At 34.0% G+C, this 72,089-nt stretch overlaps 3 protein-coding genes across 3 annotated transcripts; 2 read left to right on the top strand and 1 right to left on the bottom strand.

Annotated features, from left to right (window-relative positions):
* Positions 1 to 20,844: 20,844 nt before the first annotated feature.
* Positions 20,845 to 22,483, top strand: LOC147076236 (uncharacterized). Its single transcript, XM_085941586.1, has 3 exons — positions 20,845 to 21,033; positions 21,718 to 21,849; positions 22,367 to 22,483. Exons 1-3 carry the CDS (start codon positions 20,896 to 20,898, stop codon positions 22,481 to 22,483), a joined length of 387 nt encoding a protein of 128 aa, XP_085797712.1. The 5' UTR covers positions 20,845 to 20,895.
* Positions 22,484 to 35,704: 13,221 nt separating this feature from the next.
* LOC147076235 (uncharacterized) lies at positions 35,705 to 36,812 on the bottom strand. The gene is made up of 2 exons (XM_085941216.1): positions 36,732 to 36,812; positions 35,705 to 36,071 (listed from the first exon to the last, which is right to left on the bottom strand). The coding sequence occupies exons 1-2, from the start codon at positions 36,804 to 36,806 to the stop codon at positions 35,724 to 35,726; spliced, it is 423 nt and encodes a 140-aa protein (XP_085797342.1). The 5' UTR covers positions 36,807 to 36,812; the 3' UTR covers positions 35,705 to 35,723.
* A 2,211-nt stretch (positions 36,813 to 39,023) lies between these two features.
* LOC147076234 (uncharacterized) lies at positions 39,024 to 44,828 on the top strand. Its single transcript, XM_085941585.1, has 4 exons — positions 39,024 to 39,170; positions 40,405 to 40,557; positions 42,336 to 42,504; positions 43,990 to 44,828. The coding sequence occupies exons 1-4, from the start codon at positions 39,024 to 39,026 to the stop codon at positions 44,553 to 44,555; spliced, it is 1,035 nt and encodes a 344-aa protein (XP_085797711.1). The 3' UTR covers positions 44,556 to 44,828.
* The last annotated feature ends 27,261 nt before the right edge of the window (positions 44,829 to 72,089 follow it).

Raw genomic sequence — 72,089 nt, 5'->3', positions numbered from 1 at the left:
GTCAGAAGTACGTGGACAATTGTAGGTAGTACGTTGGATGCGTCGGGTGAAGAGAAATTGCCAACTACTGCAATTGCACGTAATAAAAATAGTTTACCTCATAAAGATTTAAATATTAAACCTGATAAAAATGTTAATGATAAGAGTGCTTTAAATGCTAGTGATAAGTTTGAAATATTTAATAGTGATAAGTATAATATATTTGAAATTAATAGCGGGTCGAACGCCGCCGTGTTGAATGGTATGCCCTCTGCGGGAGTATACAGTGCATGGGGTAGGGGCGCGCCGAAATTGATCGGAGGTCACCTCCTCACACTGCCCTTCCGTATCTTCGGAATAGAAACAGACTATGAGGCTGTCATCGATACAGGTGCGACGCACTCCTTGGTGCGTAGTGACCTACTTCGCCCACCAATTGAGCCGTGCGGGAGGCCTCTGACTTTGACCACGGCCGGGGGTGGATCGCTGTGCACTGAAGGAGTCGTAAATGTGAAAGGTTTTCTTCGAGACACGCCGATAGAAATACCGGCTTATGTTTCGAAAGACCTTCATATAGACCTATTAATAGGTCTGGATTGGCTAGAAAAGCAAGAAGCAGTCGTCGATATGAAGCGTCGCTGTTTACATTACGGCGACGGCATAAGGCAGACATTGTACTGTAAAACAACGCGGGAACCACTGCCATGTGGTCCTGTAAAATTAGCAGAGCTTGCGCCCGGAATTCCAGAATCGGCACGGATCGCGTTGACTGAAGTCATGGAAGACTTTAGAGACCGTTTTGCTGAAACTGGACCTCCGTGCCGCACAACTGAGTTTCGCATCTTCTTGAATAAGGAGACTCCATTCCGTCTGGGCCCTTATCGCCAGTCGGAACAGAAACGAAGACAGATTCAGGAAGATGTCGAACAAATGATGGTCGATGGAATAATCGAGCCGAGTTCGAGTCCCTACTCCTCACCCATCGTTTTGGTGCCTAAGAAAGATGGGACCTCGAGGTTCTGCGTCGATTATCGAAAACTTAATACTTTGACAGTAGATGAAGCAACTACCTTACCTCTGATCTTGGAAACATTGAAAGATCTGGGAACGGCAAAAATCTTTAGTTCATTGGACCTTAAAAATGGATACTGGCAGGTGAAATTACACCCTAGCACTAAACCCTTAACTGCGTTTACGACTGCTGATGGTGGTTGTTACCAGTTTCGCGTGTTGCCGTTCGGTTTGAAGGGCGCGGTGGGGTCGTTTCAAAGACTCATGTCTCAAGAGGTTCTCATTGGACTCGTCAATAAGATTTGCCTCGTCTACCTCGATGATATTATCATTTATAGCGATACATGGGAAGAACACGCGCAGCACTTGCGAATCGTGTTTGAGAGGCTGCAGTATCATGAACTTCGCGTCGCGCCAAAAAAATGCCAGATAGGGAGACAAGAAGTAGACTATCTGGGACACCATATTACAGCCACGGGAAATGAACCGCAGACTCATCATCTAGCAGAAGTAGAAGCTGCGGCGGTGCCAAAGACTCGAAGGGAGGTGCGTGCCTTCCTCGGCCTTTGCAATTGGCTGAGGGAGTATGTAACTCGTTTCGCTGAGATGGCGGCGCCATTGACGAGATTACTCCGAACCACTGTACGATTTCAGTGGAACGATGAAGCTGAGGACGCCTTTCGTAAAATAAAGCGTGCCCTATCACAGCCTTTGAGATTAGCCCGACCCGACTTTACTAGATCCTTTTGCCTTCAAACGGATGCTAGCGGACATGGCATTGCGGCCGTTTTATTCCAGCCAAAGGAAGACGGTGGTCGTGATGTCGTTTCCTTTGCAAGCAAGCGCGTTAATGAGGTGGAAGCTCGTTATCATATTAATGAATTAGAAACGATGGCTGCCGTCTGGGGAATCACTAAGTACCGTGGTTACCTGGAGGACAGAAAGTTTAAATTAATAACTGACAACCAAGCCTTAACGTGGTTAAATACTGCGAAGAATCAGAAGGGGAAGTTGGCCAGATGGGCAATGCTGTTATCGGAGTTCGATTTCGAGACAGAACATTGCCCTGGAAAGGAGAATCATCTCGCTGATCATCTGTCAAGATTCCCCCAGAACCCTGCGGGTGCGACTTTAAGCCCAGAAGTAGAGTGTGCTCGTATGGCAGCTCCGACGAGACGACCGGAAGTAGCAGTACTGTTACTAGAGGCAGTAAACATTCGGGAAGAAATAATTACGAAGCAAAGGACGGATCCACAGTTTATTGAACTGATGGCGTCTCTCGATTCTCCCGCTCATGTGAGGAGGAGGCCTACTGGACTGACTGTACGTGACGGGATTTTAGTACACGTTGACAGCGAATTAAACCCTCGATTAGTAGTACCGGAAAATTTAAGAAAAATAGTAATAGAAATATATCACGATCAGTGTGGACATCCGGGTGCCACTGAAACTGACCGATCAATAAGAGAATGGTATTTTTGGAATAGGCGACGATGCGATGTCCAGAAATATGTGCGCGCCTGTAAGATCTGCGCGACGCGCAAGCGAGGAGCGTTGCAGCCTCCTGCCCCGCAGACCTCGCATATCGAGGCTGTGAGACCTTGGGAGATACTCACGCTAGATCTAATGGGTCCGTATCCCGTTACGAAGAAGCGTAACAAATACGTACTTGTCATGTCCGATATGTTCTCGCGATGGGTGGAAGCGTTTGCCATGCGTTCTGCAATGGTTACTGCGATTTTACCGCTTGTGGAAGAGCAGATACTCAAAAGGTACGGATACCCTCGAGCTATCCTTACAGATAACGGCACGCAATTCGATCATCCGAAATGGCTAGCAGCAATGGAGTCGTGGGGGATTAAACACTGGACGACGGGTATTTATCACCCTCGGGCAAATCCCACCGAACGCCGGAATCAGGAGATCAAGAAAGGACTCCGTGTTCGTCTGGAGAGCGATTCTCACGACGAATGGGACATACACTTGAACGACATTATGTACGACCTACGTTGCAGGAAGAACGCCGCGTCTGGCTTCTCTCCTGCTGAAGTATTGTGGGGATATCCTATTTGCCGACCGGGGCATTTTAATAATCCCCTACGGCCAGAGAGCGACGATCGAGTTAGGCTTGATCGCGACGAAATGAATATAGCGGTTTCGGCCCATCAGAAAGAGTATTTCCGAAAAATGGGTACCAACTCTGGCGTTGAGCCGCTGGCATATGAAGTGGGGTGTAAAGTTTATACTAAAGAACACCCGAAAAAGAGGCCCGGAGCCTGCGCCGGCCTCGACGCCCGGTGGTCAGGGCCTCATACCATAATCATGAAAGTGGGAAAGACCCAATATTTTGTTAATCGTCGCGGAAGACCTTATAAATTCCACGTCGATCAGATCAGACCTTACATTCCGTCAGCCCCGGCTGAAGCGAATGTAACTAGTGAAAGTGCGGACGACCCAGTGGAACCGCCTGCACCGCTTTCCGAAGCTACCAACGACAGAGACGAGGGAGTGCACGCCCTGTCAGAACGTCGTATGGATGCGCAGGAATGTGCGCGGGAAGAACTACTGGCGAGTTCAGGAACAGATTCCGAACTTAGCGATGGGGAAGCTGAAGTGGAAAGAATTGTTGACTCGACAATATCTAATGAAGAGAGGATCCTTGGCGAGAGGCTGGATGCGTTGGACGCAGTCTTACAAGACGCCCCCATCAAGATAGCGCCCCCCAAGAGAGAATTTAGGAGAGTGGGACGGTTGGGAGGGCGGCGCCCTGCGAGGACCAACTTCCCAACGCCCTGGAGCAAAGATCAAGGTACTACCTTTGGCGAGTGGCGGGATGCGTTGGACGCTGTCTTACGAGACGCCCCCATCCGGAATGCGCCCCCCAAACGTCAGTATCAGCGTATAGGCCGATCAGGTAAGCGTCGCTCAAAGCGATCGCTACCGCCATCGCCTGTAAGCTAAGTCTCTAACTAAACCGAGCTATAAGTCTTCGAGAGGAGCGATAAAGAAATAAGTCTATTATCGAAGCGAGCGATAAGACTTCGAGAGGAGCGATAAAGAAATAAGTCTCTGATCGAAGCGAAAGACAAGTCTTTTCTCGAAGCAAAAGAGAAATAAGTCTTCGGGGAGAGCGAAACGAAGAACGTGTTGCTAATTAAGGCGTGGGGAAGTCCGTGACTTTCACGCTAAGTCCTTATTAGTATTCGGAGCTGCGAAACAAACAAGTCTTCGAGAGGAGCGATAAAGAAATAAGTCTATTATCGAAGCAAACAACAAGTCTTTGAGAGGAGCGATAAAGAAATAAGTCTATTATCAAAGCAAACAACAAGTCTTCGAGAGGAGCGATAAAGAAATAAGTCTATTATCGAAGCAAACAACAAGTCTTCGAGAGGAGCGATAAAGAAATAAGTCTATTATCGGAGCAAACCACAAGTCTTCGAGAGGAGCGATAAAGAAATAAGTCTATTATCGGAGCAAACAACAAGTCTTCGAGAGGAGCGATAAAGAAATAAGTCTATTATCGAAGCAAACGAGTCTTTTCTCGAAGCGAGAAAGAAATAAGTCTTCGGGGAGAGCAAAACGAAGAAAGTGTTGCTAATTAGGGCATGGGGAAGTCCTTGACTTCCACGCTAAGCCCCTAATAGTATTCGGAGCTGCGAAATGAAGACGTGTTGCTAATCTAGGCGTGGGGAAGTTCGTAACTTTCACGCTAAGTCCTTATTAGTATTCGGAGCTGCGAAAAATAATTCTCTTGATTGGGATTGATTTCAAATTCTTGTAGAATGTAATATATAGCTAGGAGTATTGAGCGTTAGATTGAATAGGTTTAAATGACCCTATGTAATTTAATGTTAAAGGTATTGTCAGGGGAGTCTCCCTGGCATATCATGGTACTATGCCGTATTTTCTAGTAAGCGGGAACGTGATTCGCGACGGGAAGTCGAACTCTACTTCTGTCCATGGGTCGTAAAGGGAGCGTCTCCGTGAGTCCTCTTCCTTGCGGTTGTCCCTCGGCAGGAAAAGCAGTAGTCGTCCCATACAGCACTCACCGTCCTCAAAATAAAATTTTTAACTTCAGAATTATTGAATTATATAATTTTCTTTTATTAATTAGAATTTTAAGACCTGAATCTGGGCGAATATTAATTATAAAAAGTAAAAGAAAAACTTTGTGTGCATGCGCAGATTTTGTATATTTTATTTTGAATATGCTTTACTGTTGCTTTATCGCTTTGCATATTACTGAGTCCTGAGGTGTGGCAATGGTGAATTGAGACTAGACATATACAGTTATGTCTTTATTAAGGGTGGGCATTTGACACGAACAAAAACGCCGACCTTCAGTTAGTGTTTATGGCAGAGTATGGTTTAACGACATAACTATACAAATCTAGCCTTGTAGTCAATTCTACTTCTCAAATAGCCGTGCGACAACCTCACGACGAGGTACAAACAGAATATATAAGTCCCATGGTCCTAAACTATGGAAGAAGCAGAGAAGAAATGGTCGAAAAAGACCATGAACAGGTAACCAGTAGCGTAATCGTTTAGTATTAGGAAGTAAAATGTATGTTGTTAACCTTTTCTTTGTAAAATGTAATAAAATTTTACGTAAAAAAATTTCGCCTCGGAGAATCGAGACTGTTCAAGTGTAATTGGAACGCTGTGACCGCAGACCTCGAAATGACACGCCATGAAATTTCAAATCGATCTATTTCGGAAATAATTTCCGGGAAATCTCCATTAAACTTAGAAAATAAGTTATGGGAGAGATTGTTTACGTAAAATTAAGCAGGTACATGCTTCAATAACTTTTATAGCTATAATGGAAGTGTATGAAAATTGGAAAAGAAAATTGAATATTTATAAATTTATATACTGTATAATTGTAAATAAAGAATTTTAATACTAATTTTATCAATACAAGATAGGAGTTAACTACCGTTATAAAAATATTGTAAACGCGTATCTATATCTATAGACGCGTAATTATAATTATAGATTTTGTTAATGCTATAACTTGCTGACTATAATGAATATTGTAAAAGTAACAATTGGAAAAACTTGAGATTCTGGTATAGATGGGTTTCTACCCATAAACAATAATAAATCTTAATTGCCTCCTAAGTAATAAAAGAATCAAATACTGCGACTAAAAACACAAATTGGCGCGTGACCTTGAACCTTAACTGAATTCTGTTCGACTAGAATTTACGGCCCGGCTGTGTTGAGTTGCCGGATAAAAATAGATTCAAGGTTACGTTTAGATTACTATGGAAAAGCCACTATTAAGGACGAAATAAATTTGTAGTCGCTTGTAAATAACATCTTGTTAGGATTAAGCATTTATATATTTAAGTTGAAATGTTAAGTATAATATTATAGTATTTTCACGTAATAATGTTCGTCCGAAAGGTAAATATCGAATGAAACGTTTTCTGCGGCTCCAAATAGTTTTATTAAAACTTAGTAAAATTCTATTGGCCTAAAAAGGCCAAGAGTGGTGGAAAGGACTAGTACGTGGGTGTCAACCTTTCATTTTGACATTTTAAATTTAAAGACTGCCATTCCCTTATTTAGTACACGAGTACCTATTCTGATACCTCGTTGGAAAGCTAAAAACTTTCCCCTTCGTTTGAACACGAAAAATCATATAAAATCAACTATTTTGCTGACGTCACCGTAACTACGTATTTAAAGGACATGTTCTAGAGGGTGCTTAAAACACCCCTATTAAGTCTTAATTTTGCGGAAATAAAGTAGAGTAAATTTAACCCGATTTAATTAGAAGATATCTCTATTAGAAAGTTACCAGGAACGGGAGATATACGTAAATTTATCCCGTGAGAGAAAGATATACATCTGCTATCCCTTACGGACTGTTTCCTGTTAAACCTCCATCCCGAGGGTATAAAAGGTGACATCCTTTTTCCGTAAAATCATTAGTTTCTACACTTCTCACCAGCGATCTCCTACTAAGCAGCAGTCCTTCCGCGGATACGAGATACGGTTCTCAGTAACATTCGTGAAATTTACCTACAATAAGTCCCCATCGACGGGCAAAAAGTAACGCGAATATCTCGTATCTGCCGGTCGTGACGTGTGCCGCAAAACGTAGCGCGAATAACACGTATCTGTCGGTAGTGACGTCGACCGCTAAAACGTAGCTCGAATACCACGTATCTGTCGATAGTAACGCGCTCGCGGAGTAATTTCATTTTTCATTACTCATCATACGAGGTGACGTAATCGGGATAAATTACGTGATCGGATTTGTTTTATAAAAACAAATTAATAAACTCAGTTTGTAATAATAAATTTTACAAATCTTTTTTTCGGAATTATAAAATAAATTTTTGAAACTTTATTAAGTAAACATAATTATAAAATAAACTTTTGTAAACAAATTCATAAACATAAAAACAAATTTTAGTAAATAAATTTGTAAACATTAAGCAAACCTTCTGTAAACAAGTCTGTAATCACAAATAAATATTTGTAAATACACTGTGAATATAAATAAACTTTATAAACAACAATAAAATAATTCTATTCTTTTTTATAAACCTAATACTGTGTGACCAAAGAATAATTTATATTTTCTTTCTTATGGGAAAATATTTCTCGAATTAAAAATATCCAAAGAATATCTGCGTATACATTCTCTGAATTAGGTGTGACTTTTCGGGAATTTGTGAAAGATTTCACAGAGATCCTATAGTGAACAAATAAATAGTTTGCTGATACTTTAATGAGATTTAATTACGGGAACAATGACAGTTAACCTTATTGTGTGACCGTGAACTCTAGTACCTGAATAAATTCGGCACCACACCAGCTGAGAGTTTTATTCGGGAATTCAAAAGTTGTGATACTACAAAGGAGATCCACCTCTCCTAATTCATCACTAGTCTCCTCAGTGACGGCCCGGTAGCATTATTGAGCTAGCCGTGAGCCGGGTCATGTCACTGGCCTATATTGTTAGAGCAAAACCTGAATTCTTTTGCTTATAGACCACAATAAGTAAGCAACTTGAATCCTCATTTGCACCTCGTTTGCCTTCAGCTTCCTGCTATATGTATCATGTAGCTACTCGTACCTTTTGTGTAAATTGAAAAACTGTGAAATTTCAAACTGATAATTTACGTTTATAATAAAATGTACTTACTCAAATTTCCGTGAAGGGCATTCAAAATATTTTGGAAGTCAAAATTCGCAGATACAATTTTGCCGTGTAATGATTGAACATCATGTTTATCAAATAATCTTAACTGACGACCAAGGTTCTTGCCATAAACTGGGAGTTGCTCCGTGGATGCTACTCGGACTTGTAAGTTTTTGAAAATGTGACATTGGTCACACTGGTCCTTTTTAGGGACATAGTAACACAACACAATTTAAAATTTTCATTGATTATAAATAATAATTGATACTGCCTTTCTGTTTGAGCTTTATGTGTCTATATTATGGGTTCATACCATTCATTATATAGTTTAAATAAATGAGTAAAATCCACGTCGCCATCTAAGTAAAGTTTGCTTGATCGCTGTCGAACATAATCTGATTCGACCGGTTGGATGGACTTAACATGGTCGGAAAAACTGGTATTCATATCATCAGTTAATACAACATTGCAATTTTCGTGTCGACTTCGTTGATCAGATGTTAAAACGGCAGTTTCATTATCCACCTTGTCCAAAGCTGTGAATACGAATTGGTCACAAATAGAGAATGTAGCTAGAAACTTTTTTTGCAGACCTTAACCAGCTCCATGTTATTTTCATTTTGATATTTCGTCAGATGATATTTGATGGTAAAATTTCGCCACGACTGAGTTTCAGTAAAAACTCTGCGTTGCTTTTCATTTATCGCTAATTTAGCAACATATTACCACTTTTATTTCGATCACCCGAAACCTTAGCCATTATAATTGAGGTTTTTTTAAAAAAAAAAAGATTATATAGCATTATAAATCTCATAGTTTGTGATAACAGTACCTCTTGAGGTGATTTTTCACAAAACTAGCTCTATATTTTATAATATATCCAATTACTTTTACTGTTAATCTTTTCGAGAGAATGTAGTCTGTTTGTATCAGCAACGCTGGCACTAGTCTCATCATCATCACAAATAATGTCTAAAAGTTCCATTATCATATTTTAATCAGCACCTGAAGGCAGTGATGACTCTGTAAAAAGCAAAACAACTAAATAAACATGAATTTATAAAAGTTATCACGCGTATAATATTGCAACTAAAATTGTATGTCGCCGTATAATATGATAAGTACTACATACAATATATTTTACTAAAATAAGCACGACGTAAATTATTATAAGTGATAGATACAAGATTTTTTTTCAGTTTTTTCCGACGTAAAATATGGTAAATATTACATACAATAATAGTTACATGCAAAGAAACGACGTAGACAATGGTAAGTATAACTTACGATACTTTTTGTTGCCGTACGAGAAAGAAAAAGATTAACAATAATAACTTACCTTGAATCCTAAAGTCACAGTTTCCCTGGGTAGAATTTATTTCATCCATTGTTGTTTTACTATTATTAACCGTTTCTATAATATTATACGCTGTACTATTAATTGTCCCATCTGGCTTAATCACACATTTTTGTGCACGCATAGATTTTCTATCAATTTTTGTATTCTTGACACTAAAGTCCTGTAGGGGCGGATATATTGCGTAATATTTGTTGACATTGTCTAGATCTCTTCAGTATGGTATTTAATATTTACCAAACCATACAAAAATACAATATAACCGAAAGTTCACAGTGGTAGTGGTGTGTCACCTCCCGTCCGAAGTGAAGTATCGTAATTAGCAGTAACAATACACCCGCGCGGCAAGATCTCCGCGCGTTTCCCGCGTATAGTATTGCTAAATACGTTACCATACTACACGTCGGAAAAATTTCAAGAAATTTGAGATACAATAATATGCAATGCTTGAAAATCGCACTTATAATACGAATTTTGAAATTTTGTAAATGGCATCATATGTAATACATACTATGGATACGAAAAATGAAAAAAAGTGAAAAACGTCATTTTGTTAGTTACAATATTATACGTAGGAGGTGTCGAAATATTAGAAATAAATTGGGCACAGTTGCAGAGACTGCCTATCTTTAATGATCATCTTAGCTTTCCTAGTAACCCATTGGTATATCCTATATTATGAGGGTTTGCATGTGAGACCATAAAATTTATTTTTTAATGTCAATGGTATTGTCATGCAACATTTATCTGTATGTATTATAATGTATGGATGTGGATTTCGGTGTGTATACGTAAGTCATGAGTATTGGTTTTGTGTTTTTATTGTTTATAAGTACTAATGATCTATTATTGGGCTTTGACGATATATTATAATATGCTTATCAAGTGTATTGTTATTAATGAGACAGGGGTTTTCACTAATGAGGTTTTTTACTAACTTCAACGGTTCATAATTTGTTGTATTTTTTATTGCTGACCCTTGACTTGATAGGTAGGTAATGGAGTTTGTACCTCCTGTGTATTGTATTGATTTGTTATATAAGCTAGAGTCAAGGGTGTCAATTGTCAGTGTATGTTTGCCTTTGGTGAGTGTACATAGCACCTGAAGATGCCGAAAGGCGAAACCTGGGTCGCAAAAACACTCAAATACAATAGTACAAAACTTAAATCCATTAGAATTTAAATTCAAATTCTATCAAGTACCTTCGGTCGATAGTATAATATTAATAAAAATAAATAAGTTAATAACTTCAGTTGTAATGGCTATATCATGTTTCGCAGAGGATCATCCAATATGTTAAACCATTTTATAGATAGAACGTTTTAGAATCATTTATTTTTCTGAGCTCTTGCGAGTAGGTAGATCTAAATTTTTTATATTAATGGCTACTTAATATGAATTAACTACTTATCCTGACTAAGTTAATAATTAACTATTGTTATAAAAACAAAATATTTTTTAATACATAAAAACATATACAAGCTGACCTTTTGTTTTTAATTTCTGACTTAATCTCCTCACCTAATCCAGAAATATTCATTGTATTTTCCAAGTCATTATAAGCAGATTGCTTAGCTTGTTTATTTTTATATAAGTAGTGGAGATTTAAAATTCGAAAACCACTCACGGGTTAAATATTCCGAAACGAATTTATGGATAGTATCTTCGCTCCAACGAAACGTCATCTCTACGGAAACTAATGAACTTGACTAAAGATAACGTATTCAGACTCTTCTCGTGGTCTGTTTATTATTTAGTGAGAGGTGGTTGGGGTTGCTACTCGACCGAAAAATATAACAAAATGGATCGACTCGACTAAGTGATTCTATTATTCTTTCGATCATGTCTGGAATTCGAACCTGGGACCCACGACGTAATAGGCCAACACTTAAGCCGCGCGGCCATCGTTACTCAACTTAATTTGTCTGTTCGTACACGTTTAGTTACTAAATTACTCGCTACTCGACCAGTCCGAAACTGCCTTCAGCGAGTGGACAACCGCTGACCAAATGCCGTCCTACAGTGGCATGTACCCAAGGAGCAGAGCACTAAATGCCCACAGGGGCGTCGAATAACCCGCTGGATAGACGAACCCATGAAGTTCGTTAGATGCACGTGGCAGCAAAGAACTCGGGACCGAGAAGGGTGGACAGAGCTTCACTGGAAATGTTTGTGACGTATATTAGGTTTACGGTGGTATGAGTAACGAGGAGATAAGAGATCGAACCGATTCTGAAAAAGCGCCATTAGACCCGGCTCAGACACGCTGTGTTGCGGATACCAAGAGAGAACTTCAACCTGGCTTGCCTGTTCTTCAAGCTAAATGGATTCCGGCTCCGTGGAAGGCCGCTAAATACTACTTATCTAAAGAGTGTACAGGAAGACCTACGGGATGTCGGTTTAACTTGGAATGATGCAAGAAGACTCGCAAGTGACATGTATTTTTGAAGCGCAGTGTCGTGTCCAGCTAACATGGGCAATACAAAAAATATTATGATGATTATCATATTGGTGATTTTTGTTTTTGACGTTGGATAGCTTCCAGCTGCTGAGTGGGAAACAAGTCCGGCCCGTCGATCGTCAGTAGAAAAAAGATACTTCCTCCTTTTGAAGCCCGCTTATAATTCTATTGTTCTTGTCTTTTGAACTTTTAAACCTTATGGTGGAGTAGAGATCGCGAACCTTAGTGATTTTGCCTGGCACTTGGGAAGAATGGCGGCGGCTTCTGCATTAAATAAGGTAGGTGAAGGCGTTTTGGAATGGCTGGAGGCCACCCGAAGGCCTTCGTATTTGGTGTCATCAGGATTAATATTAGGTAGCCATATACATGACATAGGTACATTGATTGGGTTAAATTGATCACATACTTTTATTGTTATGCAGGTACCGTAAACTGGGGCTACTTCACTCCACTTTTCACCAATGTTTCCTATTTCATTGTATACAAATTAACTAAAGCTTTTTTAATGTTCCATTAATTTAATTCGATTAAAGCATCTACAAACTAATTATTGTTTTAAGACAGAAAAGATTTATTGACGACACACTTTATTTATATATTCAGGTAAAGTAGGTAGTGCCTTGGAGGGGGTCACTTTCCTCCAACGTACAAAATATGAATATAAATAATACTGGAGTAAAGTATTACTGATTTATATCAATAATTACACTTCTCAGATAATATTATATTTTACTGCCTGGTTTACTATGTTATAATATAAGCGTTATTAATCGAAGACCTTGCTCCTGGACTTTCCGTCTTCAATGGGGAGCCGGAATAAAGTTTTGTAGGCCTAAAAGTGCAGCTTGGCAACTTAATCAATTAACAGAATAGGAAAAACTTATGACGTATCATTTCGCTATGTGGATAAAAGAAAATTTTTGAATACTAATTATAATGCGTACCTACTAATACCTGGAGGATGACGAACTCGGGCGGTGTGAAGATTGAAGTCCTGGTATATTGGGGATGTGAGAGAGGCATCGAGGATGGTCACATAATATTATATTGATAACACAGATTTTTATTTCAAAGCTCCGCGCAGAGTGGATTTATTTACACTTAAACATGGACAAGCATTCGTCTTATTACATTGGTTTCATTAAAAGGGATCTTAGATTAGGCACGACACTGACGTTATTTTAGATGTTGACCTCACGGTAGATATTCACTGTTATTAAGGTAGGTTAACTATCGTCCGTTAGAAAATCAATATTTTATTAAGTAGGTACCTGTTAAAAACAATATTGTTATATTTATCGGATTGTAATATGTATATTAATTAATAAGTCATATTTGTACAAAAAATCTATCTATAAAATTATTAACTATCATGCCATGTTAAAAAGTAATGCCATATAATATTACAATAGGTATTAATAATATTTATTAGAAACAAGATACCAAGTTGAAAATTATTTTTCAAAAAAAAATTACAAAATACTCAATATAATTATACTTAAACTATGTACATAATCTGAGAATCCATTAAGTTAACTTTGAGTTGAGATTTTTGAATCTTGATCTTTGATCTTGTAAATATGTAATTATTGGTGTATTTTTTTCTAAACAGGAAGGTATACAGTTAAAGGTAAAGTCTTTTGAACTTATTTTAATTTTACAATTTATTATTACCTTCGCTCCTCCCAAGTACCCACATAATTGTAATTCCTAATTCTATTTAGCATCCAAACCGAATCTTACAACTTTTGGACATCCCTTTTAATCGCTTTTATATTACAATAATATTGTATTACTTAAGTAATAACGCTCTATCTGTTCATTTAATTACATTGAATCTAGTATTATTTGGTGCGGGGAACGTACATACGCCAAACCACATTTATGCGTTTTTAGGCGACCACCACCCGATCGGCATTTTTACTTTGTCCCGGCGATCACATATTGTGGCGGCCGTTTCTACTAATGCAGAACGAGACAAGCCGTACTCGGATTAGTACTACGTTTCTTAATGGTCGATTATTTAATACGATTATTACGTTATTAGCATGATATGTAAGTACACATAACATAGTGAAAAATAATGACTAAATAGTATTAAAAAGCATGGCTAACCATTTGAAACGAACATTTATCCTTAAAAAGGCTGAAAAATGCCTAATTACTTAAATATTGACAGTCTAAAGCATCGCATTGTACGATATTTTTAGGATAGCATAAAAAAGGTAAACTAAACAATGTCCTCAAAATTAAGAGGTTTTTACCAGAATGCGTCATTATTGATTTCAGTGATTTCAAGCCACCGTATTGTGTACTTCTACACTAGCAATAATTAAAAATAAAAAACTGTTTCCTTTAGTAATATATTGTATATATAAGCAATTACATTGGACAACCTTAAAAGGCTTTTCGCCAGAATGCGACATTTCAGGAATTTTCAGATTTAGATTGCTTACATGACAATCTCATAGATTAAATTGTAATTGCTTTTCACCAGAATAAGTAATTTTATACGATCTAAGTTTATCAGGTCGTGCACATGAGTATATGGATTAATCACAATATAATGGATTTTCATCAGAATGCGACATCTTGTGTCTTTTTAGGCTACTTGAATATATACAGGAGTAATCACACTGATCACATTATCTTGGCTTTTCACCAGAATGAGACATTTTGTGTATTTTTATGTTATTAGATCTTCTACTTGAGTAACTACATTGGTCACATTTAAATGGCTTTTCACCAGAATGAGTAATCTTGTGTTTTTTCATTCTACTAGATTCCATACACGAGTATTCACATTGGTCACAGTTAAATGGCTTTTCACCAGAATGTGCCATTTTGTGTATTTTCATATTACTAGATTGTATACAAGAGTAGTCACATTGGTCACATTTAAAAGGCTTTTCACCAGAATGAGTCATTTTGTGAAGTTTCATACTACCAGATGTTATACATGAGTAATAACACTGGTCACATTGAAATGGCCTTTCACCAGAATGAATCATCTTGTGTACTTTCGTGGCGCCAGATACTGTACACGAATAATTACACAGGTCACATTTAAATGGTTTTTCACCAGAATGTGTCATTTTGTGTATTTTCATCCTAATAAATTTTATACAAGAGTAATCACATTGGGCACATTTAAATGGTGATTTACCAGAATGAGTCATCTTGTGTACTTTCATGGTGCCAGATTCTATACAAGAATAATTACAGATGTCACATTTAAATGGTTTTTCACCAGAATGTGTCATGGCAGTGGTTCCAGGAATCACCTAAAAGAGCGTGGAGTATATTGCATTAACAAGCAGACAAACAACATAGGTATATCGGAGAATAATATTCAAAAAAAAAAAAAGTACACACCTTAAAGATATTAAATGTAGGCATTTTGACATACAGGGAGGATTGAATTTTGAGAAAGAAATGGTGTGTGGATAATTTATATCAGTTTGTTTATTTCAAGTAAATGTGGATGGATTCTGAATATATAATTTGAGACGATCGCTTATATTCCCAATACGACATATTATCTGCTTCAGATTTCTAAGTGTGTGTAAGACCTAAAGATAGCACTTCGACGGAATCTGGCTGCATGTATTCACTTGACTTATGGGTTCATAATAAAAAACCAGTCTCCCATTTATGTTTACAAATAATTCTAATCATTTTTAAACTTATACACTGAGGACCAACATATTTTTTAGCAGAAGACTAGTACCTCCTTGCTGAGTGCAAGTCACAATACCTATATTGTTATTTCATAGAATATAGTATAGATCAGTGGTTACCAAGTTTTAAGTTACTATGCTTCCCTTTAAAAAAAATAAAATCTCGATGCCTGTCCCCTCCTTTATTTCATTAAATAATACCCTGTGACACCAAATGACACCTGTATATACCATAGTCAACAGTGTAATTACCTACTAATATAAAAATTAAATTGTTTTTCATGCGACGAATGTGCTTGTTTATTAGCACAATCAATTACAATAGTAGTCAATTCAAATGTATCATTGTTCATTGACAAATGGATTCTATCATGGGCCCCACATCCTCAAGCGGGCCCTCAGGCTAGGATCTTTTAACCACATATTTAAAATATTTAATAATGTTGAAATAAAGCAGCGCCGCAGGCGACTTTTTTACTATTAATGAAATTATATGACAAGTGTATAAGTAAACTAACCAAAAACTCAATAAATAGAATTTTGTTTTGCTTCAATATATTTGGCGTAGAAATCATTTAAAAGCGGAGACATGGCGAACTTATTTTTTTTGTAATTTTGATTTCCAATGCTCCAATTTTTTATGAATGCCTTTACTCTGTCTTTTTAAATCAGTGAATGCATTAGTGGTCCTTGCTTAGATTTATTCACTCATTTTTTTTTAATTTCAACAAAATTATCGTTCCTAAACAAATTTTCCCTAAATTTCAACATTATGATTTCACCCCTAAATTTCATTTTTTTACGAGATAGCTAGCGCGCTTCACAATAGTATAGTAGTGAGGTATTATACAATTAGTCTCCATAGTATCAGACAGGTTTGCAAATAACCTTTTATAGGACTGTTTTTTGTGTTCGTTTTTAACCAGCGATCGTTTTATAAACAATTCATTTGCAAACTGCAAACCTGTGGCTGGCTACATTAATTTTGATAAACTTTTTGCGCCTCTCTTTGCAACACTCCGCGCCTTCCCTTGGAAATCGCTGATGTAGATAATTGATTTACTGTTGTGCATTCTAAATAAGAGCAGCCGGGTTGAGGATTCCTATGTTTGCTTTAGGGTTTTGTATCAGCAACCTACACTTTCTTAAAACCACTTTCCTGTAAATCAGTATACGACTTAGTAGTAGAGGGGTTGTGGGAATAACAATGAGTTGTGCATAGGGTTTTAAATAATGCATATTTGTTGAGGCACACCCTATTATCGGTTTTGGTATGATATTCCAAAAGAACGGTGTTCCTTAAATACAGGTTGTGCCGATGCCAAATTCATTCATCAAAATTCCATATAATGTACATGCGAAATTGAGAGGAAAGTGCAGAATTGTGCATGTAAAGTGAATACGTATGAATAATATGTACCTAGCCACACGGTGGTTACACTGTCAAGCACAACCAATAGAAATGAATTAAATTGACTTGTTTTTATTGAAAATTTTACTCAGACAATATTGCTTTCATACTTTAATAGGGAAAGATTTGTGATGAACAAAAGTTGGATGTAGGCACACATTCCTTTATCCGCACCGAAAATCACCATTTCACCTTGTCTACTGGACTATATGATATCATAGTTGTGGTGAGTTGTTTAAAATGTGTTATATATCCATTTTTAGTTATACGCATATACATTGAAGTCACCAATAAAATTTGTAAGTTGTTGTTAATAATATAATATAGGTACTATAACAGTCTTATGTGTGAATCGTTAGATATACAATACATTCCTGTTTGATAATAATAAATTAATAGTATCACTTACACCAAGACATTGACTTATTTTTGCATTCCTATTTAGAAACTGATCATTAGGAATCAAGTTGACGGAGGGAAGGTAACATAGGTTACGACTGCATCTTTGGAGCATCAGAGAAATAGGAAACTAATAAATTTGCACTCACATTGTGTCCAATAAGCTATGCAAGTACTAATAAAATGTTTTTTAATTATAACTGGGCGAATGTTTTTCGCCACATCTAATCGAATTCATTGCACTATTGCGCATCTTAGTTTTTCTGTGTTACCGTTATGATCGTATTTAAAATAAATAGGTTGTTATATACCTGATATCCTGGGATGCATTCGGAATAAGTGGGTTGAGGGTACTCATGATTGCTTTGCTCCACAACTTCTTGAACAATCTCATTTTTTAAATCAACCTGCTCGAAATCAGTCTCCAATTTCACAGTGGTAAGGTACTTTGGAGGGATCTAAAAAATTACATTGATTTTATAATTAAAAAAGGATATTAATATCTTCTTACGCCAATAATAAACTTTGTTCCTGTTTAGTGATATCGTTGGCGTCATTACAATATGTTGGTTGTCTAGAGCAGTGGTCGGCAAACCGCGACTCGCGAGCTACATGCTTGAGTGTGGCTCTGACATAAATGACTACGTACGGGCTAGAACAGTGAAAGATAGAATCGTCAAAATGTCTTCGAATATAGCCAACTAACCAGTCAAAGATTTTAAATTGATTTCAGCTTTATCATAGCAGTTGACGAGTCTTGTGACATAAATGATAGCACAGTTTTCACTTTTTGTATGATTTATTTCATCTACAGGTCATAAAATAGAACTTGTAGGATTATTGCCATTCAAACGTCAAACACTTGACCGACAAAAAATATACTTAGTCCCGTTGAACCTCGTATGACAATTAAATAATTAATTTTGATTCCGACCAGTGAGCTGATTTTTTTATTTATGTTCTACCCTTAAGCGTTTAAATAAGCATATTACGTGCACCGTTTTAATTTAATTTTCTCATAAACCATTTTTAAGTTAATCCTTTGTCTCTTTTGAGGAAATAGTGTCACCACAATGGTGCTATAGTCTAAATTTGCACGAAAGATCGACAACCATAACGTGAAATGCGGGTTCTTTGAGATTAAACAGGTACCTAACGCTAGTCTGCTATTTTTGTCATATTACGCATTTTTTCTATGCGGCTTTCTAGAGCAAGAAATGTTGTCGAAAATGCTTTTGGTGTAATGTCTAGTATTTTTAGGGTACTAAGAAAACCAATTCTTCTTGCTCCAGAACGTATTTTAAAATAATAATAGCTACATGTTCGTTACACAACTTCTTAATTTCAGAGAAATCTTCTGCTAATATGCATGCTCCTGAAAGTATATTAATTGATAATATCGAAACAGGTGAAATAGAAAATGGAAGTTGGTGAAATAGAAAATGGAAGTTGGCGAAATGAGGAATCAACACTTAACCTATTCCCTCTAGAACAGCAAGGGAGTAATAATTATTCCTTGGATGCAAAAGGTGTACGAGAAGATTTTAGGGAATATTTTGTCAGTTCACAAGGAGAGTTATCTTGGTAATATAAAATATTATAAAATACATTATTATTATAAATATAGTTTGTAGTAGTAAGCATATTATCATCCACATATCTCGTAAATATCTCTTATGAAAAGAAAACTATGCCCCGATGCGCGATTTCAAAGTGGAAACAAACCCTCTGACATAAACTACTCCGTATCAGTAGGTAACGCATGTTCAACTTTCTTAGAATACCGTGTACCTACCTGATTTACTGGTGTGCATTCCGAATAAGAGCGACCGGGTTCTGGAACCTCATGAATGCTTTGGCTTATTGTGTCTTCAACATACTCTTCTTTAAAACCAACTCCCTGAAAATGAATATAAGATTGTTTAGTGGCAGTAGTAAAAACAAATCGGTTATTTGATAAGGGTGCAACCTAATATCCATATTGGCGAATCTGGTAGGAGATTGTTATCAAGTGAGGGGTGGGTACGTCCATTGTAAATGCAATTCAGTATTGCCAGAACCATGGCAGTTAAAATCCATAGCAAACAAATAATTACGTATTGAGACTTTCAACGTTGGTCAAGCTGTTAGTTTTGTATTTATTAATAAAACATCGGCTTTCATTGATTCACGTTGCAGAATCCAAATAATAAAGTTTGTAAAATATCAATGAGATATACAACGGTTGGGCTTGAGCAGTTATACTATTTATACCGAGGCTCATTATGATCCTATTAGGATCAGACAAGGTCGAAAGAGCGAAATTAGAATTCAAAGATATTGTCTTTATTTGTATTACTGATTATTTATATATTCGAGTGTTGTCAGTTCATTCCATCTCTTACAGTTTTCACAGGATCAGTATTTCTGTCAGTATTTAAAATAAAAGTACCTACCTGATTCACTCGCTCTGAATAAGAACAACCCTGATGCTGATCTTCATAATTAAATGGGGATTTAATGTCTTCAATAGACTCAGTCTTGATGTCAAGTAGCTGAGTATCTCTTTTCAATGTTATTGATGTCGGGTCTGAAACAATATCCTGAAAAATAAAATATTAAGTACCTTTGTTATAAAATCAAGAATATTTTTAGGACGACTGACAATACGCGTGAAGCTCGACCACACACTCGAGGATATTAACAAGCATACTTATTGCAAACAATAGGTACTAATCTACGACAATATTTGAGTTGTCAATGTCGGTAATATTCATTAATTTGAAACAAAATACATCTTAAAACAAACAATACTACGACATACTATAACAATCCGTTATGAAAAACTAACCTCAAAAGTGCATCCGGCCTCGTCGGTGTCCTCTTGCTTTATGTAGGTAAGCAGCTGGCTGTTTGGATCATGATCCACAGGTACCTCAAACCATTGCTTCCCTTCTGCAACAGGTTCGGAGTCTTCTCGTTCGCGTTTAATATCCATTTTATGCATGCAATTGGTCATCAAGTTGACCGTGGCACAGACCGTAGTAGGCGAGACTTAGAAATGCCAGTTTGACACTCGTGCCAATAGACAATTATTGGCTAAACGATTTTGATCTCTTGGGTATAGACAAATCGTCTGCATTGCAACTGCCATAATAATCAAGACCGATATCACCAATGACTGTCGATTGTCGACCATACATCCAATGTTTCATATTTTTTAGATTTTATAATAGAATTGATAGGAAGCATAATAATTTATTATACCTATTTCGTTTAGTTTAAATTCGCCATATTAAAATAATACATTGTGGCAATACTATTCGGTATCTTTTATCTATGGCGGGAGCAATCATTGTCTACTATCACGACTGCCAGAATATATCGGTTTGTCAAGATTGCTTACAATGTGACTCCATAATCTTTGAGAACGACCGCTTTCAAATCGTAAAATGGACGTAAAATGCGAAGGAGGTGATTTCGAGCCTGATGCAAATGAGCAACGTCTGTTCGGCCTGTCCGTGCATGGAAAAAATCCAGAGTTAAATACTTACATCAAACACGATGATTATCCCCGCCACGCTGCCGAGGTTACCTAGTTTTTCAAAGGTTATTTATTACTTTCTCGGGATAAACATTCTCCAGAGAATCGACAAATAATGGTGCCAACGATATAATAAAGTATATTATGTCAGAACGAATCATGTACCTAGGTACCTAGTCATATCGGATGTCGAATTGGAAATATTTCAATAATCGTGGAAGAAAACTATTTAACACTTCCACCGATTAAAAAAAACTATGAATGAGTCGCCAGCGACATTTAAACCGATTGATTTAGATAAGGAAACCTGGTACGTTCATTTTGAATTACCATTAAGTTTAGTATTCTTATTTTATAACAATACAATATACCAATTGAATTTGTCGACATAATTGAGTACCGACCAGTTTCCTCCACTTAGAGGTGTCCTTATGGCGTTATCAGCATAATTATATTCACATAATTATTTTGTTTTATTTTAAATTAAACTGTAATACGTATGAATTGACATTGACAATTCAAACATTATTGCAGATTAGTATTGTTTGCAATATGCTTGTTACCTACCATTATATATTATTGAAGTTTGGCGTCAGATACCGACAGAAACCATGCCCACATTGCAGAGTGTAAGAGCCGAGAGCCCTCAAGTGTGTGGTCGAGCTTCACACGTATTGTCGATCTTCTTAAAAATATTCTAGATTTTATAACATAATGTTTTGTTTTTCAGAATATTGTTTCAGACCCGACAATAATAAAATTGAAGACAGACACTCAGCTAATTGACATCAAGACTGAGCTTATTGAAGACATTTATAAAGATCCGCAACCGGGTCGTTCTTATTTGGAACAAGTGAATCTGGTAAGTTCCTACTTTTATTTTAATTAATACTGATCGTGTGAAGGCGTGGAATTATTATAGTGACGGAATGAACTGTAAAACATTCGAATATTTTGATATTGTTAGCTGTCACCAGTAGGTACCATAGAAATAATAAAAGAATTTGCATTGGTACATACTTAATGATTTTTAGATTTTTCGTGTCTCTTCTGTAATTAAGATCTATACAATATCAACACCTATTTAGTACAGGTACTATTCGTAAATATAAATCCTCACAAGGTCAAATGAATATATTATGTAGAAAGATTCCGTAATATAGTTTTTTAAATCTTAATAATATATTTAAGTCCCATGCGAATTGACTTCGAATAAAAATACTAATCAACATAAGTACCCATTTTCCTTTAAATTTAATCCACCATGCTTTTCAAGATTCCTATGTGCATTATTAAGATGTTTGATTTTTTATATATTATTCTCTCATATAGCTAAGTCATTTGCTTACATGTTAATGCGATATTTCACCTTCTTTTAGTTGATTTCTGCAACCACTGCCGTGACCTATTCCGGAAGTCTCGGATTGACAGAGAGAGAAGTACAAGAGCCATACGATGAAATGCAGATTGACTATCACGACATTAAAAAGAATTGAGTGTATATGAAACGATTACTAATATAGTCAGTCGAACTGATAAACGTACTCATATACAATCTACCATCACAGATCCCAAATATTAGTAGCTGTTATAAAGTTGGAGAAAAAATTATTTAATAAGGAAAATTTTGTGTGCAGTTTTTGTTTTGATTTTTTTGCTTCGCTATCTCAATTGAAGCTTCACAAAACGTGTCATAAAAAATTAATAGCGGAAACCGTTAATTATGTGAGCATGCGATCCCAATTCAAGAATCAGAATAAATTGACTCAATCTGGTAAAAAAGCATTTAAATGTAATCAATGTGACTACCACAGCTTTCATTCTGGCAATTTTAAACTACACGAAATGAATCACTCTTGTGTAAGGCCATTTAAGTGCGACCAATGTGATTACTCATCTAAAACATCTGGGGAAATGAAAATACACAAAATGACTCATTCTGGTGAAAAGCCATTTAAATGTGATCATTGTGATTACTCTTGTATACAATCTGGCGCAATGAAAACACACAAAATGGCTCATTCTGGTGAAAAGCCATTTAAATGTGGCCAATGCAATTATTCTTGTATCACATCTGGTGTTTTGAAAATACACACAATGACTCATTCTGGTGAAAAACCATTTAAATGTGAACATTGCGAATACTCGTGTATTACATCTACAAGTATGAAAATACACAAAATGACTCATTCTGGTGAAAGGCCATTTAAATGTGACCAATGTAATTACTCTTGTATAACATCAAATAAGATGAAATTACACAAAATGACTCATTCTGCTGAAAAGCCATTAAAATGTAACCAATGTGAAAACTCTTGTATACAATCTGGTGATATGAAAATACACAAAATGACTCATTCCGGTGAAAAGCCATTTAAATGTGGCCAATGCAATTATTCTTGTATCACATTTCGTGTTTTGAAAATACACACAATGACTCATTCTGGTGAAAAACCATTTAAATGGGAACATTGCAAATACTCGTGTATTACATCTACAAGTATGAAAATACACAAAATGACTCATTCTGGTGAAAGGCCATTTAAATGTGACCAATGTAATTACTCTTGTATAACATCAAATAAGATGAAATTACACAAAATGACTCATTCTGGTGAAAAGCCATTAAAATGTAACCAATGTGAATACTCTTGTATACAATCTGGTGATATGAAAATACACAAAATGACTCATTCCGGTGAAAAGCCATTTAAATGTGACCAATGCAATTACTGTAGTAAAACGTCTAGTTCTATTAAAAAACACAAAATGACTCATTCTGGTGAAAAGCCATTTAAATGTGACCAATGTGATTTCTCGAGTATAACATCCAGCAACATGAAAACACACTAAATAACTCATTCTGGTGAAAAGCCATTCAAATGTGACCAATGTAATTACTCTTCTATACAATCTGGTGCTATGAAAAAACACAAAATGACTCATTGTGGTGAAAAACCATTTAAATGTGACCAATGTAATTACTCTTGTATAACATCTTGTAATATGAAAAGACACAAAATGACTCATTCTGGTGAAACGCCTTTTAAATGTGACCATTGTAATTACTCTTGTAAAGAATCTAGTAATATGAAAATACACAAAATGATTCATTCTGGTGAAAAGCCATTAAAATGTGACCAATATAATTACTCTTGTATAACACCTTGTAATATGTCATTACTCTTCAATAACATCTAGTAAGATGAAAAATCACAAAATGAATCATTCTGATGAAAAGCCATTTAAATGTGACCAATGTAATTACTCTTGTATCCAATCTCGTCATATGAAAAAACACAAAATGACTTATTCTGGTCAAAAGCTATTTAAATGTGAACAATATTATTACTCTTGTATAACATCTAGTGATATGAAAAAACACAAAATGACTCATTCTGGTAAAAAAATCCATTAAATGTGCCAATCTAACTACTCTTGTAAATAATCTGCTAGCATGAAATTACATAAAATGACTCAGTTTGGTGAAAAAAAATATTTAATCGGACTGTTTTTAAGAACAGTGAGTTTATTTAGATATTAAAAAATCAAATGCCATATATTGGTGTAATATATACTACGAACTTTGTCAAACAATTACTGTGGGACGACCCATCTCCAGCAATTTAACTTGCAGCTACTGGCATTTATATTCCAAAGCTACTGAATATTCTATTTCCACAAATTAGTTTAAAAAAATCTTTTTTTCCCGTTTCAAGCGAATGTTTTAATTAAACATTTAACACCTAGTCTGTTACTGTTGTTTTTGTTGAAAGACAATTCTTAATATTTGGGTAGTAAATATAATAAGTTTTAAAATTTTAATTATCATAAAAATGACTAGTAATTTTCAAACTATAGTCGTAAGAGAAATTACTGACTGAAGCAGCAAAGACTGCATTGGGCTGCTACCCGAATGATTTCAAATGTTTTTTTAGTAAGTATCTGCCTATACTTAATTACTTGTTTATTCTTAAGTTTATTTTTTTGATGCGAGAACGAGCTAATATTTTTATAGTAGCTAGATTTTTCATGATGGTAATCTTAGTGGACCTTTGTGACGAGTTAGTGATGGCCCTGCGATGTCTTCAAGGACTTCAAGATCTCCGCTGACCAACCACGATAGGATCACTGTCTCTCTTAAAAAAATAATTACTTCTCTGTCGTCAACTATCAAAGATGAGTCTATGTTTTAACACTCCAAGCCGCGTTGCGAAATTATCGCACTACTAGAATTATCTCCTCTGTCCGCCAAAATTTTTTGAGTTTTCACCTTTTGGATTTCATCGTTACACCACATTAAACCCATGAGATGTACCTGCCACGTTGACCGCACCCTAGAAGTGGATGTTGCAAGAAAAAGCTCAACCTCTGGCTTGAACTTATATTACTAACGACAGAGGTATTGTAACGATATTTTAATACTTTATACCATAAAAGATTTATCGTTCCTAACTACTGGCGATAATTATTCACGTCTCGCGGCCAAATATAGAACTATTTTCTCCGCCTTGTATGTTTCTGGCCTACCTCGAAACAAAGATATCAAACCAGCATGAAGATCGTTTTCCCTCTCTCTCGCCCGGACCTTCACAGTGAATAGACGTGCCCGATGGGGCTTCGGCCGTTACGGGAAGATTCCAAGATGTCCGGATTTGTATCAACCTTATCATCTGACAATGTTTTGATTATTTATTATTTTGATTCTTGCCATCCACTTGTTATTCACGAGGAAGTTAATAGTTACGTTCGTTCTCCGTCCCAAAATGTTTGTAGATTTCTGATTCTTTGTATAACATTCCTGTTTTAATAAACGACATTATGGACATATTCTTTAAAACATTCTTTCATTTCTTATTTTCTTCCTTGAACTGTTTATGACAAAATGTAAATAGGGTGGCGCCTGCAGAAGCATATTTATATGAAATTTGCCATCGTACGCATAACCTACCTTATTTCTCCTTTTAGAGTCTTATTGTTCTTTTCGTTCCATAATAAGTTGGATCGAAGCCTGTCTAGTTGGCTATTTGTAACATATATTTTGTGCCTAACCGTTATAGGTAAATAAGCGTTAAGCCGCATTGCTCAATCCTTTGTTACAAGGTCAGGTGACATGGTTACACCGAATAATTACGTAGTTTAGACTATCGGGAGAGGCCCAATAATCATGGGTGTAACAGTACATATTTATTGTATATATTTTTATTTTTCAGGAAACATATTAGATCCCAGCTAGTTAAATAATACCTGTAATTACAATGCTGAAGATATTTGTGCTGCTGCTGGCAATTAATCTTATTCCAGTTCTTCATCTTCATTCTTCTTCGTCCTCTAGTAATTGTGATATGCTCTGAAGACTGTGAAGATTTGATTGGTAATACAACCTACATACCGGTGCAAAATAGTGAGACTGACAATAGTAATGCACCCGACATTCCAATTAATATCACTGACAAACCACTTCAACTATTACTTTTTCTCTACATTCGAGCAGTACTCTCGATGCAAGTTGTTTAGTGTCAACTGAAGATGACACTACCATTTTGACAACTCCATTAAAAAAGGAATGAAGGTAATTGGAAGACGAATGTATTGAAGGAGGCGAAAAATCGTCGATGTAGGATTGCTTTCCCGAATAGACCAAATGTCCAGGAGACGAAAAACAAAATTCATAATCCTATATTTAAATACATGGAGATATTTAAATTGTTAATTTTACAGCATATAAATGATGTATTCATTAACATTACAAAGTAATTTAAAGAAAGGGATAGTTCTCGTCCAATTAGATACAAAAAAAACATTCTGCATTAAGAGGTCGATTCCGACAAAACAGGATATTCGGGAAACCAATCCTATAGCGACAAAATATCGGCAAGTACTACAAATCGAAAACAAGTAGCAAGACAATTAGGAATAAGAAGATAAAACCGACTTGTCCGGAAAAATGTAAGCGAAAATCTTCGACGAAGATCAATGAGGAAGAGAGAATGAAGTTATTATCTGCATTTTGGAAGTTTGGAAATAGATATTGAAATGCAAAGGCAATATATTTCGAATAGGTAGCATGCAAAACATTCAGCCAAATGTCGATACATTCGTATAGGTGGTACGAGAAGCCAAAGGCAGAATAATAACAACTTTTATTTTCATTGACATAATCAGCAAGGTCGAGTGTGTAAATTATTTTTTAAAAACACATTAGATATCAACGATCGCCTAATTCGTACAAACAAAAGTTGTTGACGTTTTACTTGAAAATTATCAACGAGAAAAACACGGAAACAGAGGAAAGTAGACGAAAGTATTAGGCAAGGCATTAATCAATTCATAGTCTATTCCAAAAATTGAGAGCCATTATGCACGTGTTTATACATCAAAACATTTTTTCAAAGATTATAATATATCTGATTGTAAAACGAAAAATGTGCCATTTGGAAATAACGCACCTACCTACCTACTATTTTATAGAATATTTACCGATTCAATTTATCATTTTTTGTACCTATGAGACATGTAATACTTACGAAAACACAGAAGGCGATGGAAATGATCAATTGAAAGAAAGCTATGAAAGATATTTGGAATAAAAGAATTAATCAAGAGTGGAGAAAAAAGCAGATAAAGAAAGGTCCGATGTAACAGAGGCTGTTTACGATTTGCAGGCCGTAATGCAATTTCCAAAAGGTGAAGTGTCTGCCTTCTATTACAATTAGTGAAAGTTGAAAACACACACAATATACGATTTGCAAAATAACACAGGTGAATGTAAGGTACGTGTAGGATGAATCACATGCACACAGAAGAGTCAATGAGTTGGGAACTTGTGTACTTTGGGATCTGCGAGACAAATCTTCTATTAATATAATAAGAGAACTGATTTTACATTCTGATTATTGTGTTGGCCAACAGAAAAACAAATCCATGATCACCTTATATTTAGGTATATGCAGTACGCCAGCTGAATATAAACACAATTACTCATAAATATTTGATAAAGGGTCACACACAAATTGAAGGGGATTGACACACTCTTTAATCAACAGGCACAAAAAACGACAGTTAAAAGGTGGCCCAATGTATTTATACACCAGAAGCATTTGTTTCAGCAATTCGTGGAGCCAAAAATAAACGGAAAACCATTCCATGTTCATGAATTATTAAGCTAATATGACTACAAACATATTGAAGGTCATGTAAATTCAGTCAAAGCGCGTAGGAGTGCATGTCGGCCTGAGTCTCGTATAACTGCTCCTGATATGTGACGCCAAAAAACAAACGGTACGAAGACTTTTATGATCTAAAAAAAAACTGAATACTGACATTTGTCCCATTAATATGGCATCAATGACGCTTACAGAATGATGTAAAGATACTGAAAGTTACAAAAGATTTTCCAAATTCCGTTTCGATGATGTGATGTGTCCTTCAAGGAGGTTGTGTTTATGAAGACGAAGAAAAATGTAGATGTCGAATTAACACCTGCTTTTCATTCGAAACCAAGAATTTCTGACAAAAAGAAGAGTGATCTTATGAACCTATTTCATAAAAAGCACATTCCTGCATTTTCCAAACATTTTTATGAAACTTCAATTAATTGCCTTTTGAATCAAGGGTTTAATTTCAATAATAATGTTAAAAAAACATTCTAAAATTATTTTCAATTTTTAGTTGGATATTAAGAATTAATTGTAAAATTACTTTAGAATTTAAATACAATAAACGAAATAACTTTTAATAAATACTTCTTGAAATGCTGCATTTTATTGATATTTTATTAACATAATTCTACAAAATTGACACAATTCACAACACAATCAATTTTTTTAAGCAATACTGTCACATTCCTTTATAAATCTTCCTCCAAAACGACATTTACAGCAAGAGAGTAAAAAATCACAAATGGGGGTTATTTTTCAGGTAAGGGAGGCTCTATATTACTGTTTGAAACAATTATTGTAATGATGCCATTGCATCACTTTAAAAATGTGACAGAATAGTTATCATACATCACATTGTTACAAAATTATTAATAATTATTCAACACATTTAGACTCGTTTTCTGAACTATTGGCAATTTTGGGTTATGTCAATGTTGCAGCAATAAAAAAAAGTATATTATAAGTGTTTTTATAATCTGATATCAATAGAAAAACATGTTTTTTTTATGACGTTATCACTAGAGTATAAACAAGGAAAAATACAGTGGTCACATTTAAATGGGTTATTCTGTGCTTTTTCATCGTACTGCATTTAATGATTTCTTTCACCAGAATGAGTCATTCTGTGTTTTTTCATAACAATAGATCATATACATGATAAATTGCATTAGTCACATTTAAATGCCTTTTCATCTGAATGTGTCATTTTGTGTTATTTCATTTTACAAGATGTAAAGCATAAATAATTACATTAGGCATATTTGAAAGGCTTTTTATCAGAATGAGTCTTTTTGTGTAACTTTATGCTATTAGATCGATTAGATGAGTAGTCACATTGGTCACATTTAAATGGCCTATCTCCAGAATGAGTCATTTTGTGTAATTTCAAAGAACCAGATTGTATAAACGAGTAATTACATTGGTTACATTTAAATGGATTTTCACCAGAATGGGTCATTCTGTGCCTTTTCATATCACAAGATCTTATACACGAGTATTTACATTGGTCACATTTAAATGACTTTTCACCAGAATGAATCATTTTGTGTAATTTCATCGTAACAGATGTAATAGACGAGTAATTACAATGGTCACATTTAAATGGTTTTTCACCAGTATGGGTCATTCTGTGCCTTTTCATATCACAAGATCTTATACAAGAGTATTCACATTGGTCACAGTTAAAAGGCTTTTCACCAGAATGTGCCATTTTGTGTAATTTCATATTCCTAGATTGTATACAAGAGAAGTCACATTGGTCACATATAAATGGCTTTTCACCAGAATGAGTCATTTTGTGTATTTTCATACCACCAGATCTTAGACATGAGTAATTACATTGGGCACATTTGAAAGGCTTTTTACCAGAATGAATCATTTTGTGTATTTTTATATCACCAGATTGTTTACAAGAGAAATTACATTGATCACATTTAAATGGCTTTTCACCAGAATGGGTCATTATGTGCCTTTTCATCGTACTGCATTTGATAGAGGAGTAATCACATTGATGACATTTATAGTTCTTTTCACCAGAATGAGTCATTCTGTGATTTTTCATATCACTAGCTCTTATACATGAGTAATTACATTGGTCACATTTAAATTGCTTTTCACCCGAATTATTTACGTTTTCATTTTTAAAAACAGGTCGAATGCTATTGGAATTTTCTATCTTATGCGCTATTGATTTTTTATGACACGCTTTGTGAAGCTGTAATAGAGATAGTGATGCAAAAAACTGAAAACAAAAACTGCACACGAAATTTTCGATATTAAACGATTTTTTCTCCAAATTAATAACAGCTACTAGTAATTCTGGATCTGTGGCATTAGATTGTATATGCTGACGTTTTGCAGTGCGATTGACTATATTAGTATTGGTTCCATATATGCCGAATTCTTTTTTAACGTCTTGATAGTCAATCTGTATTTCATCGTATGGCTCCTGTACTTCTATGAACCTCTCCAACAATCCGAGAGTAGAAAAATAGGGCATGACAGTAATTGCAGGAATCAACTAAAAAAACGTAAAGTATTGCATATTAACATGAAGACAAACGACATGGGTAGGTATATCAGAGTATAACAATCATTTTAAAATAAAATCTGGGTGAATCTATTAAGAGTCAAAACAAGCTATTATTGTTTTACTTCTGTTTACTACATGTTTATGCATAGCAGGATTATCTTATGCCACAACGAACTCAAGGTCTAGAAATAGGCTCGTTGCTACACATATATAAGAATTCAACTTTCTAATATTGTGCTAGATATCAAGAAGGTTTGCAAATCCAATACCCAAAATCACACAAGTCATCAATAACTTCATTTACTTACTTCTATTTTTATGTTGTTTCAAAAATAATTTCATAATAAATAAGTATACCTATATTCTTTTTATGATTATGTACTATTTACCTAAGAGGCAAGATAGGTAAGGCATTTAATTACCATAAAATTAGACAAGAAAGAAATGCACCAAACGAGAAAATTGTGTGATAGCATAGTCATTTCGTGGTACAAATATATTATTATAATCATTACACAGTTAAATTAGATACTTAGGTATACCGACTAAGATAATTATCGCCATCGCACGTATCTACCATTCTATGTGCATAATTTTGTTTGTAAAAGTACTCCACAATTATACAACACATAACACTTCGAGCGCATGGATAATTAGAGATTTTCAAGTACATTATATAATATTTGTTTTGATTTATCTGTCTGTAACGCATGGCAACAGCATACACACATACTAGTTATTATAACATTTATCTAAAAGAGCACATAAATGTTTGAATCATGTTTAACACGTAAGTAGATCAAATATTATTACGTAATTCGCTGCTTTCTACACATTAAACAAGAATACAAAATAACTGACACGAAAAATTGCTCCAAACTAATACGTGTGCAGAACAAAACATCACTGTAGATACTTACAGCACCGGGATTTAATATGCAACAAATTTACTCGACCCACTTAATTAGACACTAAATGAATGTCAATAATAAAATACCAATATAGGTCGGTACTAAAACATAGACGGCAGTCCTTTTCACAAATCTAGTAGGTATACTAAAACAAGGTACCAAAGGAGTTTAAAATCCAATCATTATACAACGATTTTTGTCCGTTACGTTAAATTTATATAAAACATATTTTTCCAAACTACACTTTGAAATGAAATAATAATAACGGTGACTAATAGACATGATCAAATAGAAGCACGATGTATATTACAGAATTTGTACCTATTTAAAATAATAATAAAATATTGTATAAGTGGGTAAGCACCTGATTTATTGGCTCGCATTTTGAATATGAGCAACTAGGTTGCGGATCACTGTCTTCGACAAATTCTTCTTTAAAATCAACTCGGAGAGGATCAATCTCAGTTTTAATATCAGCAAGGCTGGTAACAGGGCTCTGAAAAACATGACAAAAGGTATTTTATAATACGTGTTTACACCTATATTATTATTATGCGTTGAGCACAAACACATGGACGTTACTGTATGTGACCTATTCCACGGTTCAATACTGTCGAGCTATTATTAATAAACGTTCAACAGCTGTCTTCAGATGAATAAAGTAGTTAACCAGCAGCCATACAGACGCAGAACTTATAGGTAGGAAGGTCAAATGATCGATATGATGTGTCAATACAACGATGTATAATTTATTATACATTGTTTTATTTGCATTAGTAAGAAACCACTTTAACAAAGAATGAACACAATCTTACAATGATTAATAAGTTTGGAACACCTAACCTCAATAATGCTGTTGGCATCGAAAGCATTCTCCTGCTTTATGCAAACGTTTGTAACCGGATCGTTTGGATGCATTGTTGTGACATGAAGGCGTTGCTGCACTTCCGCATCGTCTAGTTCGCGTTTTACATCCATTATACGAAGTTTTATAAACGCAATAATATTACAAGAGTCGGCAAGTAGGTTGTCAGACGTGACAATAGACAATTATTGGCTAAAATAATCAATCTCTCGGCCATAGACAAAGCGTCTGCATTGCGCACTGCAATAGGTAACTAAACAGTCGAGGTTAATAATTATTATGTACCTACGTCTGTTGACTAAATTCTTAAAAAAACTGCATCATAGATAGGTTATATTATTAATTGTAGATACCATAATTATATTATTATTTGAATGTCACTCAGTGGTTGAAATAGTATAGGTGTCTATATGACATGTCAATATGCATCACGACAAAAAATTGTCGGCATTAAACTTAACCGAAAAAGGTAATAGGTAGGTACCTATTCACCACATTATCATTGCAAATTAATAAAATGGACATTATAAAAAGTCTGGTCAAATATGAGATCATTTTACTACTTATCTTATTTTAATATAACAATAATAATTATATAGGTACCTAGTATAATTATTATCTACCTACTTCCTACATAAAATCTATCTTAAAAGAAAAAAAATATTCAAAAGAGGTAACTAAAGCAATTATTGGCTGTTATTTAACATGGATTTTTTTAAATTCACCGGTAGGTAAAAATTTTTGGTCGGGAGAGTTATCTAAATAAAAAGGGTATCGGTATTTCTCAAATTATCAATTAATATAATATTATAGCACATAGCTAATAAATGACAACGCGCACTTTTTCTTGGACCGCGTACTTTATAAATAATTCATTGACAAAAAGATGGCAATACTGCGGAAAATTGTCATATCACGGCTGCCAAAATAATAGTGTTCTGTCCCGATAATCGTTAGCTCATTCTCAATTATTCAAACACGCAAAATGGACCTAAAACGCGATATATTTGATCTCGAATCTTATATAAAAGATCATAATTATTGCTCTAATGTGATACATATAAGCAAACCAGACGCCAACACTAATATAAAGCAAGATAATGATGACGATCCGACGTGCATTTTTGAGGTTAGTTTTCCATATAAATGATTAATAATAATTACCTATTGTAGAACGTATTATGTATATGTTTTATAGTATTTCAAACCAAACAAATGAAGTCGGACGGTTGGACTTGGATTTGATAGATTTTTTACGATGTTGCGTGTCCGACGACTAATCAGTTTTTCCAGTAGGTACCTACTTAAAATTAATTTAATAATACAGTTGTCTATATACAGCAGCACATTCATTGAATGGTAAACATTCCATGCAATTCAAAACTGCTAGGTTCGTACCATTACTGAATCGAACGAATCAAACCGGGTGGTTTGATTTTTTTTGATTTTGGACCATTTGGCAGAATGTCTACGGGAACGCTTTTCTGACGACTAATTAATTAGTGTTGCCAGTACTTAAATTAATTCAAAAACTTATTTTTCTCTAAGACAGCAACACGTTTATGAAATGTCAACTTGTTTTGAAATTCTAACCTCATATAGCTCGTCGTCTACAGTAACACAAATTTAACAGCTGTTCTATTAATTTATTTTAATTGTACAAAATATAAATATGCTTCACGACTATATAGCCATTTAGTTGATTCATAAGGTTTATATGACAAATGTTTAATTATTTAGGCACCAATAGCGAGAGCTGTGCGGCTGGTCAATCCACTCCCTAGAGATGTAGACATTTTTAGCGATGCATTATGTACTTATTCTGTTTTTTAATTTCTATTTTATTGTTTAATTTGTATTTTTTTGATTACTTTTTTTTATTAATTAAGTAAGTATTATAATATAATATATAATTATTAATTAATTTTTCTTCTCTAGTTTATTTACTTGGCATTTATATTCTAAATGTCAAGTTGTGAACGTCATGAATTAATTATTTGTTATGTGCTCAACGTGACTTTTTTAAATAAATAAAAATTACGTTTGCTTAAAGCTTTTCATAATCGCCCACATGTTTGATTGTTTTCATGACGAAATGATATTGTGACTTAACGACAATCGAGCATAATCAATAATAATTATTGATAAAATTCGTTATGCCAGCGCTCCATTGGCGAGCCAAAAGTCCGACGACAATAAGTCTTCAGATTTTTCTACGTTCTGCTACTGGCCAACAGACGTTCAACGAAACGAGTATATAATTAATTTGACGAGTAAAACAGTCGACTTTGACAGCATAGATAATATACGTATATCTGACAGTTAAATCGTGATGGCGTTAAATGATACCGACGTTTTATGTTTTTTGGGTTATTGGGTGGCAGATAATGTAATAACGAAGCAAAGGGTACACAAATACTGGGTGAAACATTGGATAAGGAAACGAACGACATTATCCCACACAAATTTAATACGAGAATTGCGTTTGCAACCGAGCGATTTCCGCAATTATTTGCGAATGTCGGAGGATGTATACACAGAACTGTATAATTTGGTCTCCCCATTTATTAAAAAAAAAAATACTATGATGAGGGAAGCTATTTCTCCTCATGATAGATTATGTGCAACCCTGCGATTTTTGGCTGCCGGCGGAACATTCACTGACTTGCATTATAGAACTGCGATTGGAAGACAAACTCTGGGCAAGATAATTCCCGAAACTTGCCAAGTCATCATTGACGTTTTGAAAGGAGAATATTTCAAGGTGTGTATTATATTATACGTCATCTAATAAAGTTGGGCAAATTTACAAATATATCATTAACAAGTAGACATTGGTTGGTCTTATAAAGTGAACGTTTAGTGGATTGTTTTACCTATATAAATCATAGACGGCAACATCATAAGAATGGCAGACAAGATGCATTTGAGATAGGTATATATATAGTCACAAATAAGGCCATCGTTGACATGCTAAATATTCAATAGACCATTAGAATGCTGTACCTAGCCAGGACTCTCCATATAGGCTGTAAGCAAGCTGCTTAATTATTCCTGTTGAATGTATTGTAATACTAGTCATATTCTTCGAAAAGCAAGCATGGAATTTGATTTCTAAATGAGGCCACATAATAATATAGGTTTGCTAACATAGCTCAAATACTTACCATTTGTTGTATCGCTTAAGCTAAGGTTTATAGGCATAAAAACAAACAAAAAAACAAATATTTTTACAAGATATTTATTCATACAAAAAACATTAATTTATTATACCGGCTTTTGTACATTTTTGCTTAATATACGATAAACTGGTTGAGTATGAACAGTAGTTGCTGGCGTTATTTTGTCACTTTGTCCCATAAAGGCAACTTCATGCATCAGCTTCTCGGCCAGCAATCTTTGTCCCTGTGACATCGATCGTAGTTTCATGGCCATCATTTTGCCAAAAACATCAAATTCATCTTCAGTCTTGCTTAGTTTGTCGGTGATTAATTCTAACACTTTGTTGGCGCTATCATTCGATTTTTTTCGTTTGAACGATGGGGGTTCTGGTGCTCTATTGAGATTCGACCTTGGAGTAGTCGACAACGTGGATGTTGAAGGCGAATATTCTATCTGTAAATAAAATGTTGATTATTTTTTGTTGCAGTTCCCTGATACGCACGAAGAAATGGAGACGATTGCAGAAGAATTTAATAGTAAATGGCAATTTCCAAATTGCCTGGGCGCAGTTGATGGGAAACACATTGCAATCGTGCCACCTGCAGGCGCCGGCTCCCACTTTTATAATTACAAACATTTCCACAGCATTGTTTTGATGGCGATTGCAAATGCTAATTATGAATTTATTTATGTTGATGTTGGAACAAATGGACGTATTTCTGATGGAGGCGTACTGAGAAAATCTGATTTTTTCAAACGTTTAGACGAAGGCAGATTAAAAATACCTGCATCAAAAAAACCTACTGCTAATTCTGATGCACTGCCATTTGTTTATATTGGCGATGAAGCCTTTGCATTACATAACGATTTCATAAAGCCGTATTCACAAAGGCAATTAAATCACAGTAAAAGAATATATAATTATCGGACATGCAGAGCCAGGCGAATTATAGAAAATGTTTTTGGCATTTGCCAATGCCACTGCCAATGCTAAGAAAGCGCGAGGAGATTTCGAAAAATATTTTAATACTACCGGGGCTGTCACATGGCAAGAAAGTATGATAAGCAATAGATAAATTAAACCAATGTAACAATTTAGTTAAAATGTTTTACCTCAATACAATCTTCGTTGTTTAACGAGTTGGAGTAACTCTCATCAGGAGACATGTTTTCCAAATCGTCCACCATGCTGGATATTGAGCTCGATTCTGTAAAACAAAATGTAAATTGTTAAAATACAACATAATACTCAAACTTGTTTTTTATTATCTCTCCCCTAAGTACCCATTCCTTCATACGGTTAATATTGATATTGGTATAATTGGTGTAATCCAGTATATCGGGTATTTTCAAAATGTGTTTTCCGCTGTATTCCTCATAACCAAACTGTACCATTAATTTTGATTGATGATTGACGATTTATTGATTGTCTCTGAAGGAACCTAACTCGAGCGATTTTTGATTTTATGATCATTTCTTTTCTTCTTCTTTCGACCATGTCCGATCATAATATGGACCTCCACGGAGTGGAGGTTTGTATTGACAGATTTTGTTTTTACGAGAAATGGATGTCAGCCACTTGCTCAACATATTAGGTCCATACTCTGACTCATACACAAATTGAAATTCAATGTGTACTTGTCAGACCCAGGATTTGAACCTGGGACCCGACCACGACTCAATAAGCCGCGCTTCCACCGCCATGATCGTACCTATATATTATTATTTCTTACCTACCTCAGCAAAGAATAAGAAATTTTATTGTGACTAGAAATGATTCATAGCTGTATGTTTTAATTGCTTAATAGTAGCTAATCTAATGCGATGTCACTTTCAGAGCTAGGTACGACAATTTCATAATCTGCACGTGTATAATAAATAGCTTTAAAGCATTCCTACGTACCTTCCATTTGGTCGTTCAAGAACTCCAAATTTTTATAGTACCACAGTTTGGGTAGATAAACTGCGTCTGTGCCGGCTCCGCTTCGATATGATGTCCTTACTTTATTTCTCTCCTTTCTGTAACCCGACCTCAATGTCTGTATTTTCTTTTTAACATCGTCGACCCTTGCCTGCGGCTCCACCTTGATTAAAATCTCCAAAAGTTCCGCATACGCCAAGGACTTGGCATCACGATTCTTGTATAGTGGGCTGGTCGTCTTCCACAACGATGGGTTGTCTTTAAAACAACTAATAAAATCTTCCAAGAAACTTTTCGAATGCACTCGTAGATCTACCATTGTTGTTACCGATGTGAGATGTCCGAACACTTTGAATGACAGTAAAATAATGATGGCGCTGTCGTCCGTCGGCATAGATATAAATAATGTGACGGTAAAGCGTGGTGAACGTACGAATTTCAGCGGCTCGGCGAGTAAAATATCAAACATGTTTGAAATCCAACGAGCCTGGTCTGCGGATTAAAAAGTCCGCAGACCTGGGGTGCTCCACGCGAAAAAAAAGTCCGAAGACTGTAAATCGTCTGACTTGCGTGCCAATGGAGCGCCGGCATTAGGTTATATAAACCTGATCATTCCGGGTTTATTTAACACAGTTTGTAGTTTAAAATCTCCGTTATAAAATATAAATAAAATGAAAATAAATCATTGGTCTGACATAATAATTAAGGTAGCTAGATTCTGTCTTCTATAAGCTGGCTTGTCGGTTTCCACCCCGCTTCAGCATCCATCTCGTTCCCTTCCATTGAATACATGCAACAGTTGAACGCGATGGGACAATGCTTTCCGTGTGACGTGTAGGTTCGTCAGTTTATAAAATACAGACTCTAAGTACCTAATGATATTAAAACAAACTCTGCATAGAAAATATGGCTGGAATTTTGAAATAGTAAGACCAAACACAGTTTCTTGTTTGCGTTAATAATATGTAAGTATTGATTATTAAACTATAATATACCTAATTCAAGTTATGGTGTAAATGGCTAAAATATTAATATGAACATCTCGTGATATATAAATGCCGACGAATGCTTATCATCTAATTTTTTTTAATCCTAAAAATATTATAATGTTCATAAGCAACGCAACATGTCGAGAAAATGACAATACGGATTATTATAAAAAAAAATACTTAGTATAATTTTTAGGTTAGGTTCCTGTCTGGGCTTTTTACATATCGTCATATCGAGAATGGTTTAATTGAAAGGAACGGTGAACCAAACGTCAAATCTCAAACTGTCGTCGGTCTACTTTCTACATACAATTTGTATGTATATCGTATATGGCCAAACCGTTGGAAGCATCACTGGAACGCACTTTTATTTAGGTAATAAAAAGATAGCAACACTGACCACAATGCCTTGCTTACCTATAGTATCTATGGATACTCTTCGTCGCACGTCATACATATTAATTATTATTATCTTTTTTTGAATATTTCTACAAGATGGACGTTAAACGTGAACTAGAAGACAGCGATTCTGATGTGGACACAGGACAATGGTTTGATCTACATATGGATAATTCAAACGGCCCTGGCTTCGATACTTCTGTGAAGCAAGAGGACAACGACGCTTTTAAAAGCATTTTTGAGGTTAGTTTTTCTTTGTTCACGAAAGTGTCGATTAACTGATTTTTAAATCAATACATTGTTTTATAAATTTAGTTGACATTTGTGTATCTTTCATTAGCACATCCGGTGAAATAACGTCATAAGTGCAAAACACACTTTTGTTCAGGAGAAGCATTTAAAAGTTGTGAACTTGATAGTCACTTGGTTTCATGATTTTAGGATCTTTACGTGAGTCTATCATTGTCTATACCTTCTATTTCGAAATATTTATAGGTTTTTGTCTAAAAAAATATTGTATTCAATTATTTTTTTTGGTCAAATACACCTCAATTATATCATTGTTGCACTAGGATTTAATTACAGCTTCATTTATGACATACTAAATGGAATAAAATTATTAATAACAATAATGGTTAGTGTAGTTAAAATTGTTTTATTCATTCGCTATATTATATTTCAACTGCACCTCTCTCGCTGCTTTTAAATTATAGCACTTATTGCAATAATTACAACCAACTTATTGTAATTGTTACAATAAGTGCTTATACCTTCATACAATCCTACCATAAGTTTGATAATATCTATCACTTTATCACTTTAGCGGTCGATAAGTATAGAATAGAATAGACCCAAAGGTGCGGAGACCTATTAGGCATGTTTTCTGACAATAATCTAATTTTTGATTTTTTAGCACTTGTGACGTTGTTGCACCGGATGCGCAAATGTATTCGTTTTGGAAATGGAATTAGAATGTTTCAATAGCCGTGAAAGGAAATTATTCAACTCTTTCAACGATTAGGTATAATTACTATGAGTCGCCAGTGATGATTAGACTGATTTATTGAGATGTTAGGTCAATTTGGAACGTTGGTTTTGAATAAATTAGTAGAATTAGTAGAATTAATTAGTAGATAAAATAAATCGTACAAAAATGAAAACATTGCTATCATTTATGTCACAAGACTCGTCAACTGCTATTGATAAATTTGAAATCAATTTAAAATTTAGCTTGCTGGTTGAATGGTTATATTCGAAAAGATTTTGACTGTTCTATCTTTCACTTAGCCCCTACGTAGTCATTTGTGTCAGAGCCACACACAAGGGCCCAGAGAGCCGCGGTTTGTCAACCACTGCTCTAGACAATTAACATATTGTAATGACGCCAACGATATCACGAAACAGGAACAAAGTTTATTATCGGCGTAAGAAGATATTAATATTCTTTTTTAATTATAATATCAATGTATTTTTTCAGATCCCTTCAAAGTACCTTACCACTGTGAAATTGGAGACTGATTTCGAGCAGGTTAACTTAAAGAATGAGATTGTTCAAGAGGATGTGGAGCACAGCAATCATGTGAACCCTCAACCCACTTGCTCTTATTCCGAATGCATCCCAAGACATCAGGTATATAACAATGTATTCATTTTAAATACGATCATAACGGCAACACAGAAAAAAATAAGGTTAAAAATAGGGCAATGAATTCGATTAGATGTGGCGAAAAACACTGACGTATTCGCCGATTTATTATTAACACATTAAAAAACGTATTATTGGTATATGATTAGCTTATTGAACACAACGTGAGTGCAAATTTATTAGTTTCCTGTTTCTCTAATGCTCCAAAGATGTCAACTTAATTCTTAATGATCAGTTTCTAAATAGGAATGCAAAAATAAGTCAATGTCTTGGCGTAAGTGATACTATTAATTTATTATTATGAAACAGGAATGTATTGTACATCTAACGATTTACACATAAGACTGTTATAGTATATTATATTATTAACTTACAAATTTTACTAGTGACTTCAATGTAGATGCGTATAACTAAAAATGGAAACATAACACATTTCAAACAACTCACCACCACTAGGATATCATCTAGTAGACAAGATGAAAAAGTGATATTAGTTGCGGATAAAGGAATGTGTGCCTACATCCAACTTTTATTCATCACAAATCTTTCCATAGTAGTATAAGTATGAAAGCAATATTGTCTGAGTAAAATTTTATTAAATACAACTCAATCTAATGCATTTCAATCGGTTGTGCTTCACGGTGTAACCACCGTGTGGCTAGGTACATATGCTTCATTCGTCTTCACTTTCCATGCAAAATTCTGTACTTCCTCTCAACTTCGCATGTACCGTATATGAAATTTGGTGATTACAAGCATGGGGACAGCCTGCATATAAGGAACACCGCTCTTTTAGAATACTATACCAAAACCGATAGTAAGTAGTGTCTTGACAAACATGCATTATACAATAACCTATCGTCGCTGTAGGATTGGTTTCCCGAATAGACCAAATGTTCAGGAGACGAAAAACAAATTTCATAATCCTATATTTAAATACATGGAGATATTTAAATTGTTATTTTTACAGCATATGAATGATGTATGCATTACCATTACAAAGTAATTTAAAGAAAGGGGTGGTTCTCGTCCAATTTGATACAAAAAAACATTCTGCATTAAGAGGTCGATTTCGACAAAAACGGATATTCGGGAAACAAATCCTATAGCGACGCTATGTAAAATTCTTTGTTATTCCCACAACGCTTCTAATACTAAGTCGTATACTAATTTACAGGAAGTTGGTTTTAAGAAAGTGTAGGTTGCTGATACAAAACCCTAAAGCAAACATAATAATCCTCAACCCGACTGCTCTCATTTAGAATGCACAACAGTAAATCAATTATCTACACTATTTTCTATGAAATAACAATATAGTTAGTGTGACTTGCACTCAGCAAGGAGGTACTAGTCTTCTGCTAAAAAAATATGTAGGCCGTCAGTGAATAAGTTTGAAAATGATTAGAATTATCTGTAAACATAGATGAGAGACTGTTTTTTTATTATGAACCCCTAAGTCAAGTGAATAAATGCAGCCAGATTCCGTCGAAGTGCTATCTTTAGGTCTTACGCACACTTATACATCTGAAGCAGATAATATGTCGTTTTGGGAATATAAGCAATCGTCTGAATTTATATATTCAGGATCCATATACATTTACTTGAAATAAACAAACTGATATAAATTATCAACACACCATTTCTTTCTCAAAATTCTATCCTCCCTGTATGTCGAAATTCTTAGATAATATCTTTAAGGTGTGTATTTTTTTTAATATTATTCTCTGATATACCTATGTTGTTAATGCAATACGTTCTTCTAGTTGATTCCTGCAACCACTGCAATGACATATTCCGCTAGTCTCGGATTGACAGAGAGGATCCTAAAAGTACAAGAGCCATACGATGAAATACAGATTGACTATCAAGACATTAAAAAGGAATTGGAGTGTTATGAAACGAATACTAAAAAAGTCAGTCACACTGCTAAACGTAAGCACTTACAATCTTACGTCACAGACCCCAAATTGTTAGTAGCCGTAATAAAGTTAGAAAAAAATCGTATAATAACGAAAATTTTGCGTGCAGTTTTTGTTTTGAATTTTTTGCATCGTTATCTCTATTGAAGCTTAACAAAGCGTGTCATAAAAATCAATAACGGATAAAATGGAAAATTGCTTGAGCAGACAGGGAGCGATCAGGCGGTCTGCGTTCCGCGATCGGAGTTTAGCGTTCTTTGTACTGTATGGACTTCATACTGTATTGGCACACATCCGGCGGTCAGACCGCGCCGGTCAATTAGAACGCTAGCGTTCTAGAGTTCTATTCCCGGAATTACAAAGAACGCCGTACCTCCCGTTGCAATTTCGGAAAAAATAATCCATTTAGTGAGAGAGAGGAGATTATTATATGATTTAAGTGACGTAAATTATAAAAATCGACAATTGAAAGCCGAAGCTCAAAATCGCCAAGGAAATGGGCACTGGGAATGGCAAGTGAAAAAAATATGTTTTTATTATCACTTTTATTGTTTGTAGGTTATAGATACATAAATGAACAATATCTCGGTATTATTTACCTACAGAACTGTTTACTGATTAAAATACGAAATAAACTCTTCCCTAACTGCATACGCTGAAAAATTGCTCCTGCTATTTGTTTGTTGAAAAGACGTCAAGGCCTGTGCGTTGTGAGATGAAATATCTTCTTCTTCATTTATATCAAGTTCTCCTTTTTCTTTAAGGTAGTTGTGCAAGCAACAAGCAGCCTTGACAATATCAACCACATTGTCTACATCTAATTCAAACGCTCTTAAAAATACCCTCCATTTTTGAACCAAAATACCAAATGTACTCTCTACTTTACGTCTTGCACTATTAAGTCTGTGATTATAGTTTTTTACTCTTTCATCACGAATAGCTATATCCGTTGCAAAAGGCCTCATCAAAAATGTTTCCACTTTAAAACCTCCATCTCCAATAAAAACGTGAGGCACTGGTTGTATTCTACCTGGTAATGGTTTTGGCCCAAGAATTTCCCATTGATTGTTAATAAGCTTCTCGTGAAAAGAAAACCTTTGGAAAATTGTGCTGTCACTATCTTTCCATAGCTACCGACATCAATCATAATAAATTTATACTAATGTGTCTACCACGGCAAGCAACAAGATGGAGAATTTTTGTTTATAGCAAAAATGTTGTGATTCAGTGTTCGGTGGGCATTTTATATACACATGTTTTCCGTCAATACTCCGATACAATTTGGAAATCCCCACTTTTAGTTAAATCGAGCTACAGACTTCTGCGATGTTGTTTCCGTGGGTAATGGCATATATATTGGTTGTAATACTTTCCAAATCGCTTGACTTACTTCTTTTACTATTACACCAATCGTTGTAAATCCAATATGATATGAATGACCGATTGTTTTATATGTATCTCCTGTAGCGAGGAATCTGAATCAAAATTATTTTTACAGGTAATGATTGGAGTTCCAAGTGGAAGAGTCTTAGAGATAATTATAACAAATATAAAAAAACAACCGAAACTGTCTCAGGCCAAGCGTACAAAAAATATAAAAATTGGCCATGGTCCGAACAAATGAGATTTTTAGATGATGTCAATAACAGACGCAGTACGCATAGCAATATTTTAAAAACTCAAGATTCGAATGTAGAGCCTTTTGATGCATTGGAAGTCTCTGTCCAGGAGGTTGAACAGAGTGATCAGGAGGTTCAACAAAACGAGAATTCAGAGAAAAAGAGGAAAAAACCAAAGCCTGGAGACCCGACGGAAAAAGTTTTAGAATATCTGTTGAAAAAAAATGAAAAAAAAATAAAAATGAATGACGTGGACCTGTTTTTTTTTAGTTACGCTCAAACATTTAAAAAACTTCCACGTCGTTCACAGACTGCACTAAAATTGGAGATTGCGACGTTATTTGCTCGGTTCGAGAGTGAATTAGAAGCTGACGGTGACTCTGAGTATTGGAACTCACTGGACCCTCACTCTGTGTCATCGAACGAGCCACAGCCGAGCACTTGATGATGATTTTTAAGGGCCCACATGCCCCACGTAGGTCAAAATAGAGATTTTATGGTATCTTAACACCACTGCACATGAATATACTGAAATATGACTATATTCTAAAACATTAGATCGAGAGGTTCAAAAGATTACTATTTTATGTAATTAAAATACTTATCCAGTCATGAAATGTTTAAAATAAATATAAAGGATAATAAGGCTTCAAAATTATATAAATAGATTATCTACAAAACGCTTAAGCCGTGTTGCCACGATCCAAGTACACTCGGACCGCGTCCTACGCATCGAGCTAGCTTGTATAGGAGTAATTGGGATGAAGATGTCTCGTACGATTGCGCTTGGTCCAAGTCAACTTGGATCGTGCTTATGCTCTGAAAATATGATAAAGTCTCCATTTTGACCTACATGTACCTAGTATGTAGTACCTACTAAACATTAAAACAATTATTGTTATTCGTCAAATTCAACCAAAAATGTAATGAGTTAATATGTAAGATATGTGATTTCAAACACTTAATAAATGTATTGTTAAGCTTTTTCTGTGTATAAATTTCAACCAAAAATGTATTAGTTATAAATAAGATATGTGATTTAAAACACTTTATGTATTGTTAAGCTATTCATATTAGTTTTCATAAAATTCTGTGCAACTTATTTGTCAATAAATGCCTATTATTTACCCTTATATTTCTTTTTTACATTTATCATCCTCATAATTAATTCACATCTAGTTTTGGAATGAAATAGCCAATAATATATTCTTTGTAAAAAGTAATATTTATTGTTTTTTTTTTTATAACAGCAGACACAAAGTTTAAATACATATTCACAAATAAAAATCACATAAACATAATGTTATAAAAAAGTAAGTATTCGAATATTTTTAATCAAACAAAAACAACTTTACGCAAAAAAAAAACTGCAAACCTATTGGAGAACGTCATTAGCCATAATATAAAATTATGATGAGATTTCTATTAAGCATCATTTACTTATCACTAGGCTTAGGATTTTTTGGTGCTAAAAAATGAATGATATGTATCTAAAATATGTAGATATAATTATGTTATTAAAATTTCATAATTATGTGCTAAAAACAAAAATAGGTGCTAAAAATTTAAGTAAGTATTACAATACATCATATATACATCAACAGTTTAATTTATTATTTATTTACAAACAGAAAACGCTTCATGACAATAAATAATAATAAAATAAAACTTTAAATTTTCAAAAGTGAATCTTTGACGATTTGATCTTAGAAAATTTTTATACGTGGAAAAACTTTCCACTTCCACAGAATGATGTTATTACTGCATATGTAAATGAAACTAATTCTGAAGTAGGAAAAATTTAAACATCTGAGGCATCTGATGGATTTTCCAAAACAGCTTATATATTCTGCAGCGTTTGAAGTCCAGTATTTTCTACCAAAAACATTTAACTTATTTTTATTTCAATTGGTCCAGGAACATTGAAATTGAATTGAACATGAATAGGTTTCAAAATTGTCTGAAACAAATAGATATTTTTGATATTTTGTGCGGGGCCGCTCAAAAAAAATATTTAAATACCTTAGAATCTTAGGCTAAGCCTACTTATCACTAATGATTGGATAATATAAGAAAATTAATACTGAAATTATATACCTAACTACACTTAAAAAATACCAAATACTAATTTTAATTTATTTTTTTGATGTACAAATGAAATCTCACCAAAACCTTCTTCGTCGTTATCCACCACACTAGCGTCCATAATAATACTAGAGTGTATTGCTGAATAAGACGGCGGTTTCATCGCAAACACCTCAATGGCAGCATCAACCAAAGTCCGGAACCGTCGCCTTTGGTATGGCAACATGGCATCCATATCTGGTGGAAGACTGTTCAAATAACTGCTGTTTGCGTTCGGAGTCACCTTCTCCGGATACTCATCCGGATCTTCATACAGTTACCTATTGAATGTATTTGACGAAACTTAGCCAACGTGTAGCCATAAGTGCGAAAGAGATGCCGAGCCTTTCAAGAAGTTTCTGCTAGCGACTGGCGCATGGCCAGCAAAAGTCATCGTTGACACAGTAATTGTTCTCGTTTTTTGAGTCCGTCTACAGTAATTTGCTTATAAAAACGACATAAATAAAGGTAAAGTTATGGTTTTTGCTTTATTTAATTGAAAATAGTGTAGACAATGTGCCAATTTTTACTATGGGACTGACAAAATTATACGAATGTTGTAATTCTTTAAGTCCAGTGATCAATTTCTTAGCACTTTTCGCATTTTTTTGTTAGTAGTAGGGAGTAGTCTCACAGTTATATTTTTTGTCACTTTTTCTTAAGTAAAATTTATAGTAGAGTTAATGAGAGTGTTTTTAAAAATGGCGTTTTTGTTCCCTGATCCATTTTTTTTCCACCAACTTAATTGTTGTTAAATATTTTTTATGTTCTTGTTCCTCCAGAAGCCATGAGTTTGATTAAGTCAGACTCAAAGTATCGTCAGTATGCTGCAAAATGTTAAGACCAAAGATTTCAGTGCTAAATGTTTGACCCAAATACCAGAAAATCAGGTCATATCTTCGGTTAAGAAAAAAAGTACGACTGGAAAGGGTAAAGGTAACTACATGGAAGGGCAATTTACAAACTAGATTTGCTTATAATGATTGGGAGTGTGGCGTTTGCAGTAAAATCCATTCTGACGATATCCAGGCCAGAAATGGGGCAAAGTGGATTCAGTGCTCTTTCATTGTTCAATATCACAATACATGCTTATTTTCTTTAGGAATTGACGTGAAAGAAGAAGTAGAATTGTTGTATTTCCGATACCAATTTTGCTTGTAATTGTAATTGTAAAACATATCTCAGTTGTTAATTAAAAACTTTGGTTGTGACTTGAAATATATAATTTTTTTATATCACCAAATTACCTGCCCGTATGACAAACTTACATTAATTAGGTACCCTATCACACACATACCTTCATAAAAAATATTTTTATTTTCCACAAAGTTGAATATTCACTGTGTAGTTTTGATTCCAATCAGTATCATTTATAAATAACAGATATACAGCCTTTGATCTTCTTACGACAATTTACATCGGAAAAAAACATCATCAACATAACTCCCCTTACCCAACTTGATAAGGTAAATTTTATAGGAAAAGGGTTTATTTTGTCAAGTAATATCAGTATTTCCTTTTATGGTGTTTATTATGAATATTGCATTAATATGTATCAATAAAACAAAACACGATATATAGTGGATATATTTATTTAAAATAACTGATGAATTCCTGAACTTTAATCGGGCGTGATTTAAATTCCTAACATAGGTACGTGTAGAGCCTAAAGATGGGAGGAATACCAAACCTGTTACCAACCTTGAACCTCTAGTCAAGAATCCAACTTCATCAGAGATCTGTCAACAAGGTAAACCATTGTCAAGTAACGGCCACTCAATAAAGTTTAGACACAAAAACAATTTCAAGTAGTTTTTATACAATTTTCACAGAACATTATTTTATGACAATCGTATCCAGATTTGGGGTAGTGGTTAGGGGTCAAAAATATGGGAGCAGTTTTTTTTTAAATTAAAAGAAAATAATAGTGGACACGATTTCTATTACAAAAATGTGAAGAAACAACCATTACGCTATCAGTAGGTAATGAAATTCACATAGACGTAGTGCCGTTATTTTTTAAAGATAAAAACTAATATGAAATATTAACCAACTTTAAATTAACTTGATTTTGTGTGGAAAAACTATTTTGTATGAAACGATTGATTTTTTTGCATGATGCTTAAATGAAATATCATTTATTAATACTATCGACCGAAGGTACTTGATGGAAGTTGAATTTAAATTCTAATGAATTTAAGTTTTGTACTATTCCATTTAGGTCATTGTTTTCGACCCGGGTTTCGCCCTTCGGCATCTGCAGGCGCCGTGTACACTCACCAAAGGTAAATACACACGGACAACGAACACTCTTTAACTCTAGCTTATATAATAAATCAATACAATAAAGTAGGCAAAAACTCCATTACTTACCTATCAAGTCAAAGGTCACAAAAAATACAACAAACAAATTATGAATAATTGAAGTGTCAGTAAAAAACCTATTAGTAAAAACCCTATCTTATTAATAACAATGTACTCTATAGAATGTTATAATAAATCGTCAAAGCCTATAAACAATAAAAATACTACACCCAAGAGGTGTAAATCGTCATAATATGTATTGGAAAAATAATTAATGGAGTTAACTAAAGAGATATTAGTCTTTATAGTTATTATTTAAACAACCATCTCTCAATAATACTCTTACATGGTACTTACCTATTTTTTTTTTAAATATAAATATAAACTCACCTAATATGGTATATGTATATACACACCTATACATACCTAAATCCACACTCATACATACATATATAAATTATGTATTTTAATTTGGTTAGTGTACACGGCGCCGGAAGATGCCGAAAGGCGAAACCCTGGTCGCAAAAAGGACCTAAATGGAATAGTACAAAACTTAAATCCATTATAATCATTGAAATATTATTTAATTACAAGCTATTCTGATGACCATTATTATTTTATTTTATTTTATCCGTTTATGTTATAAACCTGCGTATTATAATACCTCCATACAGATCGTTCGAAGAGCAGGTTGTTTGTTTTTTTATGTTTAATTACCAAACCACTTGAACTAGAATACAACATATCGGCAACCAATAGCAATGAATATAATAGACATAATCATATGGTATGTAATACCGAATAAATGAACTGATTAAAATTAATATACTTAATATACCTACTTAATTTGACAACATGTTTACGCTAAAAAGCCATATAAGATGTGATTTTTTGTGATTTCAAATATATGGGTCATACAAGAAAAATTAAAATTGTCACATTTATATGTTGTTTTTTTTCAGAATGCGACATTTTGCTTGAATAAAGCCCATTAGATCGCACAGATGAGAAAATAAATTAATCACATTTAAATAGTTTCTCATCAGAATGCGATGATTTGTGTCTTTTCAGTCCATGAGATTGTACATAGGTTCAGGTTTTCAGGCTGAATCATTTAAAGGTTTTCATTAAAATGAGCAGTTTTGTGTTTTTTCAGTTAATTGGAAAGTATACAAGAGTACTAACCTCAATAAGTCATTTTGTGTGATTTCAAGCAACAAGAACGTATCAGGGTGTTCAAATATATCATATTTATATGGCTTTTCCCCATAAAGAATCATTTAGGGCTTTTTCATATCACTACATGATATATATGCGTAATTAAATTGGCCACTTCGAAATGGCTTGCCCAAGAACGAGTCATATTGTGTGATTGCAAGTAACTAGAACGTATACAGGAGAATTCACATGTATATTATTTCTATGGCTTTTTATGAGTGAGATATACTTATGAGTGATAAAAATGGTAACATTTAAATGGCTTACCACTAGAATGTGTCATATTGTGTGATTTTAAGCTATAAGGCAGTAAAGATGAGTATCTGAACTTATCACATTTAAATCACTTTCTACCAGAATGAGTTATTTTGTGTTTTTTCAGGGAATAAGACTGTATACACGAGTAATCACATTGATTACATTTAAATGACTTTTCACCAGAATGAACCATTTTGTGTCTTTTCATCGAACTTAAATGTATACTGGAGTATTCACAAATATCACATTTATATGGCTTTTCACCAGAATGAGTCATTTTGTGTGTTATTAAATAACTAGAACTTGTACAGGAGAATTCACAAATATCACATTTATAAGGCTTTTCCTCACAATGAGTAATTTTATGTTTTTTCATATTACCAGATAATATACAAGCGTAATTACATTGGTTACATTGAAATGGTTTTTGACCAGTATGCTTCATTTTGTGTGATTTCAAGTAACTAGAACGTATACAGGAGTAATCACAAATTTCACATTTATATGGCTTTTTCCTAGAGTGAGTCATTTTGTGTTTTTTCATAGCGCTAGATGATATACAAGCGTAATTACAATCGTCACAATGAAATGGCTTTTCCCCAGAATGTGTCATTTTATGAAGTCTCAACTCTCTTTCTCTTATACATGCGTAAGTACATTGGTTACATTGAAATGGCTTTTCACCAGTATGAGTCATTTTGTGTTTTTTCATCGCACTTGATATTATACAAGCGTAATTACATTTGTCACATTTAAATGGCTTTCCATCAGAATGAGCTATTTTGTGTCGTTTTAGTTGATAATATAGTTTACACGAGTATTCACACTGATCACATTTAAACGGCTTCTCTTCGGAATGAGTCAATTTGTGTGTTTTCAAGTAACTATAGTGTTTACAGGAGTAATCGCATTTATCACATTTATATGGCCTTTTCCCCGAATGAGTCTTTTTGTGGTTTATCATCGCACCAGATGCTGTACATGCGTAACTACATTTGTTACATTTAAATGGCTTTTCACCAGAATGAGCCATTTTGTGTATTTTAAATTGATTAGATGTTATACATGAGTAAACACATTGGTCGCATTGAAATCGTTTTTCACCAGAGTGAGTCATTTTGTGTAATTTCAATTGATAATCTTGTATACATGAGTAATCACATTGATTACACTTAAATGGTTTTTCACCAGAATGAGTCATTTTGTGTATTTTTAGAGGATAATATTTTTTGCACGAGTAATTACATTGATCACAGTTAAACGGTTTTTCACCAGCGTTCACCATTTTGTGAATTTTCTTGGATTCAGATGGAGCGCTGAAGTAACTTGTTGATTTGAATCGTCTCACACCTTTATTTTTCTTTTTCAATATAGCCGTTTTATGAACGGCTTTATGAAGTTTTAATAAATATAAAGATGCAAAAAAAATAAAACAAATACTGCATAAGTACAAAATTTTTGTTGTAAAACGATTTTTCCTCAATCTTAATAACAGCTACTAATAATTCTGGATCTATGACAGTGTGACTGACGGCGTCTTTATTAGTAATCGTTTCATAATATACCGCGAGTTCTTTCTTGATGTCTTGTTCGTCAATCTGTATTTCATCATATGGCTCTTGTAGTTCTGAGATTTTCTTTGACAATGCGACACTAGCGGTGTCGGTCAATGCAGAAGTTGCAGGAGTCAACTAAAAGAACATTCAATTAAAATGAATAGTAAACACGTATTTAAAAAATACATCTTATTATATAATAATATATAGAAAACGTTCACTACCAGATGTACTTGTAGTATATAATGAACGCACGGGCCTAAAGATCGTAGAAATGCAAAACTCGGCTAAAGGTAAACCTATATCACTGTTAGGATACCTTATAAGCTAGCTTAGAATTCGTATTTATCAGAATTACTTAATCCGAGTTAAACATATTCGTTGACGACCTCTATATCTTTGAGCAGCAGATTAGTGGGTAGCCCCTCCTGAGATAACTTACCTACCGAAATGAAGTTTTCTGTTGACAATGTACACTTTATCGAGTGAGGTTTACTCTTTAGTATTTGGTAAATTTATTTCTTGAAGAAGTTATATTAAGTGACTCACTTGCGGATGATAATATTTTATTTAAATAGGTGGCTACCTGCTATGAAACTACCTATTCATAAAAAGCATGTATTTCAGAGATACTTATAATATAAACCTTATAGCTTTAGGCTAAGGCCAAATAGGCAGGTGCTTCGCTAGTCCTGAGCTAGATGCTATGCTTGTCTACTAACACTACTGCCACATTGCAGGCTACGTGCTTAGGTACAAATTCATTTGACATTTGGGAGCGCTCAAGTCAACATCGATATGTCACTCATAAAACTAATGATAGCTACTTCTCACAGAGAATTTAAGTTTAAAATTTCGAAACTCGCAAATTCGAAGTTGTTGGGTGCCTAATGTCAATGCATCTCGAAGTACCTACTCTAGGAGAGTTTCAACTGTGATGAACGATGAAAAGTTTCTTGGTTATTTGAGGATCAACCAATAAACATTTGATCTATTGTTGAACAAATTAAAACAGACGTTACGAAATGTAGATACGCATTTCAGATGTTCAATAACACATGAGGAACAACTGGTTGTAACATTAAGGTGGGTAAATCCTTTTGCACCTCTGCCTCGCAATATTTTGTCATCTATGGGCATACTACGGCCCATTCATAACCTCAAAATATACGTTGTTTGACGTTTACTGAAGAAACATCCGCCATCTTGACAAATCCATAGACAATGGAAAAAACACAACACGTTGGTTCGCCGGGAGACTCAGGTAACGAGGCGCGAAGCGTGCTGTGTGGCCATTGCGATAGAATAATGTACGTTCGTTCACTAGGATATGCCACCTAGCACGTAGCCACCAAGCAAGGCACTTGCCTATTTGGCCTTAGCCTTAGGTTTCTTGATAAAGTTTTAATTAGTGATTACAAGATGATAGATAATATTTTATCAAACATTTCAAAAAATCTCACTAATTAGCTTCATAGTAAACGCTGCGTACGTTAAAGACTACGACAGTAAGTACATGCATTGTTGAAGTTTCATGGAGTATTGTGGCGGACATAATGATTTACTGGTTTGCATTTTCAATAATTCATGAACGGTTTGGCTTATTGTTTCTTCAACATTATCTGCGTCTAAATCTACTTCCTTCAAATTAGTATTTGATTTCGTAGTCTAATCAGTAGTATCGTAGCGCAATCGGGACAGTTGGTTAATCAATGGGATATTTCGTTTTTTTTAGTTGTGCGCTAACCTTATGCGTGTAAATAAGCATGTTACATTGCATTATCTGCACTATTTTAATGAAATTTTCTCATAAAACATTTTTAAAATAATCCTTCATCTCTCTTCAGAAAATAGTGTCACCACAATGGTGCTGTAGTCGAAATTTGCACTAAAAATCAACAACCATGACGTAAACTGCGATTTTTTTGAGATACAATAGGTAAAAGGCTAACTGACAAGATATATTCACCGTACTATGCATTTTTGAATCGAGAAGCGAGATGACGTCCTTAATTTTTGAATGGGCATAATAAATTAACAACAAATTCCGCCTGGACCGACGTGGTCACGAAGTACAGCATCCTTACTAAGAATTGATGTCTAACCGTTTGAGGAACAATTGCACGAAATTTACTGCAAACATAATATAGTTACTGCGTAGGTACCATTCTTCGAATTAGACTTTGGATAACAGCCAAAGAAGAGTGTCTGAGAAGCAAATAATAAAATGACATCACAATAGATACGTTTTTTCTGATATTATCTCATAATTACTAGTACACAATGTCAGTTCTATTGGCATTGTAATTAGTGTGAAATTTTCTAACACTGTCAACGTTATTAATATACCTAGCGCTTCTGCAGCTAGGCCATTGCCGACTGAAGAGAAAGCCGATACATTCACCAATGATCCTACCTTTCCGCCCCTTCCGTTGTCTATGGATGACCTGTCGTTGTCTATTTATATATTGCCATACTGGCGCGTCTGTCGTGTTCACTTGTCGGAGTATTCTTAGTTTCAGATTGTTTTAACTTATCTTGGAGACCTTGGAGTTCACCTGATTTAGTGGTTCTGTATTATTAATAATTTGAAGTATTATGCTATTACAAATCGATATTTCCATCTGTCTTGACACAGGTAATGGTTTGATTTGGATAGATGAGTTAAATGATAAATAATACACTTGCGTTAATACACCTTCTACAAAATGTAGGTAATGCATAGATCTATGCTATATATTTTTTGGAAATCGATATTACCACCGGTTTTTGTGTGAAGGACTTTGACAGCTGATGAATAACAGGAATGTAAGTATATTATTTTAAATTAGCACTGATAGTTAATATATTTGATTTGAGAATTTTTTATAATTCAATTTGAAACGAGAAAGGGCGAATCAATATGTCAAGCAATCTGGGATCTGATTTTGACAGCTGAAAAGTGGACCACTCGTTGCTTGTGCAAAAAGTTATATTCAGGCTTTATTAATCTAAAGATGGCGGTGGCTAGGCACAAAGAACTGCCACAGGTGCGAGAGGTGACGAGGAATAGAGACTCGAGAAGATAATATTCGTCCTGTCACCACACAATTTTCAAACCGCCATTATTTTTGCCGTGTTTTCGAGTCCGGTGTGAAGAGATTTTTTCAGAATACCTCTGAACTTTTGCTGATTTATACAAATCTTGTTTACGTAGGTTCTTCATATTTTTAATATAATATAGTGATATAGTCTGCTTGCCAAATGTAACGTGCGATTTCCGATAGTTATAATAAAATATCAATTAGGTATTTGAGTATGCAATGTCAGGCTATGTTTTGTGAACTACTTGTTCCTACACTTCCCCTGGCTTTAGGGTTGTCACAAAAAAATAATTTTCTTGAAATAAGGTGAGTCGGGGTAAGTGTGACATATAATTTGATGAGATGAATTTCAACCTGGTTCATGATGAATAGGTATGTTTTAAACAGTTGAAAACTTTACCATAGGATCTACAATATCATTACAATTAATATGTACAGAAGGAACCCACTGTATATCTTACTATAATACGACATTTTAATATTTTTTGATCACTAGTCAGTTTGTCACACTTACCCCGATATTGGGGTAAGTGTAACTAAATTCACCATTGTTCCAAAAGTTCTTCAAAACCATAACGTATTACATGCATAGAAGGGTAATATATCATTTAATGGATATTGATTCCTAAATTAAAGATTTTGTATAGATTTTCAACAAAAATGATCTATATCATTTTTTTGGGGTAAGTGTGTCATACTAATGTATGTAGAGCTAGTGATGTCCCGAAACAAAAATTACGTTTTTTATTAGGTAGGTACTTAATTATTTAATGTGGTTATCTCAGCAACAGGAGTGGTAGGTAAATGAATCAAAGGCTTTTGAAGATTGACTCATAATTTTATTTGTCTCGAAAGAGCACAAATACAAAGTATACAATACAGGAATGCAGAGTAACCCTAAAAATAGTCATTACTTACATGACACGACATGAAACGATTTTAGATAGTTTTGATAAAAATGAGAAAAGGGCATATCTATTGAATACGTAAACACTATGTAGGTATTTATTATTTGATTTATACATTATAAAGAGTATTATACCTATTTAATATATTTTACTCACTTTTTACATATTATTTTACTAAGAGAATAAATTAAGAATCAAATGATTTTTATTTTAGGGGACTTTGAAACTAACCTACCATTTTAAGGGCTTTTGAAATTAACATGTATGATTTAAGAGTGTTATGAAATTTGCATTGTAGCAATGACGCACGAGGAAATAGCAAAAGGCGTTCTGTGGTTATTTTTCTTGGAGAAAAAATAAATGTAAGTCGAAGTATTTACTAAATTTAACAATATAATTATGTTTGCGACATATATTTTATTACCGTATACATATACATAATATGTAAGTATAATGAAAAATATTACAAATAATAAAATAGATCAGTAGGTGTTTATTATAAAAAAACTGGAAGATATTTAATACATTTTCGTTGAAAATGCTCAATTAACGAAACCAGTTCTGATTATTTACAAATAGGTTACACATTTTTTTAAAATTTTAAATGTAATAATAGCTTCACCAAGAATTAACAGGGTAAAATATTATTTTTTAGCTCGAAACAGTGAGCATTAACAAACAGTTGATGAAATTTAATACACCTAACATGATTATTTTCGTATTATTACAAATTTAAATAACAATCAGCAAAAATAAAATGTGGATACAAATAGACAGTAAGATAATAAAAGAAAAAATAATAATTAATACACAAAAATATTAAAACTCTAGCAACGTTTTGGGTCTCATTCTCAAATCATTCTTTCGTTTTTACTGTACTTACAATAATTCAAGTTAAGTGCTTACTTACAAAACTATTTATTCTAACTTAATTATTTCGAATTGCAATATTTGAAATTGCATGACTAGGTACCTACTGAATATTGTAACCAGAGATTTTTGTTTTGAAAATTATTTCGCTTCTTCGTTCAGTTGATGGTTGAGGCGATATGCAGATGACATCCTCTTCTTTCACTTCGTAAATGTCTTCTACTCTTGAAAATGAAAACATAATTTCGTTTTCTTTTTTAATAGTCTTAAGTTTTCGAGCAAACTTTGTCAGAATTCTGTCATCTTGCTCAAGTTTTATTATAACTCCGACAAAATGTTTCACAGTTTTTTTTGTAGCAAATTGAACTACAATCCACTTTCCAATCTCTAACATACGAGTATCTGAATTAGATGCAACTGCAGTATCATCAAACTGATCAGACAATTAATTGAAGGATCGTTTTCCTCATCGCCGAGCAAATTATTAATATAGTCTTGCATATTATCTTCGCTTTCGTCACTTGATATCCATGACAAATCTTCTTCTGATGACATGGGTTCGTGTTTTTTTTTGTTTTGGTGTACTTTTATCGGTTTCAATACCTTCTTCTGCATGTTACTTTTGTCTTGCAATGGCTTTATTTTCTTTTCTATTCGCACATTATTTTTCATTCGCTCTATAACATCATAATATGTAATCACTTCTGCTCCTGGGGCAACCATTTTTCTCTTATTCTTTATATGCGCCTTACTACTGATAGAATTCAGCAAAAGTGTTTCAAACAAAGTTTTTTCTATATTTTCTGCAGGAAACTCCTTTATTTGGTAATTGAACAACTTTGCAATCCAGAATTATAGGCTTAGAAGAACATTTTTGAGTCGAAAAGTCCCCATACAAATTGACGATTTTTTTTTTCTTATTCGGAAAATCCGATTTATGGCGATTTTCGCGAATTCGAAATCAAATTTTCAGAGTCCCTTGGATTTCGAATTATCTAGGTTATACGGGTATACAAATTCTTACATATAAACATTCTATTTCAATTACGAACATGTTCGATCTTCGATACTTCGATCGATATAAATAATGCGTCATGTCCCATCACTAGTTAAAATATTGACTTTGCAAATTCATACAAAATATATGGGGGAAGTGTGACACAATACAAAGGCACACTTTCCCCACGCGTTTACTTTCATGGGGGAAGTGTGTCTACTTGATTAAAAGTTTCAAATGCTTATAATTCAGTAAAACGATAACACCACGTGAAGCAGCGTATCAAAACACATAAACTCACCAATTTTTACAACCACAATGTGCAGATTTCCATGTTTAAAAAAATATTTTAGTAACAGCTACCATCTCACTCGTCGACTTCAAAATGTCGTCTGGAGAAAATTCCATGTAGTCACCTCAAAAAACATGGTATCGACACCATTTCTGATTATTTTTATAAATCGGTGATTTTGCTATCACCTTTCATAGATGGCATCATCCAATTTGTAGTAGATACTGAGATATCTTAGTAGTCACACTTACCCCGACTCACCTTATATGTTTTTTTTATTTTTATGGTTTTTAGACTAAAAACTATTCATCACTTTGAATCTCCAGTTTACAATTTTTCTCATATTTCCTTTATTATAAATGTACTATGTAAATCAATACATAAAATTGATACTATAATGCTTTGGGTTATGTCAGCTCTAGCGTAAATTGGTAGGTTGTATGAAACAGTCAATGAAGAGATTCCTATCTTCACCAACGTAGATATTTCTTTGAAGTATGTCAAATTGTCTCTAGCATAAGACCTAAATTTGCTAAACGCCATGTTTTAATAGATTTCGTGAGCATCCATAGACAATAATTTTGTAGTGGACCTACTAAAACACCTTAGGCGAAGTTAGGGAATCGTGCCGTAACTTAGTCTATATAAAAAATAGTGATTTATTGTATTATTTAGTATGAAAAGGGTAATACTTCAATATAAATAATAATAAACACTATCATTGTGCATTACATAAGGTCTAAAAGACTTCATATTGGTGGCAAAACGACTTTCTGTTAAAAAAACCGGGTGAATTTAGGGGGTTTGACGGTAAATCAATCGGTTGTACAATTACTGGCGACTCATTTACAAGAATTATAATCGAAAGTCTTCTTCCACGCCTGTTAAAAAGGTCCCAATTCGAATCCCGAAGTGACCATATTATATTATTTCTGTCCAAAACACACTTGCTTCCTTTTATTTATGCGTCAATGACATTGAGCTACTTTACAAGCTGTTTGTTGGAGAATTTAAAAGCGGGCGATTTTGCTACCTACTGTGAGTGTGATGATGACACACAAAACTTTCCATTCGCTGAGAAGCAAAGAGATTTTGCTGAGAAGCCAACAAGCTAGCGACTATTTTGACAGAACGTAGTTCGTTTTTGTACCGGAAGGTCGCTACTACGCTCTACTGCGCAGATGCAGTAGGCCACACGCCGGCGTGTAGCGTGTAAAGTTGACCGGCTTTCAACTTTTCTCGGTGGATTGTTTACAATCTGCTTGTTATCTTGTTCGATGATGACATTGGGTGACTTTACAGGCATATTGTAAATTCGCCTACAAGCAGCTCGTTAAGTAGCTCAATGTTATTAACACTTATGATCTGCAACTACGTTCTGTCAAAATAGTCGCTGACTTGTGTTGTGGCTTCTCAGCAAATGGAAAGCTTTGTGTTATCATCAAAATCGCAGTAGCTAAATCGCCCGCTTTTAAATTCGGCAACAAACAGCTTGTAAAGTAGCTCAATGTTATTGACGCATTACCCATAATATGGGTATTATTATTAATATTAGCGATATTATCGCTGATGTCATTAATTGTTGATTCTCCCTGAGAATCAACTCTCTTAGAATGTTATACTTAATATAATTTCTTATACAAAATATTATCGATTGAAAAAGAAAAAACACAAATTTAACTAGCATGTTTTTATAATAAATAACATTTGAAAACTAACCTCATCAACGTGGCCGGGATCGTCAATGTAGTTTTGTTCGATGCAAGTATTTGACTCTGGGTTATTACCATGTAAAGACATATCGAACGAATGTTGCTCATCTGCGTCAGGTTCGTCAACAGGTTCGCGTTTTATGTCCATTTTGCGCAATGCGAATCGTCACACTGACACGTGAAGCAAATCTGTGAACAGTGTTGCCATACTTTTGTCATCGAATTGTACGAAGACATAAAAATTATAGTATTCCCGAATTTGTAGACGGAGACCTTTTCTAGGTCTCCCAGGCAAACGATTCAGGATTGAGAGCAGTTGAGAGCATTTTTTTAGCTCTCTACGGGTATTTTTATATAATTTTGGGCAAACTCAGGACCGTCGGATGGCATTTTAGCATTTTTTCCAAAATATCAAGATTTTATTATAATACTTTCTTACTTTAAAATTGTACATAGTACGGGGCTAAAATTATACGTACACAACCAAACCATAAAAATATTATTCTATCCATAAAATATTCTTAATTATGTTCGATTTAATGGCATTATTAATTTATGATGGCGTTTTTTGACAGATATTCGCTTATGTGTAAACGGAATGGCTTAAATATGATCATAGACACTAAAACGCTCTTGACATAAATATGTGCCCGATTGTCACAGAGTGTATTAATTATTTATCCATTATCTTGCAACGCAGGTACAGACCGACAAACTTATCTGGAGAATAGCCAGAAATTGAACTACAAACTACCATAGGAAGCCATTTTGAAAAACGTCATTCGAAAGTCAGATTTTGCCAGTTACGAGTCGTATTTCATCTCATTTTTCAGATAAATTTGTAGGACTGTGAGCACTATGACTATACGGTGCAAGCAAATTTTTTTGTCTATGATGTAGATTCTAGTCTCTGGTGTCACGGCTGTCAATCAAACTGCGACGAGACTTGCAAATTTTTTTGCTTTAATACGTAAAATGGATGTCAAACGTGAACCGAATGCATTCGAAGCTGATACAGAAGAGCAGCAATGGTTTGATGTCCCAATATTAGATACAAACAACCAGAACGCCAATATTTTTATAAAACAAGAGGATGCCAACGATGCTTGCTCTACTTGTAAGGTTAGTTTTTCAAACATACGTTGGGTATTTGACACGAAATTGTCTAGTAGAGCTGCAAGGTGCAACGTTAGCTTTGTCTACAATAACTATTATTCTTATTCATATTCTTCGCGTATTTTTATCAGAATAGGTATCGCATGAATAATTGGTTTATTACTAATGCAAACAATAGAGTTGTTGTTGATAGATAGGAGTGTGGTAGCTAAAATATGTTTTAAATTTAAGAGGTTGATGACTCCAGAATGAGAGGGGATTTTTTTTTTGATCTTGCTGCCGAATTTCTTTATACAGGTTGAGAGATTGAACTTGTTTTTTATTACTTTTAAATAGTTAATTTAACTGTAACTTTATTAACAACGCTCAATTTGACATCTAAATATGCTCTCGGCCGCTTTTGATACTGACTATATTCTAGTTCTATACTAGTTTGGCCGTTTTTGATACTAATTGATGATCTTACAGGTCTTGCCACCGCCTATTTCGAAAACGTTACATGTCACATTTTAAAAAGGAGTGACATAAGTTGCAAAAATCTTCATATTACCTAAATACACTGATCTAAGGAATTTTTGTAGTTTTTTTGAATACTACAGAGTTAACACTTACTATTTAATAACATATTTTTAGTATATATAAACTTTTCTATATTTATTTTTATGTAGGATTGTTTTCACTATTTTGACGAAAACACAACACTGACTTTTAACGTTTTCGAAATACAGCATTCAAATGTTAACAATAATGAAATAAAAATACAGGGTTAATATGAGTAAATAATAAAAGTACATTGGAGGCACGCAATAATGAATTAGGTTAATTAATAAACCCTATGTTACTTATACTAAAACTCACCCTCGAGCTATTTGGTGATATTTCATTATCTATTGGCAATTACGAATGGCGGGTTTACATTGTTATACTGTATTTCGTTTCATTAATACAAATGCATCACATCAAGATACTAGTGGCGAAGGGTAGAGGTAGGCTGTTTAGATCCGACATAAATAGTGCACGATAAACTTTGTCGGTCATTCGTATTTGTTTTTATTGAAATAAGACTACAATTTACAGATAAAACTAAAAGTTTAGTCTGCACTTCTTATGGTCGATCTTATCAGCCTACCTACACCCTTCGTCACTGCAAGATACAGATATTTTAGCTTGTAAAAATAACCACTTACCACGTTTTTATTAGCTCGTATTCTTGTTTGTCTAATATAAACCTTGCAATCGATTTTTAACTAACTTCCCGTCTATAACACGAGGACAATGCATTCTTTTAATACCTACTTTTAGCCATCTTTAAGCAGAAGTGAATTCATTTTCAGTGAAATATGTTTTGTATGGAAAGTTATTTCGGAAAAAATCCGTAACAAAATAAATCACTATTAATGGTTGCTAAGGGGGTCCTAGCAACAAAAATATTAATAGGTATAGACGTGCGTTACTATGGAAATCAATATGAAATGTCAAAATGACATTTCAGTATTCTATATTTATTCAGTATTTCTATCAAGCGTAAGTTTTTTTGATCGTTTAGCTAGTCAAATCACTTTCATATCAATTAAATCTGCCAAAATAGAAAAAAATTGAGTTAAGATGTATTTATTAATACATAGAATTGTCAAATTTATATGATTCAACAGAATTTAAGGATCTTTTGACTGGTTCTCCGCCGTCGCTCGCTGCCGTCTGTCAGTGAGCGCAGTTTTGCCAACCCAACTATTTTTTTTTATAATATTCACTTTTTTATCATCACTTTAACTGAATATTTAATGTTATTTTAGTGTACTCCTGCAACCTCCACATTGAATAAAATTCCTGGTCTCCAAACATCAAGGAGTGTATCAGAAGTACAAGAGCCATACGTTGAATTACATACGGAAAACATAAAAAAGGAATTAGAGGTTTATGAAACCATGACTATTACAGATCCCATTTGTTTTACTGAAAACCGTAATCCTATACAATCTTGCGTCACATATACTGATTTATTGGTTCCTATTCTAAAGTTAGAAAAAAAAATATTTCACAATGAAAATTTTGTGTGTAGTATTTGTTTTGATTATTTTGAATCGTTATATTTATTAAAGCTTCACAAAGCGGTTCATAAAACATTGGGGAAAAGAAAACATGTGAATGGGCAAGCATACAAATGTGATGAATGTGATTATTTCTGCTTTCGATCTGATTACATGAGACTACACAAAATGGATCATACTTGTGAAAAGCCATTTAAATGTGATCAGTGTGATCAGTCATTTAAAAGATCTGGTTCGTTGAAAATGCACAAAATGATGCATTCTGATGAAAAACCATTTAAATGCGATCAATGTGATTACTCGTGTACTAGACCTCATAATATGAAATTACACAAAATGATCCATTCTGGTGAAAAGCCATTTAAATGTTCAGAATGTAATTATTCATGCATACAATTTTCTCACATGAAATCACACAAAATGATTCATTCTGGTGAAAAACCATACAAGTGTGATCAATGTGATTACTCCTGTATAACAACCGGCAATTTAAAGGCACACAAAATCAAACATTCCGGTGAAAAGCCTTTCAAATGTGTTATATGTAATTACTCTTGCATTCAGGCTTCCCACATGAAATCACACAAAATGACACATTCTGAGGAAAAGCCATTTACATGTGACGTAAATTTTCATGTGCACTAGCTTTTCGTATGGAAAATAACACACTCTGGTAATAAACGATTTAAATCTGAAGAACCAATTTCTCTTGTATTAAATCTAACACAATAAAAGCACATAGATTGACCCATACTGGTCAAGAATCTTAAATTGTCAATCTACTATATTTATTAAGCATTCGTTTCTTTGTAATTTCATTAAAAACATTTACAATCTACCCCACTCGTTAGGGCGGATTGGAAAAATCGTATACAACCCAGTTGTCAATCGATAAAATTATATAACAATAGTGTCTGCTACTACTTTCTATCAGGAGTATACTAGTATAATTCAGTGGTGCACAACCTATTTGGAAAAAGAGGAAATTTATTTATTTTCTAATTTCTCACGGGCTGGGCGGGTAAAAGTGTTGTCAAATTATGATACATTATACTAGACGAGACACACTTTATTATTATAAATTTAATAGTTACATATTGGTGATGAAGTACTTGTTATTTTGAGCCGCATGCGTCCCACGGGCCTCGTAGTAGTTGCTAACGGTAACATATAATACTCTCTAAACTTTTCCAAGAAAACTTAACTATACAACGTGTAAGTAATGTGTGAAACACATGGGTCTGAGTGGGTTGGTGTCTAAACCTTAATGAGTAACCCTTACTAGATAATTGCTTAGTTTGTGAACGGATCTCTGATGAAGATGAATTCGAGAATAGAGGTTCAAGGTTGGTAACAGGTGTGGCATTTCTCCCAGCTTTAGGCACTACGCGTACCTCTTTACGAATTTAAAGCACGCCCAGTGGTCTTGAAATATCATTTATCAAAAATTTATAACAAATTTATTAATTCATAGTTATTTTAAATAAATATACCTACTTATTATTGTGTTTTGTTTTATTAATATATGTAAATGCAATAATTGGTAGTTAACAGCATAAACGAATAAAATACCAATATAACTTGTTAAATCAAACCCTTTTCCTATAAAATTTACCTTATCAAGCATACAGTAACTTTTACTGAGTGTCGTCCTACAACCTCTGCATTAACTAACATTGCTAATCTCAAATTGTCACGGAATGTATCGGAAGTACAAGAGCCATACGATGAATTGCAGACTTCAGGCATTAATATAAAACTGCAAGCTTAATCATTTTTTTTTACATTTAATGAACATTACAAATTGTTAATTAAAGATGCTCACAGCATGCCGTTTAGAAGCTTAGAAATATTAACAACAGTATTATATAAAAAAAGAAATAGATCAGTATTAAGTTATTAAACAGTGTAAATATAAATTAGATACAAGGAAGTATAGCGAATTAGCAGACAGACCATATTTTAAGAATTAAAACATAAAACATTGATTAGGTACAAATATTGGATGCCGACGACACGGCTGCCGTGTCTCCGCTAAACGGCCATTAGCATGTTATTTAAATGTAATTAAAAAAAATACATTAAAAGGTATGCAGTGAATGTGTTAATATATATATTAATATAATATATTTCCACAATAAAAAAATTGACCACTAATATTTACTGGAAGCTTTTGAAAGTGGGTTGTACAGACGCATGCAGTAAAGACAAGGTTACAAATAATGTCGAGATGATGTCGATGATTAAAAAGTACAAAGAAATACATAACCAAAGTAATAAAAACAGGAATGTTCCTGAAGCATCCTGAGAGATAACATCTGCATTTTATCATTAAACGGAAGATCTCCGATACACGAGGCCCTGGTAGAAGAACAACGTCTTGGCTCAAGAACCTCAGAGATTGGATTAGTGCTCGGCACTCTATCTAGCGCAACGATGGACATGGATAAAATTACCTAATTCATCACTACCTCCGATAACGGATATAAAAATATAACCAAGCATCATTGACTCTTTGTGATCATAAAACCTATATCAATATTAAATTGTAAAATTTCGTTTCTTATATTTTGCATACCAATAATAATAAATGTGACACTCTACTAGATACTAATTTATGATTAATGGTGTTCACGGACCATGTTAATATTTGACTGAATATCCTGTGGTGTATTTTTAGCTAAATGTGTAATGTATTTATTCATTTATCTGGTCGCCCGCCATGCCCGCTCCTACTCCGTGAACCTGGTTCCCAGGTTTTACCCCCCAGTCTACCCCCTGTGGAGGTCATGGATAGAGCACTCACCAGGAAAGTGAAAGATATAAGTTCATAGGTAAGTACCTACCTAGGTTTATGTCGTTTTCAAAATCACTTTCGTTTTTTTATAAATATAATAATAATATTATTTAGAAATACAGACCCTAACCGTTTCTTTGACACCCTTATTGCTTATAAAACGCTGTCTTTGAAGATTTTTTCAAAACATTGTAGGTACAGTGGGTATTTTCTTACTGTATAATTATTCGGGTAGTCAGAAGTAAACTGTAGTCGCAATCGTTTAGTTGCCGAAACCCATTTCATCGGATGGAAGAAGAATTACATTTTTCTCGTCTTTTTAAAAGGGCACTCAACTCAGGGAACTAACCAAAATTAGTTTTGGTTGTTTTTGTTAGGAATAAGAATTATTATTAATGGCAGGTAATTGAAAAAATATTTATCTTTTGATCGAGATGGGTTTACTGCAGGAAAGACTAATCAAAGTTATGAATATTAATTGTTTACTATTTTTTGTTATATTAAAAATAGTGTATGATAATTGTTAATTCAATCGTTCGAGGTCTTATAATATTATAACTTTCCTTCAAGGAACCTTTATCTTCATATTTTTTGTTTAAGTAAACAATCGACATAATAATAATTGCCAGACGATTAAATAAAAAAAAACATTTATCTAAAAAATATGGTAAATAAATATTGTCAAATGGTAAACACAAGGGATGCGAATAATTCTGTATGATCAAACTCGGTTGCTTTTTCTAAGCTCTGGAGTTTTGAGTCCCGAGTAAGCTTAAACCTGGAAACTGGACAAGTACTGCCAAATATAAGGGCGAACAGAAACAAACTGGGACAATAAGTTCACAATCCTGTCTACCATACGTGAAGCGTTTCAATTGAATAACTCATATTTGCCCGATTTAAGAAATTAAATATTTGAATTAGTGTTTACCCGGAAGAATTCTTTTTGACAAATAGAAAAAAATCTACTTATAATAATATACCTACTTACTATCCAACAAGAAGATTTAGGAATAAGACGGAAGGCGCTGTCATAGACTAAATTGGGAGGAGCTTGTAAGTTTACAGTTTTAAGACGCAACCAAAAAGTCCTTGTTGGACAGTACTTAATCATTTTGTAAAATATTAACATTATTTATGTTCGTAAATTTGAATTTAAACATGTAAGTAAAAAAAGTTGTATCTAATAATAAACAAAAACAATTTTTTCTCATGTTTTATTAAAATTGGGAAACATATAAGTCTTATAAACAGTCTTATCGTATTACATTTGGTATATCATTATTTAAATAAAAATTATAATACATTTTTTGACAATAAATATATGGAGAAATATGCAAATAGATCATTATTTCAAGCTAAAAATAATATTCTTACGGATATTGCACGTATATTATAAATATAATTGTTTTATTCTCATATTTCGTGTAATTTTCAAGCAATCAAAAAACCACGATTCTGATAATATGGTAATTTCAACAATGCCATATCATTTCAATTTTCATGTTATATTCTTGATGCCATGCGTACACAAATTAAATTGACCCATTCGCCCGATATATGGTAAAATGATGGACTTATTAAAGATACTATAAGACGTCCATGCTTTTTTATAAAACCTATTGAAATTATCATTATATCTTATATGAGCCAATATGAGTTAAATTGTGTGCTTTCACTTAATATACATGTGTAAATATATTCGTTACATTTAAACTTTGCACACGAATGTGTAGTTTCGTGATTTCATGTGACCGGTCGTTATACAGAAGAAGCTTCTTATATCATATTTAAATCTCTTTTCAGTAGTGAGGCATTTTGTGTAATTTAATATATTTTTTTTAATTTAATCGTTTTAATTTCATTGCACCTGATGTAATAGACGAATATTCACAATGATCACAAATAAATGTCTTTCTACGAGAATTTGTCTTTTTCTGATTATTCGTGGAATCAGATATTATACAGGGTCAATTACGTAGGTCAAATTTAAATCTGTACCATAGAGCTGAAAGTCTGGAAGTCAAATCTTCAATATTTTGCAGCATAGCAGTTTTAAGATAGTTCATATTATCTAGTTAAAATAATCACTCGCGTTCGGACTAAAACGCTGTGTTGTGGACTATAGATTAAAGCAAAAATTACTTAAATTGGACATTCACTCTTTCAGTTCTATAGTATAATAATTGGACTACCGTCGTTTTAGAAGTAAATATTTTGAAAACCATGTGACATTGGACTTCCAAATTTTCAACAATAAAAGAACATGCATACACATTAAAATCTGCGTACTTAACTGATAAATGACAAAAATGTGACTTCCGCACATTCAGCTCTTCAGGTACAGAAGTAGATTTTCTTATTTCAGATATAAAACATAAGTAATCACTGAGACCGGATTATATGCAACATAAAAAGCTTGAAATAGGCATGAAAAATTTCAAAATATGTAACATTAAATAATAAAAAAATAGTAATTTTGAGTTTTCTTTATTTCAAAATCAGCATACAAATAATAAGTATCGACGATAATCATTTAATATTAATTAACAATTATTTAACATTTTGTTACTCTGTAAACGTTAACAATCAGGTACTGTTCCTAATGTTCGGTAGTGAGATTGTGTCTTCGATCACTTAAAATATTTTTTAAGTGGAAAGGACCGTTCCACATCAACTGAGGTAAACCGGGCAGTATTTTAATTTGGATGATAAGTTAGCACTCTGGCGACAATTCACCCGTCTCATTAATAAAACTATCAATTTGACACAAAGGACAAAAAGTTTACAGGGGAATACCACTGGAAATGCGGAGTTCATTTGGCGGATTTTATTCATTAACTGAATAGATTTAGTCAACGTCAAACCTTGAGTTCCAAGCTTTTTAATACTCGCAGGTATAATGGAAAAAATGAGTGCTAATCAAAGCTATTTATTTTTTATACTAGAATCGTAAAATGCTGCCTTGGACTCTTTCGCGATTTCTTATAGCAAAAATATGCATCTAGATTGTAGATAAAATATGCAACAACCGGTGAGGATGGGCTAAATACGGAATTGCATATGCAAATACATATAATCCGGTCTCTAGTAATCACATTGTATATATTTAAATGACTGCACTGGAATGAGTTAATTTGTGTACTAATTGCCAGATCGTGTGCAAAATTAATTGCATTGGTCACGAGTAAATGACCCTTCAGTAGAATAAGTCATACTGTGAAATTTCATATTATTAAATCGTTTACACGAGTAATCAAATTGATCACATTTAAATGACTTTTCACCAGAATGAGTCATTTTGTGTCTATTCATATCACAAGATGTTATACAAGCGTAATCACATAGGTCACATTTAAATGGTTTTTAGCCAGAATGAGTCATTTTGTGTCTTTTCATATCTCTCTTATACATGAGTAATCACATTTCTCACATATAAATGGTTTTTCAACAGAATGAATCATTCTGTGAGTTTTCATATAACCAGATTGTCGACAAGAGTAATTTCATTGGTCACATTTAAGTGGTTTTTCACTAGAATGAGTCATTTTGTGTAATTTCATATTAGCAGATTTTAAACAAGAGTAATCACATTGGTCACATTGAAATGGTTTTTCACCAGAATGAGTAATTTTGTGTTTTTTAAGATCACTCGTCGTTTTACAAGAGTAATTACATTGGTCACATTTAAATGGCTTTTCACCAGAATGAATCCTTTTGTGTATTTTCATATAGCTAGAATAGATACAACAGTAATTACATTGGTCACATTTAAATGGCTTTTCACCAGAATGAATCCTTTTGTGTATTTTCATATAGCTAGAATAGATACAACAGTAATTACATTGGTCACATTTAAATGGTTTATCACCAAAATGTTTCATATTGTGATTTTTCATCGAAGCAGATGTTATACAAGAGTAATCACACTGGTCACATTTAAATGGCTTTTCACCAGAATGAGTCATTTTGTGATTTTTCATGTTTTCAAATGTTTTACTACAGTAATTACATTGGTCACAATTAAATGGTTTTTCACAAGATTGAGTCATTTCGTGATACTTCATATTTATAGGTGATAAACTTGAGTAATTACATTTTTCACAGTTATATGACTTGGTGTCAGAATGTGTTTTTTTCAATACTGTTTTGACATGCAACATTTTGTGAAGATTCAATAAATCTAATGATGCAAATATACCAAGACATATTTCGCACACAAATCTTAGTCGTTGAGAAAAAGTGTTTGCTTGAATATTATTTTTTTTATCCGTGACAGCTTCTATATTCGTGTACCTCTCAATGTATATTTTGAGCTCTTTTTTAATATCATGCTCGTCAATCTGGATATCATCGTAAATTGCTTGTTTCTTTGTCATCCTCCGAGACGATTTGAGGCTCGAAATGTTCACGGGTATGGTAGAAGCAGGGTCAAACTAAAAAGAAAAAAACAGTGTAGGATTTAATGAATATAATTATGACAAAAAAATATTGTGACACCTCACTTATACTAATCCTTATTCTAATGAATTTAATATTTGTACTATTTCAGTCGTTTTTTGCGACCGGTTTTCTCCTTTTGGAATCTTCAATTTCAATTTTTTCAATTTTTTTTTTAACATATTGTGGACATTGCAAATTAAAAGTTTAAGACCTTCACAACATGACATTTAGAAACAAAGAAATATAAAACAGTATTACATAAAAAAGAGATAGATAGTAAGTTTTCAAACAGTAAAAATGTGTACATACAAAAAATATAATTTTGGTAGGTACAAGGAAGTACACCGAATGAGTTAAGCAGACCCTATTTTAAGAATTTATAAAACAACGTCCACCTATACTCATCCTCACGTAGGTGGAATATATCAACACCCAAAGCAATTTCGTTGAAGATAGTTATCGCCCTCCCAAGTGTCAGGTTGGTTTTGTACCTTTGGAGAATAAACAACGGATGGTCTCTATTTCTAAGATAGTTATCAGGGACACGCAGGTCAACACTGCACAGAAAAGCAGAGTTCTCATTTATACTTTGTATAAGTCGAAAAAAATACGTAGCTAATCAAAGATTTCTTCTAAATTGCAGACTGCAGTATGTAAGCATGTCTAAGAGAAAGTCAGTTGGATAAAGCCACGGATAGTATCCATACAACCTCCAGTAAAGGAGTCTTAAGAATTTCAACCCTCTCAACCATAAGGCCATACTTCAAGTAATGCGGTGCCTAAACAATAGACCCACTCTCAAGTCTGCTTAAAGCTATAGAATTAAATAAAAGTTTTAATACCGTAACATCCGAAAAGACCCGGGAAGTATGCATGACGAATCCCAACATTTTAAGCGCCTTGTTACCAATGGTAACTTTTTGGCTAATAAATGTCAGTTTACTCACAAACGTACTGCTAGATTCCCTTACAGATGATATTTGTGACAGAACTCTGGCATGCATTGGGTATTGGAAAAAAAACACTTTTGAAGCTCTGGTAAATGACAAAAGATTGCATTTGTCAATATTGAATTCTAGTTTGTTACACTTGCCTTAATCTAATATATTATCTATATCAAGTTGGAGCTGACGACAATCAGCCATGACAACTTCCAAAGAGTTTCAAGTCATCAGCGAACAACAAAAACATAGCATTTTTATTACCAAATGCTATGTCATTTATATAAATCGTGAACAGCAACGGCCCTAAGTTTGAGCCCTGAGGGACACCAGAAAATGTGTAAAAGATCTGTGACTAATAAAGGCCGTACTATACGTATCGTTGACAGTTACTAAAATTATTCCCGAATACCTTCAAAAATCGATCCGACAATCCAATAAGTTATCATGATCGACTTTGTCAAATGCTTTTGAGAAGTCATTGTAAGAACAGTCAACCTGGTGTCCTCTATCCAGTGCCGATGACACATAATCGGTAAATACCATCAGGTTAGTTTCCGTTGATCGGGCCGCTCTAAATCAATGCTGTTCATTTTTTTTTTAAATGACTCAATTTTTGGAGAAACATCTTGTGCATGATCATCTCAAGAACTTTTGCTGGTGCAGAGAGAACAGCTACCGGCCTGTGATTCTCCACTGATGACTCTGTACCACTCATGGATTGGAGTAACATTCGACATATTCCATGTTTCCGGAAAAATACCTGTCTCCATTGTAAGATTATATTTATATGCAAGTGGGCCTTTGACAAATCAACACACCCCTTTAAAAAAATGGAGGAACGTTCTTAGGTCCCAAGGAGCGATTATTTTTTAGTTTTTTAATAAATTTTAACACAACACTCTCATCAACTGGAAAATATCAATGAACTGGGCACCGCATGATAACTATCTCGACGTGGGTGCAACATCCAAATAAGGAATACTACTTACGTAGACAGACCTGAAGTGACCAGCAAATGCCTCTGCCAATCCATGTTTGGTCACCTCTTCGCCTTTCCAACTCAGCGAATCGGCATACCCACCATCCCTTCTTAATGATTTAATATATTTTATTTGGGATTTGGGATTTTCACGAATACAATCTTCTACTGATTCCATATATATTATGTTCGATAGGCCATTCGAACAGCTTGCCTCACTCTTAAGCGATAAAGGCTAAACATTTCATAGTCGCGTTGACTATGCTCAGCTTTCCAAGCTTTAAAATAGCAATGCTTGATCTGAATGTCCCCAATAATCTCCCGAGAACA

This window comes from Rhyacophila brunnea, unplaced genomic scaffold (assembly GCF_057557595.1).
Source record: "Rhyacophila brunnea isolate RB1 unplaced genomic scaffold, BYU_Rbru_1.0 scaffold_13, whole genome shotgun sequence".
NCBI classification, from domain to species: Eukaryota; Metazoa; Arthropoda; class Insecta; order Trichoptera; family Rhyacophilidae; genus Rhyacophila; species Rhyacophila brunnea.
This window is presented reverse-complemented; position numbering and strand designations above follow the sequence as displayed.

Coding starts and splice junctions, on each gene's coding strand:
- LOC147076236 (XM_085941586.1), top strand. CDS start 20,896: ATGGACGTAAAATGCGAAGGAGGTGATTTCGAGCCTGATGCAAATGAG. Junction 21,034..21,717: donor ATCCCCGCCACGCTGCCGAG/GTTACCTAGTTT, acceptor TTTGTTTTTCAG/AATATTGTTTCAGACCCGAC. Junction 21,850..22,366: donor ATTTGGAACAAGTGAATCTG/GTAAGTTCCTAC, acceptor ACCTTCTTTTAG/TTGATTTCTGCAACCACTGC.
- LOC147076235 (XM_085941216.1), bottom strand. CDS start 36,806: ATGGTGGACGATTTGGAAAACATGTCTCCTGATGAGAGTTACTCCAAC. Junction 36,072..36,731: donor ACAACGAAGATTGTATTGAG/GTAAAACATTTT, acceptor TTTTATTTACAG/ATAGAATATTCGCCTTCAAC.
- LOC147076234 (XM_085941585.1), top strand. CDS start 39,024: ATGGACGTTAAACGTGAACTAGAAGACAGCGATTCTGATGTGGACACA. Junction 39,171..40,404: donor CTTTTAAAAGCATTTTTGAG/GTTAGTTTTTCT, acceptor GTATTTTTTCAG/ATCCCTTCAAAGTACCTTAC. Junction 42,505..43,989: donor AGTCAGTCACACTGCTAAAC/GTAAGCACTTAC, acceptor TTATTTTTACAG/GTAATGATTGGAGTTCCAAG.